At 31.9% G+C, this 62,508-nt stretch overlaps 2 protein-coding genes and 1 long non-coding RNA gene across 3 annotated transcripts; 1 reads left to right on the top strand and 2 right to left on the bottom strand.

Moving 5' to 3' along the window:
- Positions 1–5,063: 5,063 nt before the first annotated feature.
- On the top strand, positions 5,064–29,337 carry LOC136978751 (heat shock protein 60A-like). The gene is made up of 12 exons (XM_067274555.1): positions 5,064–5,150; positions 9,377–9,547; positions 13,543–13,795; positions 16,729–16,811; positions 19,454–19,549; positions 20,008–20,101; positions 20,435–20,603; positions 20,732–20,939; positions 23,828–23,965; positions 24,293–24,467; positions 27,982–28,160; positions 28,812–29,337. The coding sequence occupies exons 2-12, from the start codon at positions 9,380–9,382 to the stop codon at positions 28,959–28,961; spliced, it is 1,713 nt and encodes a 570-aa protein (XP_067130656.1). The 5' UTR covers positions 5,064–5,150; positions 9,377–9,379; the 3' UTR covers positions 28,962–29,337.
- Positions 29,338–35,836: 6,499 nt separating this feature from the next.
- Positions 35,837–50,015, bottom strand: LOC136978657 (coenzyme Q-binding protein COQ10 homolog A, mitochondrial). Its single transcript, XM_067274397.1, has 5 exons — positions 49,889–50,015; positions 49,679–49,810; positions 46,012–46,204; positions 44,821–44,922; positions 35,837–36,684 (listed from the first exon to the last, which is right to left on the bottom strand). The coding sequence occupies exons 1-5, from the start codon at positions 49,984–49,986 to the stop codon at positions 36,520–36,522; spliced, it is 690 nt and encodes a 229-aa protein (XP_067130498.1). The 5' UTR covers positions 49,987–50,015; the 3' UTR covers positions 35,837–36,519.
- An 11,304-nt stretch (positions 50,016–61,319) lies between these two features.
- On the bottom strand, positions 61,320–62,300 carry LOC136978656 (uncharacterized). Its single transcript, XR_010881262.1, has 2 exons — positions 62,131–62,300; positions 61,320–61,509 (listed from the first exon to the last, which is right to left on the bottom strand). It is a non-coding gene; the product is annotated as an uncharacterized lncRNA (long non-coding RNA).
- Positions 62,301–62,508: the final 208 nt, after the last annotated feature.

Below are 62,508 nucleotides of genomic sequence, written 5' to 3'. Positions count from 1 at the left end.
TCTGGGTATTTGCTGTTGCCAGTGGGCTATGCAGCCGGCGGAAGATCCGAAAAAGTGTAGAGTGAGAGGGAGGGGACGCATATATGCTGTTCCACCACTCGCGGCGGGAGTGGGGGACCTTGCGACGAAGCGCAGCCCCCAGTTTTTTGTAGGTGTTCCACCAAGTGATCGATGCTAACTGACGGGCCTGCCTAAAGGTGCGGCGTTTCTTGGCCCGTAGGCGGCTGCATGCTGGGGTCCACCAAGGGGGCAGTCCCCTGGGAAGGGCTGCACGGCCTTTGGTTGAGTCTGTGAGTGCCGCGCGGATCTTATTGATTAACGAATGGTAGTCGTTGGGGTGAGGCTCCCCCTCCGTCTAGCTTTGGCTGATGTTGGAAGCATACTTGTCCCAATTCGTGTGCCAGCGTATTTGTGTAGCGGCCGGGGGCCGATGGTGCCTGTTAGGGACATAGTAAACAGCACCAGAGCGTGGTCGCTGGTGTGTGTATTTGTGCTGGTGCTCCAGGCAATCGTCCCCATAAGATCGGGTGAGCCGAGGGTAATATCGATGGCTGAAGCGCCTCCTTGGCGGAAGTGGGTGGGCTTCCCCGTATTAAGGCAACTGAAATCGGCTGTCATAAGCCAGTTGGATACGGTTCGGCCCGCCCCGTCGGAGCGCCTGCACTCATCATCCCATAAGGGATGATGGGCATTCCAGTCACCTCCGATGATGCGCGGCTGATGGTGGTTGTGTGTGAGAGAATCTAGCATGTCCTCGGTAAGGTCACCATGCGAGGCATAAACGTTGATGACAAAGAGGGGCGTCCCCGTTACGTAGATCAGTGCTTCTTGGTATTCGAGGCCCTGGATGGTGGGGTTTTGCGAGCGGTACTGGGCTGGCCAACGGTGGGCTATAGCTGTAAGTAGACCGCCTCCCTGGGCCGTGGTGCAGTCTGCCCAAAACAGAGTGTACCCCGGTAGCGAGAAGGGTATATCTGGCGTCAGAAGAGTCTCCTGGATGATGATGATATCCGCGTCGCAGTACCACTCTGCGGTTAGGAGGAGGTCGCGTTTCGATCGAATCCCCCGCGCGTTCCATTGTATGAAACGGAGAGTGTGTTGGTTGTTCGGAGAATTAGCCAGTTGAATGTTGTGTTTTTTGCTGGCGGCGACGGAGTTTAGCTGACTCGGCTGGTGTGGGCGTGTTGAGGTCTTCATAGGGAGGGGCATGGGATGGACCTGGAGCTGATTGGGATTTCATGTCCGACCATGGGTCGTCCGTGTCGGCGTTGTTGTTGTGGTTGGTTTGTTGTGTTTGGCCCCTTTCTTCTTTTTGTTTCGTTGTGTGTCAGCTGTTGTTTCCGCCGTGAGGGAAGGGCATTTGTTTGGTATTGGTGTGGCCATTGCCTGTTCCGGACCTGGAGGTCAGTCAGGTGGGGGCGATGTCGAGATGGGCGTTTCTGATCGTGGGTGGGCAGTTTGACAAAGGTTCCGTATCTCCGCTCAGAGAGCTGCCACGGTAGACTCGAGTTGGCTAACGTGGTGTAGAAGGGTCGCAAGGTCTCCCTGCATGTCATTGGGGGAGCTGGTTGTATCGCGAAGCCGGCGAGGGGCTGGCCACCAACCTCTTGCGCATTTTTGGTGGCGGCGGTTACCGCCTGAGCGAAGGTGCAAGGGGGGGGCATGTTGGGTTCGCTTTGCCTCAGCGTATGAAACGTGCTGGAGGGCGCTGAATTTTAGAAGTTGTGCTTCATGGCGGAAGATCGGGCAGTTTGGGGAGTCGACGCTGTGTTTCCTTCCACAGCGCATGCACCCTCTGTCGGTGGTGGTACAGTTGGTTGGGTCGTGGTCAGCCCCACAGTTGGGACAACGGCGGCGTCCCCGGCAAGTGCGGGCAGAGTGACCGAAGGATAGACAACGTCCACACATGCGCGGCCAGCGGATGTAGTGCGTACATGGGTAGCGCTGATAAAATATTGTCATGTAGTTAATCGGGGCAGCTCTGGCCACCAACACGTAGACGGTGGGACTTGGGAGGGTAATGGTGTTCTCAGTTCGCGTGAAAGGGCGAATTTCGATGACCAGGTGATCAGCCGCTGTGAGGGCCTCGTAAATCTCTTGTACTGTTATCGAGGGGTCGACCCCCCGAAGGAGGTATGCCGTGAGGGCTGAGTCTGGGGCCAATCGACTGCAAACTGGGGATCCGGCGAGGGTGTCGATTTGGAGGGCTGCCTCAGTGGTGTGGGAGTTCCGTGTCTTCAGGATGAGAAAACCCCCTCGGGAGAATCTGACGTCTGTGAGAAGGTCTGGGTGGAGGAAGTGCGGTTGGAGCGCCGCGTGCAAGTCTGCCGGACGTAGGCGATGGAGGGGATCATGTCCCTCCAAAAAGACGGTATAAAGATGGTCCGGGGAAGATCTGGACGAATGGATCTAAGTTTGTCCAGCTCTGAAAGCGGAGAAAAGAGGCGAAAATCGGCGAGGACGGGGCTCGGCACAGCGGCCGGCGGTGTCGGCTCCTCTCCCGAGGCCTGCGAGACCTCCACGCTGAGTGAAAGCCAAAAAAGAAAAGAAAACTCCTACCTGCACTAACTATCACGGGGGCGGGGACGGAAGCGAGGAAAAAACTAACACTTCTGGCCGTCGAACGCGTGCTAGGTCAGCGGGCTGGAAACGCAAATAACCAAATTCAAAGCGGAGGCAAAGAAAGGTGTCCGTTCCGATTGAAACCGAAACCGAAACCGAAACTCCTAGATTAATTTTCCGTGTACTAACATATATAGTACAAATAAGAAAAAGAATGATTTTATCTGACTCCATCGGTTTTAAGATAAAAATTTCTTCGAAAAAAACTCTTATCTTTTACATTATTTTATTATTATAAATATTTATAAATATTAATAATTTTATATATTTATAAAATCGCCGATCGTGTGTTTAAGAAATAGTTTCATAAAAAAAAACTGTCTGAACAGAATCACATTATGACGACCATTTCACACAAACGAAACTTAACCTACGTTCGACCTTCGTTGTCTTATAGAAGAATGACGTATCTATCTCGCATGATATTAGCGAGGTTGAGGCCGAAGTTTTAAACGCGAAAACAGTACGTCGGACGTTGAGCGCCGCTTTCCTGTAAGCCTAGAAGTTTGACAATAGCGTTTGGAAAGTCAGTGGAATCATGCTCGACATTCCAAACGCCAATGTCAAACTTCTAGGCTTACAGGAAAGTGGCGCCGAACGTCCGACGTACACGTTTTCGCGTTTAAAACTTTGGCCTCGACCTCGCTATTATATTTTCCAAAAATCTTAAGACCTAATACCGCTCGTTTAGAAAATAGGACTGATATTTTGATACTGTTAAATCAGTGTTGAATCACTCTCGAGTAAATCGATTCAATAATGTGATTGTCCGAAACAGTGAACCGACTGAACTAGTTGATTTCCTTATTTTTATGTCTTAGTTAAGTCCACATTTAACTTTTGAATAAAATAATTAAGCTGAAATTTATTATAATTTTATGTAATTGTGCATAAAATGAAGTCACGACTAATAAATATGAACTATATACTCTTTTTAAAACGCTTTTATTTAACTTGCTTTGTATCGTCTTCAAATCTTGCAATTCAAATATACTTCTTATCAAGTCTGATGACAATGCATTTTAATAATGTTTTAGGGAATGGCCCCACCCTTATCATCTTTCCTACCCTGAAATTTAATAAACATTACCAAATGTAGAATTTAAAAAGCAATTATTATATACGAAATTGTTCCCCTTTTTAAAAGAAATGTCCCGGTGTCTCGGCAAATTTTGTCGGGACGGCCACTTGTTCCGTATATTTAGCAAAAGAAATGACAAATTCAAATTTCAAAATCATTTTATACGAAGCAAGAAAATAATTACATTTAAGGTATCCAACTTGGTTAATTAAACATTTTTTCAAATTTTAACTGGACGACTTATTAAATAAAATCTCATTATACTCAAAAATTAGTCTAGCAGTTGTCAAAATTATCACCATTTTAACGTTTTCGACCTACCCTGAAGGTCTTTTTCAGGATTGAACGAACATTCCATTATTGGAATTTCCTGATTACTATTTTATATAATGTTGTAAAGAGCAGAGAAATGTTAAAATACAACAACTATTTCATTTAGAACTATGTTCGCTCTGTTGAGGAATCATTTCTATTCTCTAATCATCAATGTAAAATAAAATTACATTATTTATTTTTTGATAATTCAGCTTGTAGTATTTTATTTAATCATTAGCAGCATCAGCTATATAATAATTGGATTGACGAAGGACATTGTATCGTAAATGAATGGCTCTAAACTTTTTTGCATTCTTGCGCCTTACCAAAAAATTCAAGTATTTTTATGTACAGGGAGTCATCCCGTGCTTTCAGGCCAACATTGGAGCGGCCGGGTTGTGATATAATCGGAAAAGACCGCACACGAAAGATGGCCGAGCGGTTAACGTGGCAGCCTTCAGCCCTGGGGGACCCGGGATCGAATCAGAAGAGTCGAAAAATCCCCAGGAATTTTTCAGGGGGTGATCCATTCGGATAAATCGGGCCCCGTACCAGTGCCGTAACTAGGGTGGTGACAGCGGTGCCCAGGCACAGGGCGTAGACTTTGGGGGGGGCGCAGAAATGACCTGGATCAAGTTTTGGGTCATAATTTTAGGGCATAGTTACAGATGCTTTCACCGGGCGCATAAAAGGCTAGTTACGGCGCTGCCCCGTACTCACTACCCGTCCGCCCCATTGTGACCGAATCCATAATGGTCTTGCTAAAAAGATGCTCTCTTAGTGCCCACAAGAGGAAAATTATTAAAAAAAGACCGCACACGAAAAATTTACGGGGTTTTTCGTCCTCCCGGATTAGATCCTGGATCCCCAGGGCGGTAAGTTGACCATAGTCATTCGTTCGGAAAAATTTAAACATTAAAAATATTTTACATTATATTTTTAAAAAATTATCTCTAAATTAAATTTTAAATGCATTTAATTATAAGGTTTAAAGATTATATATTTGATTCGTATCCTGAAGTTATTTTAAATGTAAAATTTTTATAGGAAGTTGCCGCTTGGGTACCGTGGTGGTTTCGAAATTTGTCCTGCCGGTGTTCGGATGAGCACGTGTTGTGGATTTTAATTTAAGGTAAAACGATCAGATCGCAAATATTATATAATTTATTTTCATTATTAATAATGAACTATCGATTATAAAGTGAGCAAATGCCTATTTTGTATTGAATAATTAATTTTTTCATTTAAGTGAAACGCCATTGAGCGTTTCATTCTACTAAAAGCACGTTTTAAGAAAAGCCTTGGAAGTTTTTCGCAGTGATTTATATCGTGCAAATTAAAATGTATAAAGTATCTTGGTTTAATGTTAAATGGGAATTATATCAGTAATTGTGAAGAAATTACCGATCGTTAAAAATTCGAGTATTTTAACAATTGGTTAATGTTACCTTAGGTAGCCAAGATAGCGGCTCGTCTCTGATTCCAGCAAGGAAAACAGTGGGACGCACGTTCTAACCTAACCTAACCTATTCTAATAATTTGGTTGCTAATAATTATGGTAATTTATTAGAATAGGTTAGGTTAGGTTAGAACGTGCATCCCACTGTTTCCTTGCTGGAATCAGAGACGAGCCGCCATCTTGGCTACCTAAGGTAATATTAACCCAATGGTTCAGGTTGGCAAAGTGGCAAAGATATATTGTCTATGAGACAAACGTGTCTGGGTCCCACTCCTGTTAACTTTAGCCCGAGCAATTTTTTGTGTTTTATAGTTTCATTATTGTAAATACTGTGGTCAATAAATGTACATTTTAGTTACTAAGATCATTGTTTCCATCACCCTCTCCCACTTGACCTCACCAATTCCCCACCCCTCAAAAGCTGAAGCAAGTACAATAATATTTCAAACTAATGAAAATATTTTATAGTATTTTACTGTGCATTATATTTATAACAATATCTTCTAGTTTAATTATTGGTACAAATGAACACCATTACTTAACCTTTAATTTCGGTAACAAGCGTTTAATACATAATATTTACATGAAATTAATCATTTTAAAATTAACTGTAATATCATTAAGTTTAATTTGTATATTTGATTTATTAAAAAAACTTTGGTAATCTTACAGTGTACATTGGTCAATTTTTTAAATCATTATTAATATATATAATTGTCTTTAAGTATTTATATGAGAATATTCAACTCATAAGAAATATCAATTCAAACATAGTAATTTGGTAACCCTGTTTGAAAAAATTTAAATCAGTTTTAACTTTTTATCAAAGTATTCAAGACTGTTTTACAGAGCAATGTTTCTCAACTAACTTCCAGGAGCAATAGTGCTCTGCAAACTATCTATTACAAACATGACAATTACAAGAAAATTATTGGGCTGCAATTTGAAAAACTTGTAGACCTATAAATTCCCACTGTTGTCCATCCATCATTCTTTCCTTAATATCTAGAATGGAGTTAGATAGATGAAAGAGGAGACCAGATATAGAAACCTTAGGGGCAAGAGACCCCGATTAACTATATAAGAACTTCTGATGTACACCAGAAGTCAAGTTATTTTGATTCAAAACTTTTCCCTTGAAAGCAGTTAATAGATGACTGGCATGACTCCATTGCTAACAGAAAAGTATGATGTACAGAGGCAAGACACTACAGTACTAATTTGAGGTGGAGAGTGTATATTTCAAATGAAATAAATAAAAAATATGGTAAAAAATTGCAGCTTGGCATTGTGACAATGTCACAATAAAATAATTGCTCATTTATTACTTATTTAATCATTTATTATTATTTTATGATATATTAATTGTTGTAAATTATTTATATATTATTTTTAACTTTTTAACTATTGATTTAGAAGCAATACTTCCTTGACATATCTATATCTATACTATTAATACTATATAAAGAGACAACATATTTTTCATTTGTGACCACTAACCATGAAAACTACTGAACCAATTGTTATCAAAAACTAGCATCTTTATGATTCCCAAAATGTTTACCACTAATCAAAACCTACAGATTTTTTATTAATTAAATAAAACTGCAATGGATTTTTGTCTGTCTATTTGTCTCTCTCTTCACTAGATGGCGACACATGAATTAGTACTTTCTGTTATAGAGAAAAGTCCGTTTATTGAAGTTTACTATTATATTTGTCATATTGAAGCTGTTGATCGATCTTTACAGGATTTTAGATCAAATAATAAACTAATGGGTAGTATAACCTTTGTTTTCGCCGGAGATTTTCAGCAGACTTTACCTGTGATTCCAAAAGGTACGAGAGCTGATACAATAAAGGCATGCTTAAATAGAGTTTTTTGAAACTGTTCCAAATACATGAAATCTGGAACAGTTTCAAAAAACTCTATTTGCGAACGAACATGAAAGCTCATTTTGCGGGAAGTGACCCTGCATTTCCGAAACAGTTACTGAAAATTGATGATGGAACAGTAGACAATGAAAATGGCTACATAACTGTCAGTGAAAACATAAGTAAGAGTGAGTACAGTCAATGATTTGATTTTTTGAAATTTGTCCCGATATTTCAGATTTATTGAATAAACCGTATCTTTGGTTGGTGTAAGGGCCATAATTTCACCTAGAAATATAACGGCAGAAGAAATAAATAACATTATTCTTGAAAAAGTCAATGGTAACAGCTGAGATTATCTATCAATTGATACAGTTTTAAGCACTGATGATGCAGTCCATTATCCACAAGAGTTTTTTAATGGTCTCAGCCCATCTGGATTCCCACCACATAAATTAAAATTAAAAATTGGTTCTCCAATTATGTTATGTAATGTTCAACCTCCCAATCTTTGTAATGGTACCAGGTTACAAATTATAGCTATGCATGACAATATCATTGAAGCTATAATTCTCACTGGACCAGCGACTGGGGAAATTGCATTTATTCCTAGAATCCCAATGATTCTTACAGATCTACCATTTCAATTTAAACATTTACAATTTCCAATTAAAGTTTCTTTTGCTATTACAATTAACAAATCGCAAGGCCAAACATTCCAATACAGAGTGGATCTTCATATGGAGAGTTTCTCCCATGGCCAATTGTATGTAGGACTTTCCAGAACTGGAAATCATAACAATCAAATAATTTTGATACCAACAGGTGACAAAACTCAAAATATAACTTATTCAGAAGTTTTATGATTTTATTTTTTTATATTTTGCAATACTACACATTGATCACTCAAAAATAATTAATGAACAAATAGTTCAAATTTTCGAAGTTCTATATGTATATAAGAGTGTGCCAGGCTGCAACAGGGATGCTAGTCTATTATAACTAGACATTTTTTTTGTATTTGAAATATTAGTCTTACTGCATTTAGGATGCTATGCTAATATATATATATTGTTAAATTGGCTAATATATCTTAAAAATGGAATATTACAATGATTATATGAATTTAAGTCAGAAATATTTTTTAAAGATCTCCTGAACACAATGGAAAAAATATTAATATTTTATATATATATATACATACATACACATACATACAAGTCTAACTCTGCATTCCAGCAAACTGGAATTTTTCCCAGTCACCTATCGAAGATTTAATCAATGATTTTAAGTACTAAGTACGCAGAACATTTTTATTTAAAAGTTTTTGTAATCTGCATATATTTTGAGAGTGGTTATACATATATTAAATACTTTCCTACTTAACTTAATACTTACAAAAGTAAATACAATCCACATTGAAATATATAAGGAATTTAATTGAGACTATAACATGTATATATTAGTACCACAGATTCCAACTGGATTTTGTTAAACTAAAACACTTCAAACCTTCTTTTTCTGGCAAATTTATTGTTTCCATGCTAATGTTTTCAGACATCTTTAAATCGCATCATTAGGCAAACCACACATAGGATAACACGACTAAAATTCCAAAAAGAACACTTCATTTCAAAAGTTTAAACATAATGGTTCAGGTTCATGAAATTTTAATTTATGTTATTCTATGTATGGTTGCCCGGTGATGGGGGTTAAAGATGTCCAAAAATGTTAGCACGGATACAATAAATTAGCTGGAAAAAGAAAGTGTGAAGTTTTTTAGTGTACATTAGTGATGTGATTGTGCTGCACACTTGCTAGTATTTCAGATGCTAGAGGTATATATAGTTAAAGTTAAATAGTGCTAATATTTTCTAGTAATAAAAAATTATTGAAATGATAAGTAAAATTTCTAGCTCTAAACTTCTTGAATTTAATTTTACATAATTTACATAATGTTTATATTATTGCATTATATTTCATAATCTACATTCATATTTAATAAGTGCATAATTACATTTCAGAAAATGTATCGACTTCCATCAATTTTGAGATCTTCAGTAACTCAATGTTTAAATAAATCATTAAAAAGAAATTATGCTAAAGATTTAAAATTTGGTCCAGATGTTCGAGCAGTAATGCTTCAAGGAGTTGATGTTCTTGCAGATGCTGTTGCTGTTACAATGGGTCCAAAGGTATAATGAAATAAATCTTATCTGACAAAATTTAAGTTCATGTTTTTAAGTAAATTAAAATAATTTAATCACTGATTAAATATTGTAAAGTTGTTTTTTCTTAGTATTTACAGAAATATTTGTTTGAACTTTTCTTGTTATGATTGTTATTGAATAATAACAATAGGTTTGGAGAACTCAAATCTGGAGAATGAACTGGCTATGTTATTAGATCAGTTCTATCCACCACTTTGGGAAATTATTTTGAGGATGTTGTACTCATTACCATAATAATGTGGGATGTTCTGTTTTGCTAGAAACTAATGCATATTTTCTTTGATAATTTTATTAAAGATAGGGGATAAGAAATATTTGTGCATGTCTAGATACATTGTATTGATAATAGTCCTCTAAAGACATGATTCTCAATCTATTTGAAGTTGGGAAACACTGAACTTTGACATTTTTTTTCTGCGGAACACTCAAAATACGTAAGCTTTAAAGCAGGGGTGGCAGGCCTTTTTGAAATCAAGAGCACACTTGGTCTAGTATATGACATCATTGGCATTTGCTGATTATATTCCCATACAAAAATTATTTTACATTGTATTGATTTTTCTTTTGCAATAATTTTTAATTGTATATTTGATTTTTTTCATGGAACACTTGAAGTGTTTCATGGGGCACCTGTGTTCCGTGGACCATGGATTGAGATCCATGGCTCTAAAGGAAAAAGAAGGGCCTTACACTTTCTGTTAACTGAGAAAATAAATATATTAACTTTTTGGCATTCTTGATCATGTTCCACATAAGTATGGGGATTTTCAGAATCCTAAATTTTACAGTTGTGAGTATTCACCACACCATCTAAATGTAACTTATCATTTTCTCCAATGAAATTTTTCACCCTTATTAATTATATCTAATATTTCTATATAAAATGCTTTATGATTCTGTCTCTCTTCAGCTGTGACATCTTGCACCATGAAAAATTTCTATAGCTTTTAGATATAATCTTAATCATAAAAAAAAAACTACAAAAGTTTTATGTAATGCAATAAAAATTTATTCTGTACTCATGCTCGATATATATTTTATTTATCTACTTTATTAAATTTAAATCACAGAATTTCAGACTGTTTAGATCAGTGATTCCCAAATTTTTATGAACCCCATCCCCTTGGTTCCATAAACTTATATTCAATGTTCCCTTGTGTGAGAAAGGCTTGGAAATATTCTTAGAAAAGCTTTTCTACAACCCTCAGTGTCCTTATTGTACATTGTTGTCAACATATGGAAACCATTAAATGCAATGCACCTTCTTACATGCTTTTATGGAGGAAAGGGAGATGTCAGTGATTCGAACCCTTGCCTATAGTCACCATTTGGTCCTGTCTCTAGTGTTCTCCTTACTTCTTTTCATCCCCTAGATTTATTCAGCACCCACTTTGGGAACCACTGATGTAGATTAATATTTATACATTAAATTCTGTTTCAAATGGAATGCAATGGTGGCACTGGCTTGAATTTTTTGTTTTGGCAGATTTTTATTTTATACAGAATTGTTTTTGTTAATCCAGAATAAAAGAAATGATGAAAAAGTATTATAACACATATTTAGAACTGCTTCTCCTATATAGATATCCTCTAACTTATTGTTTTTTATATGTATTTTGTTTCAGAAATATTGAAAACATCATATACAGAATGGGGTTTACAGAAGGGAAAAACATATCTACAATGTGTTTTTTAATGTTTTTTAACTTCCCAATCTCTGAGGATGTACCACTTGCTAGTCAGTACTTAATTTTTTAATCAGGCAGGCTAAAGCTGTAGTCTCACTTATGGAAATACTATGGAAAAGTAACGAGGAAACAAAAACTTTTGCTTTGATTTAGAGAATTGAGTTAAAAATGTTTAATTTTTCTGTTGTATACAGAAACAAAATGTCAGTAGATTAAAATGGTACATCAAAAAATTACACAAAACAGCTGCTAATGATGAAACATAAATACTTGGAAATATATATTTTTTTAATATTTAAGTTTTAAAAAGTGCACATGGAAGGAAATGAAGTATGAGACATTATATGATTGAATAATTTACTATTGATCATAGTATTTTTCATTGTATCACAGCAATCATAGTATCAATCATAAAAATATATATACCTCTATCCATTTGGAATTCTGATGTCTTTCCCATGGCACCAATAATAGTTGTTATCCTAAACTGCTGTTTCTCACAAGGGAATATTCTACATTAAGGTAAAATAGAATTAATATGTACACAGAAGTTTTCAGTTTTCTATTTCTGTATTATTGTCACAATATTCCTGCAAGTGGAAACTACACTTTGCATGAAGTTTTCAATTTTTATTCAGAAATTACTCTCTTACTGTCAATGAGAATAATGTTTCTTATAAATTAATCTTTGTTATTTCTAAAGCCAATAGTAAAGTATTGAATTTTGGCTGGTGGCAGTGATTGCTTTTTTTTTTTGTCTAGCTAATATGAAGAGAATGGAAGTATTTCATTCTGAAAGGTTTTGCTGTAATCACTTACAACTTTTATTTATGAAAAAATGGGAATAAATTGTAATTTATTTTTCATAATTACTTTTTTAGATTGTTCAAATATATGAAATTTTCTCTAAAAAGTAGTGTCTAATTTTTAAATATTTGTTACTCTTAGAGTATGAGTTAAATTTTCCAGAGAGGTAGGAAGACAGCAATATTGCAGTGTTATTATTACTTTCCAGACAGTGAAAGTACAGTCATAACAAAGAAAAAAATGGTAGATGTGTATGGAGAGTTGACTCTGATTTGAGCATTCAGATTATATTATCAATTATAATTTAGAATTTAGCTGCTGTTACATTAAAAAGTTCTATTCTACAGTTTTGCTATGCAGTTGATATCCAAAAATTCCTCCATTTTTATATTAGACAGGTTTCTGGTTTATAACTGTATTTTAAATTGTTCTATTCTGAGATTACTTTTCTATTTAGGCGGCTTTTTGTTTTCGAGATGGACTGTTTTAAATAGAGAGTATTGTATTTTGATAGTTATTGAATTATTAAAATATTTATTAGAATGAAGAAAAATAAAAAATATGTAATTAATTAATAATAAAAAAAATTGCAATATAATTATGATTTATTTGATATATATTTTGTAGTAGTATAATATATATATATATATAATAAATGTTTTAAAGATACTGTATTTCCTTGATTAAACTCCAGGAGGTTTATTTTAAAAAAAATGTATCTCCAGAGTTTATTTGAAGACTTGGGATTTTTCAAGACTAAGGTTTATTACCTTGCAACAGGAAATTAATGGATAAAAATGAAAGAAAAAAATTGAATACCTTAATTACTCAAGCATTTTCTGAACTATCAAAATCATTTATTGACTATATGGGCTACAGCTACATTTGAAGTAATCACTGTTTTCATAGTTAACTTGATTCAGCATCTTCCAATTCAGTTATTACGTTGTCATTTCTGTCTGCTTCAATGTTATAGGAATCAAGATCTTGACTACTCATTATCTCTTTTCAGTTTTGAATTTTCTTAATTATCTTTGTCTGATAAACTGTCAACTAATAAACTTAATTGTGACTTTCCCATGCTTAATATTCAACAATATTTATAATTTTTTTTCAAAAAATATTTCTGTGAACCTTTGGTATAGAAAATTCAGTCTGACTCGAAACAGTTTGAAGAGGTAAAATTTTAGTTAAACTGCTTACACTGTAAATTGTATTACCCTATACAATGCAGCACTTTAACATATTTCCCATTCTTTTCAACTCAGGATTTATTTGAGGCTGGGATTTATTTTTAACAGCACCTTTATTTCCAGGGTTTATTTAAATTCTGGATTTTAATCAAGGAAATGCAGTAGGTTTTTTGATTAATTTATGTTAAAAGTATATTTTTGAATACATTTATTTACTATTTATTTGTAAATGAATATTAAAAGGATTAAATGAAATTGTTTAAAAATATAGGGAAGAAATGTTATTCTTGAACAAAGTTTCGGTGGTCCAAAGATTACAAAAGATGGAGTAACTGTAGCTAAAGCAATTGAATTAAAAGATAAATTTCAAAATATAGGAGCTAAATTAGTGCAGGATGTTGCAAATAATACAAATGAAGAAGCAGGAGATGGAACTACAACTGCTACAGTGCTTGCAAGAGCAATTGCAAAAGAAGGATTTGCAAATATTAGCAAAGGAGCTAATCCAATTGAAATTCGAAGAGGTAAGTGAATGAAGTTTTATTGATTTGATATATAGCCTGCAATGAATATTATAATTCATTGTATGGAAAAATTTTGCTATTAGAAATTAAGCTTGCAAAATAAAGAAATTTAAATTATATAATATTAATAATTATTATTATATAATATAAATTTAAAATAAAATAAAATAAAATAAAATGAATTGTGATCAAGAAATAGTTTTATTGTTGTCTATTACAATTAATAAAGTTAGTTTTAGATTTTCTTTATTTTAATAATATTTTGATATATTTTTGAGATGTGACATAAATTGTTATACAGTTTAAAATTTATATAAATTTCCATTTACTTTTTTATTTTTATTTGTGACTTTGTAAATATTATTTTCTGTCAAAAAACAGATTTTTATTTTAATTTGCATACTCTGGAATTAATAATAAGTTCAACTTGCATTAATACAAATTGCTAGGAGAACAGTAGGTACTTTATTTTATTGAAAACTAGCTGACCCGGCCACGCGTTGTTGTGTAACGCGGCCACAAAATGTATCTATTATAAATGTATAACACTTCCCTCATGGGGGGAATTTCAAAAAATCCCTTCTTAGTATACATTCTCTTGACGTGCCCTATTAAAACGCAATCAAAAACGCATCTAAAATACAGTAGAGCGTCGATAAGTGGAACCAATTGGGGACTGGGGTCCTTCCAGTTAATGATTTGTTCCAGTTTCCGACTTTGTACGAAAAAATACATTAACCTGTCCGATGTTCAAATTTTTCTCCATTGCGTATCGCTTCCTGTTGAATTTTTCTCCGTTGCGTGTCGCTTCGTGTTGAATTTTCGTCGATTTTAAGCCTAACGGAAATTTTTATAATAATCATTGAGGCTATCGTATCGTTAAAAATTATTTCTGCATTTTGTACAAACAAAATAAATATATTAAAGAATATAAAAAACATGAAAATTATACTTTAGAAGTAAATTTAGTATCAAAAACATTCGATTCAGCACGACACAGTCCGACTGAAAATCGTTCCACTTTCCGGCCATTCCACTTACCGACGTTCCACTTATCAACACTCTACTGTAGTATAATAAAAGCTGAGTTCTTTACAGTAAGCCTTAATCCTGTCCCTCTCCCCCGCAAGGAAATATCAAAAAATCCCTTTTTAGTGTATACTTATTAAAACGCAATTAAAAACGCAAAAAACCGCATCTAAAATAGTATAATAGAGGCCAAGTTCTTCACGGTAAGCCTTAATCCCATCCATCTCCCCCCAGTAGGGGAAATTTGGCATGTATATTATATAAAAACACATGCGTATTCGAATGCAACGTTGTGTCAAAATTTCCAAGGAATCAGTAGGAACAAACACATTATATTTTATTTATATAGATAGATAGAAAATGATCTGCTTTAGTCCATTCTCACAGAAAAGCATAATGCCTCACAGAAAAGCAAACTTAGGTCGTCAGAGTTAGCGCCATCTGTTGGACATAACAGCCTTAATCCATATATAAAGATATTTTTGGAAGGGGGGAATGGTGGTCTTCACATATGCCACAAACCTTCACGGGAGTGTATTAAACAACTTCCCAAAGTTTCATGACAATCGGATAAATGGTGTAGTAATGCATGAAGGACAAACACATAGACAGACAGAATGCACTAGGAATGCATCCCCCACTTAACGTGGGGGATGCATTCCTAGATGACAAAGCGCTAAACGAAACAGCATTAAACGGGGTCATTTTAACGTAGAGTAAATAGGGATAGGGAACATGTGACCAAAAATAAACAAATTTTATTTTAATTTTAAGTTATTTTTATATTAATTTGTATAATAATATATGTTAAATAACATAAACATATGCACACAGAAATGTAAAGTTCATTTTTTGTGATGAAGGTCCTGACTTTTCTGAAATTTTTGTTTTTGCAATAAAGTCGTGAAGTTTCATTTGTCGCTTTTTCTTTCCTTAAGCAAATGTTAGTAGCAGAAGATCGCATCCAAAATGCCTTGTTTTGCTTTTGCACTCCTTTCAAAATCTGGATCATTCACTACAGTTTGATCAACAATTTCAGTTATCATTACTAAAGAAATCTGTATAGAAATTTTTTGGGTTCTTCGTTTTCAGAATCTTTATTTTCCAGATGAATTCTTTGTTCTGCCTGTTTTTGAAGGTCGTTGTCGGTAAGGCTTTCACCAGAAACCTGCAGTAACTCCTCAATATCCTGCTTATCTACAACTCCTAGTCCTGCTGTATCGATTAGGTTGACTTTGGTCAACCTAACAATACGGCGATATCCAAGAATTCTCAACGAGAAGAGCCTATCTTCAGCCATAATTTCTTCCACATTTCATTCGTGTATTTATCAGTTAATTCTTGCCAAGCAAAGTCAATATTTCCTATGGCATCCATGATGTTATATTTTTTCCAAAATTGCACCAAACAAACATAGATTTCAAGAAAGTACATTTTTTTTCCACTTTTTTCTGATCAGTTCGTGTTCATAAATAAACATATTATATACCAGCATGGGCAAATGTGGCTCTTTTTGAGTTACATGCGGCTCTTGCTGAAAGTGTTAATTTCTGTTTTTTATTATTATTTTTACAATTTTATTTTTATAATTTTCTGAAAATATGTTTATTAAACAAATTCAATATTTGTTTTATATTATATTCATATTATATAATAAAATCACGCGCCTTACCATACTATCTGCCACGACAGTACAGAACTGCGGCTCCCATGCATTTTGCAAAACCTACATTTCGGCTCCCACTGGACTCTTGCTTGCCCACCCGTTATATACGAATCAATGAAATGCCGCTATAATTTAAATCAGCGTAAATTTTGAGTGCAGATTTTGTGTTTGTGTAATACTAATATTAAATAAAGCATAACAAAAACAATTTCTAAGTTTAGAAATTTTTAAATTTCAGGTGTAATGCTAGCTGTAGATAAAGTAGTAGAACATCTTAAATTATTATCAAAACAAGTAACAACACCAGAAGAGATAGCTCAGGTATATAATATATTTTTCTATTAATTAATGTTTTCATTAATTTAATTAATTGGTTGATTATCACTTGCATATTAATATTATTGAATAAGATATAATGACTTATATGTAAAGATATTCTAAAACTGTATTGATTTTAAATTAGAAGTTGCAGTTTTAAATTTCTAATTGATTGTGTGTTGTTTGCTTCATATATAGTTAATCTGGGCCTTCTGCCTCTAATCTTAACATATCTAGTCTTGTCTTTCATCTATCTAACTCCATTCTCGAGATTAAGGAAAGACAGATGGATGGGTGGAAAACAGTGGGAATTCATAGATCTACAATTTTTTCAAATTGCAGCCCAATAAAAAATTCTCGAATAGACAATACTTTAAAAGTGTCCTCATACTTCCCTTTCACACACAAGCAATTAAAAAAGAAAGGCTAATTCTATGTGTGACTTATTTCCCGATGGTATGTGAAAGGGACAAAGAATGTGAACACTTTTAAAGTATTATAATGTAAAGTATTTTTGAGAATTTTTTTGTAAATTTTCTACTGTCATAGCCATTTTTTATCAAATCAAATAATTACATATATTTTTAACTAACTTGTAAGTACATTTGAGACTATTCATTTGAAAATGGGAGAAAACTCTCTAAAGCATCCAGTTTAAAAATATACTTATTGAGGTAAATCCTGAATGCAATATATAAGATTTTCATTTGTTTTCATAAAATGGGTCCTAGCTTGAAATTACTACTATGAACTATTTTATCTTGTAGTTGCTGTTCCAAGTAAAGCAAGTTTATTTTTGAAAATTAGTTTATAATATAATTTATATAGGCAGTCCTCTACTTTTGTACTTAGTTTCTGAAATGTTATGAAAGTTGAAATGTATGAAAATAGAGCAGTGTAAAAACATATCAAAAAGGGTTTTCAAAATATTTATTTTTTATTGATTAGTATCTGGTGTTTTCTTTATGAATTTGTCAAGAAGTAATTGAACTGTACATTACTTTTTCTTTTCTTGATAAAGAGTTCTGTATCACGCTGTGTCTTTTTCTATTACCCTTCGTACATGAGATATATGCTCTCCATTGGGATCATAGTCTTCCATAATGGTCAAAAATTTGTCAAGATGCATGAAGGCTTTGTTTATATTCATGATTGTCAAAATTGTAACAATGAGTTTGTTATCTTGATATGTTCTTCATTTTGTATTTCATTCATCTCTTGTAGTTTAATCAAGTCTTCATTTGACAGAGGTTCTGAGTGAGATTGCATTAACTCATCAATATCTTCATTGTTGACATTTAAGTTTAATTCATTCATTATATTGACTATTTTACTTATGATAGCTTCAGGAGTTTTTTCAAAGTCCACAGAATCATTCATCATTTGTGGACATATTTTCTTTCAACAACTTTTCATTGTTGACCCTTTTATTTCAGCCCATGAGTCCCCAATAATATTTATTGCATTCCATGTATAATTTAAAAAAAAATTTCTTAATGTATGTTTACCTTCCTTGTCAATTGCTTTGATTGCTTGATTCATTAATCTTCTCATATAATAATTCTTAAAAGTAGCTATCGCCATTTGGTTTATGGATTGTATTTCACTTTTGGTACTGGGAGGAAGAAGTACAACATCAATTCCCAGATGTAAATTTTAGAGATTTTGGATGTCCAGGAGCATTGTCTAAGAGCAATAGTGCTTTAAATAGTAAATTGTCCTTATTTCCTAACAGAAGACACAAAATGATGTGAGAACCAATCTTGAAAAAACTGTGCAGTAACCCAGGCTTTAATATTTGATTTCTAAATGACTGAAGCATTCTTTTAGTTTTTCCTTTCAACACTGGGATTTTCTGTGTGATAAATTTGCATTGGCTTGAATTTAAAATCACCAGCTAAATTACCTCCAAGGAATAATGTTAATCTGTTTTTACAGTGTGTTCCAAAAGTATATATAATCAACATTTTAGTGCTTTTTAGAATTGTTAGGAATTTAAGAGAAATGTAAATGATTTCATTTGTATATGCAAGCTACTTTACACTGATTTTTGATAATTTCAAAATTAAAGATCATTATATTGATAATTTAACAACAAAAATATATTTTTTGACTGTCCTAAAAGTATAGATAATAAAACAGAATTGCAAAAATTTGAAGCATAAGAAACTTAAAATTACAAAATTAAAAATAAGTGACATCACATAACATCTTTATTTTGTTGTCAAGTAGCAATTTAAATATTGAATCAAGACTTTTCAAAATTCCACATGGAAGAGAGTTTAGTATGGAAGAAATTGTATGAATATGGAAATTAAAAGCAGAGTGTTAAGGGAATTGCTGTTTTAATGAACAGATCTACTCCTGGAATTCATAAAATTTCGGAAAAATTATCACCAATACCTTCTAACCGTTGATCAGGAAGGCCCAAAATCATATCTCAAAGGGGTGATAATTTTATGAAAGTACACGCATTTTGCTGTATATATCGATAAAAATTGAAAGTACGAAATGTGTATGAAATAGTGAATTGTACAAAAGTAGAGGACCACCTGTACAGAAATGATATTACAGATAATTAATTTAAACATTCATTAACTGATATTAAAAAATTACAGTGTATGAGATATTTTTTTAAAATATAGGTAGCAACAATTTCTGCCAATGGAGATAAAAAGGTTGGAGAATTGATTTCTGATGCAATGAAGAAAGTTGGAAGGGATGGTGTCATCACTGTAAAGGTAATTAACTTTCTTTTCTTGCTAATTATATATGAATATTATGCAATGTTTTTAGGTTTTGGTCTAGCAATTTTCTGTGGGGTATATGCTTGCATAAATTATAATAATTAAGTGAAATTTAAAAAATTTGTATATTACAATGACGACTTATATTAGTAATAAAGATAGATTACTTTTTTAGTATATTGAAACACATATATCAAATTTAAAAAAATATATATTTTGATTGGTTAAAAAGTCTGATTAAAACTTTAGTAAACAGGCTTTTTAACTAATCAACAATAACTTGAATTTTTAATAATAATATCAAATGCCCAAAGTTAATATGTAATAATATACATAACATTAACTATTCATTATGTATAAAATTATAATTTGAAATTAAAAATCTATTCACAAATTAAGTTCTGAAATATCTTAGAATCTTATTTTAATGGATCAATGATATTTTTCTTCAGGATGGAAAAACTCTTTATGATGAACTTGAAGTAATTGAAGGCATGAAATTTGATAGAGGTTATATATCACCTTATTTTATCAATACTCCCAAAGGTATTTATATTAAAAAATCACTCAAAGTTATAACTAATACTACAACTAGCTCATTTGAATTTTTCAAAATTAAATTTTCACATGGCGTGTATTATTTATAAAATCATTTGTTAAATAAATATTACAAATCAGATATATTTTCTACCAAACTTCAGTTTAAATATGCGTTGAATTTGAATCTGCTGTTTCTGTCCTTTCATAATAGTTTCTTGTTTTTGTAATAGTTAAATTTCTTTAAATAATAAAAACATCTAGTAATGTTAAGACAAAGATAGAATTTTAAAAATAACAACATTAGTAGTTTATAATGGCTTTTTAAAATTTTTATTTCAGGTGCCAAAGTTGAATATCATGATGCGTTAATTTTATTTAGTGAACAAAAAATTTCAAATGTTCAGACAATAATTCCAGCTTTAGAATTAGCAAATACACATAAAAAACCATTAATTATTATTGCAGAAGATGTAGAAGGTGAAGCACTTAGTACTCTAGTATTAAACAGGTAATTGTATTTCTTAGATTCTCAACTGTATACTTACTTTTGCACCCCTCCCTGTATGTATGTATGTATGTATGTATATATATATATATATACACAAACACATATAAATAAAAAATTATCTATTTTAGATTAAAAATAGGTCTTCAGGTTGCAGCTGTAAAAGCACCAGGATTTGGTGATAATAGGAAAAGTACTTTACAAGACATGGCAATAGCTACAGGTGGAGTTGTGTTTGGCAATGAAGCGAATCTTACTAAATTAGAAGATATACAATTAAATGATTTTGGTCGAGCTGGAGAAATAGTCATTACTAAGGACGATACTCTTATTCTTCAAGTATGTTTAGAGTTGATATTAAACTATTTAAAAGTGAGATTTATTAACAATGCATCTAAATTCATAAAACAAACTGCTTGAATAAAGAAATCACAAAAGCATAGTACATGTTAAGACCTGCGTATTTGTAAGCCTCTTGGCTAATCATCAGGGATATAACCATTAAATAATACTTTCAGTTTGGTAGTTCCAATTTTTTTAAAATTCACAATTTTTCTAAACTTCTACAGGAAAACTTTTTATAAATCAGAAATTAAAAGTTAAAAACATCTGTCTTCATTAGATATAGTGTGTTCTCAAATGCATTCAAAACCTCTGAGGATTAAAAGTCATCTTGCAAAGTCTGTCTTATAATCCAAAAAAATTTTTTATTTAACTCTTTTCCTGCAGTTATTAATTCTTCTATTCCCTTTTTCTATGTTTCATAACCTGTGTCTAAGCTGCTGATAATCCACTTCCAACTTTGACATTAACTTGCAATCATGTGCAGTAGCAGCAATTTTTTGCAGCTACTAGATTCTTGTGGGTATTTTTCACCAAATTGAGCATACATGGAATTTTATACAGGGATGGATATCATGCTATATGCTATCCATCTCTATAAAAATTTTTTCACTAATCACAGGTTCTCAAAATATCTGTGTTAAACTGCCTTACACATGCAATCATGTATAATTTTTCTTTATTGTTACATAATTGCATGCATAACATGATATTTTTCTATTATGACATCATTTTTGATGACTTGATGTCATTAAAAATGTGTTGAGGTCTTACATGATTGCTGCCAAAGGTAGTCATGATTCCATGGATGTTTGTCAGCTATGCATTACAGAGTGATTTGGTGGTCTGCAACTTTCTACAAGTACAATGTTGAATGCTTGTATCTGTAAGATAGCCTGAGGCACTATGATTTTCAACAATTCAAATGTTTCCACAGATTTATTTTGGGCTTGAAAAGTACAGAAAAATTATTTTCTGATTCTTCTGAGATACAACTTAGTCTTTCCATAATTTATTTCCAGCTGAACTCATTTTACATTAACCATCCTATCTTTAAGTTTGAATGGCTTATAGGAAACCATTCAAAGCCCATGGGAGCTCAGTCAAGGAAAGGTTCTGTAAACAAAACAATATTTCATAAATTAAACAATGAGCCACATCGAAATTTTAACATTCAGAGAAGACATGTTACAGGAGTTTTCAGAATTGTCAAATTCAAAGGAATGGCAATTACTTGCAGAATAATTAGGCATGAAAAATCAATGGAAGATCACTGCCTTATGCATGTCATCCTGTAAAAAAACTGCATGTGATCATGGGTTAATTTATCTTGATGATCAAACTCTTCTAAATCCCATCTATTCCAGTACTTAATTCATTTAAAACTTTTTTCCTTGAAAAATAGAAAAAACTGTTTTCTTTGTGGACAGTGGAAGGTGGCACTATCTTCATGATCAGAGTTTGTCTGTTCAGGCATTTACAATTCAATAGAATTTTAGAAAGATTGTAACTTCTAAATTTGATAGAGTTTTAATTTTGTGCTTTTGGCTATATTGTTAAATGGTTGTCTTCTTATGATAAGCCAGGAGGTTTGAAAGTATTTGACATGTACTTTTTTGTGATTTCTTATGAAGTAGTATTTTATAAATTATAGCTATCATTTTGAATATATCTAAATTTAAAATTTTTGAAATAGTTTTATATTACAAACAATAAAAGTCTATTAATTTATAAAGTTTAGATTTGAATTTAGTATGCTTTAATAGGAATACATTAAGAAAAATTAATTATTTTAAATGAAAAAACTTTTTTAAAAAAATTTTAACTGTAAAAGTGCATTGAATCAATACTGTTGATAGATTCTATATTGAAAAATAACAAAACAAAATGACAAAACAAATGCTCTGTATGTATAAAAAATTTTGCAGTTCAAATTATCAGGAAATTTGTATAAAATGTATTATTTAAAGCATTAATCTAAGTTAAATCAATTCCAAGTAAAAAATTATGAGAAAAAATTTGATTTTATTTTTCTTTATAAAGTTGTTTAATTATTAAATGTGATAGTTCATTTTCATGGCTAAGAAAGTTATACATATTCCTGTTAAACTTTAACATCTTGTCAAAAATGTACAGGTATCCCTTGCTTAATGCAGGATTTGATTAACACACTAAATTAATTGCAGCAATCCCTTTATATATGTGGCAATTTTAATTAATGTGGCTTTACCAGCCGTCTTTACTTAACATAGATACTTATTTGATTAATGTGATTTTGATATACATGGTAGCATTGAGGGATTAATTAAACACATTAATCAAGGGATACCTGTATATTATTTATATCTGATTATTAAGAGCATTTTATTTTATTACTTTAAATTAGAAATTTTAAATTTGTTTAAATTTTATTAAGGAATATATTATAATGTATATTTTATTATTATTTATATATTCATAGCTTTTTAATTTAATATAATTTGTTAATATTATTTTCTATTTTAAACACTTTATGATATAATTAACTAAATCAGATATTATTATTGCTATTATGTATATATATAATTTTATAAACTTAATATATAATATATAAACTTTATAAATTAATAGACTTTTATTGTTTGTAAAATCCATCAAATGCTAATTCTATTTTAAATAAGATGAAGTAAATGTGAAAAGGTAAATGCTTAAAATTCATCTATTTCATTCTAAACATTATTTCAAAGGCAAGTTTATAAAATTCCTGAATGAATTTTGAACTGTATACAGCTTTTAATTATATATAATGATTTAATTGACATTACAATATAATAAAAATGTAACCATATTAATATATTTTTTTCATAATATGAACATTTAAGAATATTTATTCAACAAACTTCTAGGTTCAGGGTGATAAGCAAAAAATTACAAAAAGAATAGATATGATCAATGATGAAATTGAACTAACTACTTCTGATTATGAAAAAGAGAAATTAAGTGAGCGCAAAGCTAGACTGTCTAATGGAGTTGCTGTCTTAAAGGTAAAATATTTATGAAAAAAAATTAGCAAGAGAGAACAGAATAATAATAAATCTTTACTATTCAAAGCAATCTTTAATTATTTAAAAAATTCAACAAATTTAACACATTTACTGTGTGTTATGTTAATATGGTGTATATTACTTGTAATACATGTATGAAATTTGATGTATATAAAATTCATCACTTATAATCTAGAGTATATATCAATATAAATTGAAATAAGAGTCTCGGATAAGAATCACGAGTATATGTATAATTTAGCAAACAAATTAATAATTTATAGACTTATTTAATACATGTAAAATATTTAATTTTTCATTTATTAGGTAGGAGGATCTAGTGAAGTTGAAGTAAATGAAAAGAAGGATCGTGTAAATGATGCTTTGAATGCTACTCAAGCAGCGGTAGAAGAAGGAATTGTTACAGGTGGAGGAACTGCTTTATTGCGTTGCCTTCCTATCCTTAATGATATCAAAGCTGAAAATGGTGATCAGAAATTAGGTAAATTGAATTATTAATATATGAGAAATATATTTTTCTGATTTTTTAAACTTTTAATTAATTATTTAAGCAAATATTATTATATAAAAAATTTAATTTCTTAAACATTTACCATAATGCATTTTCTTTGAATACATGATTATAAATATACTTCATATTTGAAAAATATTAAATTAGCAGTAGTAAGTTATTAATTACATCATTTGGCAGTTTTACTGATATTTCACAAGTTTATGTTACCAGTTTAACAGACATTTAAAAAACTATATTTATAGACAATAGTTTTTCTCCTTTGAATGAAAATTGTTGAATAAACAAAAAGTTCCTAAAATAAATTTGATACATTCATCATTACAGGAAAAATAATAATTAATATTGCTATTAATACTATCAACAGAATTTGAGCATTTTTTTACAAAAGTTTTGATAACTGTATTCATTAAACTCATTTTATAATAGATAAGCGAAACTAAAATACTTCATAAACTACAGGTATACCTCACCTTACGTCGGTAATTGGTTCCAGAAGAGGCGACGTAAGTCGAATTTACTTGTGTAGTTATGACGTAAGTCGAACTACGGTGGAAAATGCCAATAATGAGCACTTAAAGACCGCTAAATAAGACGACAACACAGAAACACAGTTGTTTTCATGTTTCATTCTCTAGGATTTATGATGATTATATTAACATTTACTGTAAATGTACATATTTTAATATGATTTTATGTGCTTTTAAAGCTTTTCTAGTGATGTTACAGCTTCAATATTTGTGGCGGACGGATGTAAAGTCGAATAAAATGACTTAAAGTTGATTTTTATTTTTCCATATACTTTTTTGACAAACGACGTATAATTGAGAACGACTTAACTCGAAATGACGTAACTCGAGGAATACCTGTATTTAAAAGTTTGAAAACAAATTTTCAAATTTGTTTAGAATAAAAACTTGTAAATAATTTCAAATTGATATGAGAGATGTTATTGTCATAGTAAGATAACATTAATCTCTTAAAGACATATGTTGTTTTTAGTTTTTTCTTTCATATCTGCATAGAAAGACTTCATATAAAAAGGAAATGATAAAAATTAAACAATGAAAAGTAAACCAACAAATTGCAGCCTTGCTTTTTATTATTTCATTCATATTATATGTAGTATAGTAGCACTGATTCATTCTTTTCATTCTTCCATCATTATGATCTGATTATTTACCTTATTAATGGGTTTATTCATTCCAGTTTTTTGTTGTGATTTAAATTTAACTTCTTATATGAATATATTATTTCATTTTTCCATTCCTGAATTTTGTCCAAGCATACATTGTGAATCTCATTGTTCCACAAAGTACACTTACATTAAATTTTTTGAGATATTATCACATTTATCAGTTCCACAGAGAAAAATAGATAGAGAATGTATATTTTCTATGCAAATGAAGAAAACAGGTTTCAACTTTAAAATCACATGGTGCAAAGTTTAAATGTTGAACTGCAGATTAGACCTGATGTTATCTTTTGACTTTCTCTTAACTATTAATTATATTTGTTTAATTCTCTATTTTATACCTTATATGAACAGTGATTAGATAAATAATAGATATAAAAAACTGTTTACATTATCTCTAGAATTATTAAAATACCTATTTTGAAAGTAGGACATATATTATAGCTATACATGCATATTCCACAGAATATCTCCTCTGTTGATGTTTTCCTGATAAAATGTAATTATTTTTAATACTCAAACTTTTTAGAATGTGCATTTCTCTCAATACATTTCAAGCTGATGTTTATATAGGAGAAATTGATATTTACCTCTATACAGAATTTTTAACAAAACAACACATGGGAAAAGTCTTGAGTAAACATGCTAATATAATTGATAGAACATCAGAATCATGTAGATGTTTTGAAAACAAAGAAAATGTGAATGTTTTGCACTGTGTGTCAACAAAGAAAATGTGCATTTTAGATACTGCTAGTGTTGGGAGAGTCACAATATCATATGAACATCAACTACATCAGAAAGTCCAAACATGTTTCTTAATAGTAATCAATCATTTTTATAATTTGCAGATATATCAGAAAGATTTATAAAAATGTTTTCCTATTTATTTCTTGTTTTCTATTATAAATTTTTATCTCTACTGTATTTTTTGTAACAAATCTCTTTATTGCTGTGACTTATTTGTCTTTCCTTATTGTAAATATAATGTTTATAGTACAGCATAGAGACTATATATGTAACTGTATCAAAGAGACTATTTGTTTACAATAATAATAATAATAGTTTATTGATCAGGAAAATGTTTTAAACAATTTGCATTTTAATATAATAGTTTTTGTGCACACAAACAAACACCAACTATATTTTTATATATATATAAAAATATAGTTGATCTTATAAATAAAATTTCTCATCTACCCAAATACAGTCAAACCTGTTTTTATGCGGTCTTTTTATGTGCGATTTTTATTTGTGCGATTTTTTTTATGCGAATTTTTAAGTTGTGCGGTTTTTTTTGTGCGATTTTTTATTTGTGCGGTATAGTTGGCGACTAGTCTCGTGCGATTCGTCATGTCTCACGTTGACTTATTATAGCTAAATAAACTTATTATAGCATAAATGAACTTATTATAGTAATATTATTGCATGAATATGCGAAAAATGAAATAATTTACTTTTTAAGTCAACAAAACACCACCTGGACAAAAATATGTAAAACAGACGATAGACCAGACGATGCAGTCAAGTGCTGACATCTGTTGTCAATAAATTCTGTTTCGTACGGTTTTGAGTTATTTTCTGTGAGACTTTTTTTATGCGGTTCCCGTTGACCGCATTAAAAAAAATATTTTTTTAATTGTGTTGCGAAAACTATTTTTTACAGCCATTCGTAAAGTTTCGTGCGATTTTTTTTTTTTTTTTTTTTTTTAAATGCGTTTTTTTTAATGCGGTCCCTATCCCCCGCATAAAAACAGGTTTGACTGTATTTAAAAACATTGTATTCTCCACAGGAAAATTTAATAATTTTATAATACAATTTTAATAGTATGGATTCAAGGACACCACTTTCAGCATCATCTGAAATTTCTGTTTAAAAATTGTTAAAATAAAGTTTCATGATTGGGACTGATTTTAAATGCTCAGAAACTTACAGAAAATAGTGAAAGTGTTGTCCTTGTGCATCTATGGCACTATTAAAATTGTAAGGTAAAATTGTCCTCTCCACAGAAAAATTGTATAATGATTTTGCATGTTTGGGTGGATAGGAACTCTACAAATAAAGGTTGACTCCATCATAAGAATATTATTTCCTGAATATTGAAGAGAAGATGAAACAATGAAATTTTAATGTATTGTCTTTTTAAAATATTTTTTTTAAGTTTTTCTTATATTTAACATTATAAATATGTGCTATATTTATTTATTAAGAAAAGTTTAAATATAAATAACTTTCTTTATTATTTATCTAATAATTTAATAAAATATATACTAAAATCCTCCTTTCAGGAATTGATATTGTGCAAAATGCACTAAAAGTCCCATGCATGCAAATTGCTCAAAATGCTGGTGTGGATGGTTCTGTAGTAGTACAAAAAGTTATAGATTCACCAAAAGAAGTCGGTTACGACGCTCTCTGTCGGCAATACGTTAATATGATTGATGCTGGAATAATAGATCCAACAAAGGTAAACCTATTTAAATTTTAAATACTAATTTATTATTTTTATTCAATACATTTCTTTTGAAATATCAATTCATAAATAATATACAGTTAGGCCTCCTACAATGCGGTACCTTTGCAACGCGTTTTCGCTCCAACACGATTGGAAAAATGCGGAAATTTTCTTACAATGCGGTTTAGGGTATTTAGAAACGAATTATCTTTCACATAACAGAAAAATCGCAACGGATCACATAAGTGCAGTGGAACTTGATGAAACAAGCTCAGATCTTGAAATAAGGCCAGTCAAACATTCTCGAACAACTATAATAAGTGACGATGAGGACTGAATTTGTGAGCATAACATTATGTTTCTTTTTGATTTTGACTTGAAATCATAATCTTTTTAGTTTTTATATGATGTTGAATTTTATTTAAGCTTTTTATGTACATAAATTTAAAAAATGATGAAAATGTTACACCATAAAAGGCAGTTTTTCTCTTTTTAGAACTGAGTCCCAGTTTTTGTATTAAGTTGGTGTCTCCTATAACGCGATTTCCCACAACGCGGTATTTTCAAGGAGCGTATCTGCCGCGTTGTAGGAGGCTTACCTGTATGTTTTAATCTATTAAAAAAAAATATATATATATATATATATAAATATATATGATTTAGGTTGTAAGAACAGCCTTGATGGATGCAGCAGGTGTTGCTTCATTACTCACAACTGCAGAAGCTGTTGTTGTTGAACTACCAAAGGAAGAAAAAGAAATGCCTGGCATGGGTGGAATGGGAGGAATGGGCGGAATGGGAGGCATGTATTAGATCTTGATGTCCACAAAAAATTCATTGCATTTATAAACTGCATCACAATAGTCATTTAATAGAAAATATTGCTGGTCATTGTAATTAAGTTAAATCATATTTTTTTGTTTCATTTAGAAATCAGGACATAATTTTGTAATTATTTTTTTTTATAAAATAATATTGATTGTATATTTAAAGGTCTTTTTATGTTTGTTCATTTTATAACAATATTAAATAAAAATTGTTTACAAAGTTAAAATGAGTAGCATTGTTTAATATGGTAATTAAATATAAACTTGGAAAATTAATTATGAATAGACATGTGTAATGGTATTTACACAGTTGGAGCACTTTATTATGACCATCAGCTAATATCAATAATGACCACCTTTTGCAGCATAGACAGAAGCTAGGCTGTGTGAGAGTAATTCAATAAGATACAGTGTGCCACAAAAGTATAGAATCGCTGCAAATTTACTATACGAAGGTTAGGAATTACACATATGATGTAGCTACCTTTCTTATATTGTTCAGGATTTATGAAAACATAATTTGTCAAAACTCATAGTTTACTATATTGCAGCAAATAGCAGAAATTGTAAAAAATACTAATTTTAAGCACCACAAAAGTATAGAATTGACTAGTAAATGAATGTAAAAAGAATCATATACTACAAAATAGTTTAACTTAGTAAGTTATTTGCACACCTCCTTTACTGATAGCATTGAAAATGCCATTTGGCATGCTATCGATAGGTTTTTTTATGATCGATGCCTCAGGAGAGTTCCAAGCAGTGACAATAGCTTGGTTTAAGTGTTCAATGTCGGCAAAGTCCACATAGCAAACATGATGATCAAGGTGGTCCTAAAGGTGCTTGATTGGGTTCAAGCACTTTTGGGACCATTCGCTGCCTCTAATTCTCTAGACTTGAAAATTAGGGGTAGAGCATATAACATGTTGCATTGTTGTGCTGGAAGATCCTATTCACCTAGGGACAACCTGATACTGACGATATACTACCATATCAATATTTCCTTCAATACAAAGTACTTTTTGTACTCAATACTTTTGGTCCGATACCAACACCAGTATTGACACTTTACTTTGTGTATCAGATCTGGTATCATTAATTTTTCTTAGAAGGTAAGGTCTGACCAAAACTAGATTTTGCAACCTAATCATAAACCAAAATGGAATTTTTCACTATTTTACTAAGTTAAGTTAAACTTACATAAAACATGACCAAAAATCAATAAATGTATTAGTTCAAATTTCATTTCTGGAATCTATACATGCTTAGTTCCGATTTGTTTACTATTTATAAATAAATATTTAGTTTAACAAAGTACCGTAGAGCATCAATTATCCGACTTAATTGGGGACTGGGGTTGGTCGGATAACTGAAAAGTCGGATAACCGAAAAGTATGAAAAAATACATTATTAGTATAGTGCATTAGGCCTGGTTTAAATACTAGCCTCCCTTTCATGGTCGAGCCAGTGCTGCCAGCTAAAACATGCAAAAATTTAACAAAAATAATATTAAAGTAGCCAAGACATAACCAAATATTGTAGCTCCACATCACTAGCGGACATTTGAATTTGCCGACTAGAACACGGTCGGTTAACTGAGAAGTCAGTTAATCGGGGGTCGGATAATCGATGCTCTACTGTACTACATAATGTTTATCAATTTGGACCATCAGTGGTGTTTAAAATGAGCTAAAAATTTGTATATTCTTGTTTGCACTGACATTTGTAAAATTTGAACATTCCTTATTTCATTGGCTACATGCTGCTGACATCAAAAATAGAAAGTCGTTATGTTAATATAACTCAACTGTATTATTATTAAATGTGCAATTACAAAGTCATAATTTTGTCAAATTGATTCATATTTGTATAAAATATGAAATTAAATTTAATCAATTAAATATATTTGTTCAAAAATTAAGTTTTTTCAAGAATCATTCTTTTACTGTCTAATAGAATTTGAGTTCGATGCAATATAAATTTATTTTAATTAAAAGTATAATGAATGGAGAACAAATACAATTAAATTATACTGTGTTCATTGAAAGATATGTTAAATTTTATGGCAATATGTTGTTTCTTTAGAATACTAACAGATTCTATAGAAGTGTATCACTCCAAAAGATTTCTGGAATTTTTATAGCTTTAATTGTACATTTCAGCTGTAGATCCTCATCAGACTACAGAAACAAAATCATGCATTACAGTAAATCCAAAATTAACAATTATAAAATATGTAAACATGCCAAATCATTGCTTTTGATAGTTATGTATATGATTCCTTATCTAATATAATTAAATAAAAAACTACAGACTACAAATGATGCACTTCTGTAGAATCCATTTATTTGCTGTTTTTTTATAATATTGCTATAATATAATTGTAACAATTATCTCAATGAAACAAAAGTTTAAAGTGTAAAAAATTTTGTTATGAGCTATAGCTTAACAGTCAGCACATCATATAAGAATACACTTGTTTTTTAATATGTATAAAGGAATAAAATTAAATAGATTTATGATAAGTAGAGAAAATAATAATAATCACTGATAATTCTAGGATAATAACTTTTTCAATACTGTAAAAGATTGAAAAATTTAATAAATTTTCTCAGTTGATTTTCAGAAAATTATATTTGAGTACATGTATTGTTTCTCTGACTTGGAAAAATATATTGTAAATGTATTAGTGAACATATTTTTTTTAATCAGAATAATTGATCAATGCAGAGATGATCAGGTAACTTTTGGGATAAATCATCATCATAATGATCAGTAAATTTATTTTTGCTGAGAGAGAAATCAGAGCTATCAGATAGATGATAATTTCATAGATCTTAAATCTTATAAAAAGTCTATAATGGAAGGTAAAGCAATTTACCTGGATGTCTGAAGTATTTAGTTAATACAGCAGAACCTCACTTAACGAGCATAATTCATTCCAGAGTCTTACTCGTAATGCAAAACAATTTTTCCCATTGAAATTAATGTAAAATACGAAAATGCATTCCACGCCGATAAAATGCTCAAATGTTTTATGTATAACATTCAAAAAAGTTGTACAATATACACTGTTAAGGAGTGTGAATCATTATCATCTTTTCTTCTAGCACGGAATGAACCATCCTGGAATGAGAATTTGATTTGCAGAAACAAAAAAAAAAAAAATCACAGCTAATACAGTATATTTGATAAACACTCCAAACGATATGCCAAATTCTTGGGTTATGTAAAGGCTATAATTAAATATTAGAAATTAATTAATTTGACTAGAGGTAGGCAGTTATGTTTCCATCTTGTATTAAATTTAATAATTATAAATAGTTAATTTTTAATTCAGACATTTCAAAATTTAATGACCCAAGAAGTTGACATATCGTTTGGCATGTTTATTATATAATGGGCTATGGTTGTTGATGTTTATAAGTAATAAGTGTGAACACAAATTTGGAAAAATATGTGACCACAAGTGACACTAAGATGCTAGCGGAAGGAGTGCTAAACATAGACTGATGGAGCATGCCGCATGCGCACAATTTGGGACTTCCTCTCTTCTCATCAGTCATTATGCAAAACATTGCTCGTTAAGAGAGGCAAATTTTTGCAATTTGTTTTGCTTGTGCAAGGTGCTCGTTAAGTGAGGTTGCACTGTAGTTATTTTTCATAACTATTCAAAATAGTTTTTTGACATTCTTGATATAATGCATCGTAATAGTTAATGCAATCATTTTAAGTTACAGAATAAAGTACACTGGTCAAAATAATTAGGGGAGGCAAGGTATGTTACATAGAAAGTCATTTACAACAAATGGTTCTGAAAGTTAGATGTTATTGTGTAAGGTACAGGAAAATGTACAGTAATGTGTGAAAAATAAGCATTTGAACTGAATTGTCAAATTTTCATTTATTGTACTTGTTGCCAAAGTCACACACTTGCCTAATTGTTTTGACCAACATAATTTTTGCAGAAATCAGTAGGGATTTCAGGAAAACACAACACTTCATAAAGTTTTGCAGTTCTTAAGACCAATTCATTTTGTATTTATAAAAAGGATTTTTTTTTTTTTTGTAAATGTCTGTTGCACATTCAAATATATTATTTCCTTTGATGTGAGATTTTACAGTATGCAGTAACATAATGTGCTTATTTTCTATCCAAATAATCATAAAATTTTATTTCTTTGTTAGTCTTTTTTGATATGGAAAAAACTTAACTGTGATACTAGTTGTAATTTTATTCCATAAATAAAGGCCAGCTACAAGAAAAAAAGTAAAATTTTCATGTTTTGTAATAATAAATTATCTAAATTTGAGTTTTTGGATTCTTGTCATTAGTTGTATGATAAGTGCTGTGAGAGCAAATAAAATAGAAAATATTAATGCTTTATTCTACTCTCTTCTTCAGCTATTACAAACAATAATATAATTTTATTAAGTTGTGTTATAATTTATTTTGTGTGATTTATATGAAAAATTCCATGATACTTAGAAAACAATCAGTGTGATCTATGTTGGTGTTTTATATTTGAAGTTGAGTTGAACAGCTATAATAATCTAAACTTTTCCCAAGAATTTTATGATGAAATGGCACGTGTTCCTTTAGCAATATGGTCTTCCCAATTATATACAAGCTTATTATATAACAATACAGTCAATTCTATTGGTCAAATGGTTGAGATTTTTGCAGAACATGCAAACTTCGAGAGTCTGCACGACTATGACATAAAACTTATTTGACCAATAATGGTGTTTACCGGGCCTTCGTGTGTCGACAATATTTAAGTATAATTATCATAAGTACAGTACTTTTGACTGACCAATTAAATGTAACAAATTGCTCTATAATCTTATTACTTTTTACCATTTCAAATTACAGTTAATATGTATCAACATTATTAAAAGAATTTCAAATAGAAAATGGTTTAATGCAGTGGTTTCCAACCTTTTTGTACCTGCGCCCCCTTAATTTTTCTAACAATCTAATTTCATAAATACTCAACTGATATTATAATTTATTTAAATGGCTACAAAATAATATACAATATTATGTAAAAATATACATAAAAAAATAATTATTTATTATAAGAAATAATAATTTTAAATGTACTAAAAATAATGTACTATTATAACAGTTATGAAATTTACCTCAATATTAATTTAGAAGTTACCAAAGCGAAGTGTTTCATTCTATATATCAACGTGGTTATCGCAAGCACTACTAACGAACTAATTCTGTTCATAGACAACAGAAAAAAAAACAGATGCTTCTGTTTACTGAAGTTTAGCGCGAGTAAGCACGAGAATACCCGGGATGTTCCGAGTGCTTGTCTTTTGTTTCCTCGCCCCGCCGGCGCTCGGCTCCAAACGCGAAAGCGAGATGTTTTCGTTCCAGCAAGAGTATGGATGGATGTTTTAGCATTTGTACCCGAAAAATTCGCGGCAAGGATTGTGGATTACGTATACCTATTTTGCTGATTCATTTTTTTGACACCTATTCGACTTTTTTGGTTTGTATTCAAAAATGATATTTTGGAAACAGCTGCATGCCCCCCTTGCAACAGTCTCGCGACCCCCTAGGGGGGCACCCCCACAGGTTGGAAACCACTGGTTTAATGAAAGAGAAAAACATACTATTAATTTTGGACACAATTTAATCATCATCTTAATTAAAATCATCATGTGTACTTTTTTCTAATTTCTTCTACTCTCTGAGCTTGCTAAAACAGGGCCTCTAAAGATTTGCTAGGCTAATGGGGTAGCCAGGATGGATAGGGCATGACATATCCAGACAAAAATTCTAGGATTTTTTTGACCCATCTGGATTTAATCCAGATCCTTAGAGCAGTAGGTTGCACCTTAGTGCAGTGGTTCTCAACCTTTTTGAGACTGTGGAACACCATTTTTATTACACAGAACACACAGAACATTAGCATCAATACATTCAAAAATTGATAATCAATTTCATGTTTACTATTCTCAGGAAACAATGAAGCAATAAACTAATAAACTTTAATATATTGAATAAAATAGAAACATGGAATTGTCTATGAATATAGCAATGAAAATAAATTTGAATAAAAGCTTTCAAATCTTTTCTTCTGTGGAACACTGTTAAGCACCACTGCCTTAGCAGCTTGGCCTTGTGGCAATTGAATTCTATCTGTTGAAAAATGAAATATTCAATGAAACATTTTTATTCTGAAATATTTGCATTCAAAATTTAACATTTGAAAGCTTAGAAACTAAAAACTACACTGTAAATTTTAAGATTTACAAGTTTAAAAGATTATTAGAACAACATTATGCAGAATTTTGAAATGTATTTCAATATTAATAGAATTTTACGTTCTTATGATTTAATTTCACTAAAAAATGAACTGTTCATTTTTAGTTTGCAAAAAAATTGTTAACCTTTAATTTTATTCCTAATAGAAAATGAAATAGTTTTCCAGATTTGCTTTTTAATGTATATCTTTGTATTAAAAATTGAGAGAAAAACTTCAAATATAAATATTATTTTATTACATTGAATAAAATTTCTAATTTTCTCTTAACATTCATTCAAAAATATCAGGAAAACAAGCAAATCAAAACACGTGTTTTACTATTTTTTATGTAATTATTTACAAAAAATAAATTTACAATTTTACATTATTATTTATATTTACAGTTTAAAAAATTCTTATATTTGGAAATTTATACATATAGAATTTTATTAAAAATATTCTAAAGTTAATCTGTTTCAATGATATTAAAAATTTTAGATATTGTACATTACTGATACAAACATGCAAATTCACAAAATAAATTATTGATTCTGAATTATGTATAACAAATATAATAGACTGAAATTTTAAAATTTCTACGGGAATTGTTGTCTAGATATAGAAATAAATTTCAATAATTTGAAACAATAAATATAATGTCTATTAATATATTCTATCCAAATAAATATAGTTAATATCAAAGTTATAAATGTTTACATAGAATGCTTAAATATACCATGCAATAACCAGTTTACTATTCTTAATACCTTGTCTACGACTGTAATTTTTGATGATAAAAACAATTATATAAAAAGGAATATATATGTTTAATTGAGTGGGGGATGATTAGGAACAAGGACTGCAGAAGTAAATATATTTCATACAAAAGTTTGATCATACGTTCAGAAAAGAAATGTGTGTGTAAGACAGTTTTTGTATATTGTTTTTAGTAAAAAACCTATTCATTTATAATGATTACTTAATAAAAAATAATAAATTAAAATTAAATTATAAAGTACAAATCTGGCATTTGAAAAACTAAAATAAAAACTGAAGTGTTTCATACTTTAGAATTTCATGCATAATACTAAAAGACTGCATGAAATAGCCAGAATCCTGTTAAATTTTAGTATCATGTTATATGATATCTGATGCAGAAGCATCTTCAACAAACAGTAATGCAATAAAATGCATGGATATTGTATATCATGACTGCCTAATTATTTAATCTTAAAGAAACTATGTATTTACAAATTTATTAATTAATGTCTATAAATGTTACGAAACATTGGAAAGCACTGTTGGACGCTGATTCTTAATTGACTGTTTTCCATACAGACGTTCTGCTCTTTGCAAGAAGGCATTAACCATTTGACGTACCACTTCATCAAAGAATACAGTTGATAATTGTGAATGCAGCAATGATCTGAATTCAAATGAAACCTAGAAAAGAAAAATTACATTTTATTATTATTTAAAATTTTAAAATATATCTATTGTGCAAATGGAATTATGTACAGATCCCAACTTTCCTTTACAGAAGCTGACTGATATATTTATCTTAGTATAAAATGATGCCAAAATTATTTAGTAATACAATAATAATTGTATAGTGTAATAATAATGAGTAATAATATGCAACAGTTCTCTAATAATAAAATATAGAATAGATGTATGAATGCATTTTTAACATAAAAAAATGTAAGAATTTTCAAAATACAATGTTTCCAACATTTAGATGAAGTTTCCGCAAATGTATCAAGTTACTGATTAAGGAATACATAGTGTACCCTATGACTTAAAATAATTTTTTAATAGTTAAAAATTTTTGTTAAATTTCAGAAGAGTTAAAAAGTTCTGGAAAATAAAATATATAATACAACACTGGTTTATTCAGAAAATTAAATACAAATAAAAAAAATATCACCCAAGATTTTAAATCCTATAAATTATTTTCAGAAAGAAATAAACACAATTCTAGTTTATAAAATTTTTATTATCTGTGTAATCCTATAATTGGAGTTTAAATACATTCTAAAATGCATTTAATAGAACATAGTAGAAATTTAACATAATAATTTATGTTAATAGAATGGAACAGGTCAAGTAAATGATTAAAATACATATATCTTTGTTTATGCATATAGTTTCTAGCAGATGGGATTTTTTTGTGTTAGAATAGGATTCTAACACAAAAAAACTGTTTGGTTCTATCTAATTCCAATTTTAAGAATTTTTGGAAAAGGATTTTCCCATAGAAAAAGCATTAAATTTTTAAATGCTATCTGCTGGAGATCACATGAATAACCAAAGAGGTTACAATCAGCCTTAATCTCAAGAACAAAAAACAACAAATCATAAAAACTAAAAAGAATATTGTTTATTCTCCAAAAGCATTATGTTTAAAGTAATGTGCAGTCATCCATTATAAATACACCGGTGTATCTCATGTGAAGATAAGCTTTTCTCTCATAATCTAGCAATTCAATTCACATGTTCTAGAACATTTATACTGAAACCAAAACACCTCTATAAAACTTTTTCCAAAAACAGGATAATGCTTAATATTTCTTACAAAATAAGGCTATGTATATAGTGATATGGACTAGCTCAAGCTAAGCTTAAAGCTTCAAAAGAGAGCAGTAATAACAAACAAGTTTGATTTCTTCATGCTCTTTATTGCTGAAATTCTGTGCAGTATTGTATTTGTAATTACTAATAGTAATTATTCCTTTGTTTCAGGCTACTATTACATAATAACAAATTAACATTTATCTGTACATTTAGCAGTATTTACAAAGGACACCAAAAAATCTGCTTTCCTCTCTCTTCTTTGCTTGCTGTGCGGCTTTTGTCAGTGCTTTGCTGTGTCACAATAAACATAGCCTAACTCATAAATTTTTGTTATTGTAAATACATCTTCGGAAAAAAAAGCAATGCTGTTTTCAAAATTCTAAATATAATGACAAATTTTTAATAAATGAATTTTTCCTTTAACAAACTTGTATTTTAGACATCATAAAATGTCACAAATATACTTCTTACTATATACTGGATGAATTATAATTCTTCCCACCACGAAAAACCTTCATAATCCAGTGATATGTGTTTCTACAACAGCTAACGTTTTCAACCCCGTCGGGGTCTTCTTCAGGCACCGCTCATAAGAAATTTCAAATACCAGTGAATGGAACAAAAAACCGAAGCAAATTCTATTCCATATTTGGAATCATGGAACTGGAAGATAAGATGGAACATTATGCTCGTGTTGGAATGTTGTTTACGCATGCGTACTATTACATTTGCCGATCTTTGAATATAAATTGAATTAAATCAATGTGAAGTTATTTGTGGGTGTGCATTTCCCTCATAACAATACTTCCAGGCGTGCGAGATGTTAATTGCATTCTTGTAGTTGATGCATGTGTTCTGCAAACCTGCCTTATATATCTCTAGAGTCTCCAATGTTCTAAGTTGGTCCGTATGGTGTGACATTCTGATTATACGAGCATTTTGGAGGTCGGCTGTGATTCCCGGTTGCGTGGCATAAGTTGCCAGTGTGGTAGATTGTTTATTGTTGGCAATGTCGTACCTGTGCTCCCGGAGGCGCTGATGGAGAGAGCGTTTGGTCGAACCCACATAGACCAAACTTCTATTAAATCTGTCATCCCAAAGGGGAACCGCATATATACCCAGTGCGTGTTTCATGTCCAAACTGTCCTTCCCATTTCGAAGTAAGCTGTATATCGACCTTGGCCTCCTATAAGCTATTTTATTTTGGGTGATGGATGAGATTTCTCTGTATATCGCATCCAGATGGTGGTTGTACTCTACTATTTTTCTTACATTATCATCAACGGATCCTACCCCGGCGTTTAGGTTGTTACGAGTATTTACACATAACAACCTAAACGCTGGGGTAGGATCCGTTGATAATAATGTAAGAAAAATAGTAGAGTACAACCACCATCTGGATGCGATATACAGAGAAATCTCATCCATCACTCAAAATAAAATAGCTTATAGGAGGCCAAGGTTGATATACAGCTTACTTCGAAATGGGAAGGACAGTTTGGACATGAACACGCACTGGTATATATGCGGTTCCCCTTTGGGATGACAGATTTAATAGAAGTTTGGTCTATGTGGGTTCGACCAAACGCTCTCTCCATCAGCGCCTCCGGGAGCACAGGTACGACATTGCCAACAATAAACAATCTACCACACTGGCAACTTATGCCACGCAACCGGGAATCACAGCCGACCTCCAAAATGCTCGTATAATCAGAATGTCACACCATACGGACCAACTTAGAACATTGGAGACTCTAGAGATATATAAGGCAGGTTTGCAGAACACATGCATCAACTACAAGAATGCAATTAACATCTCGCACGCCTGGAAGTATTGTTATGAGGGAAATGCACACCCACAAATAACTTCACATTGATTTAATTCAATTTATATTCAAAGATCGGCAAATGTAATAGTACGCATGCGTAAACAACATTCCAACACGAGCATAATGTTCCATCTTATCTTCCAGTTCCATGATTCCAAATATGGAATAGAATTTGCTTCGGTTTTTTGTTCCATTCACTGGTATTTGAAATTTCTTATGAGCGGTGCCTGAAGAAGACCCCGACGGGGTTGAAAACGTTAGCTGTTGTAGAAACACATATCACTGGATTATGAAGGTTTTTCGTGGAGTGAAGAAATAAAATGTCACAATTAAATATGAGACAATATTATTCTTGTGGAAGAAAGAGTAAATATTAGCAAGCTTTTGCATATCATAGCAATTTTAAATATATATGTATTTTTTCAAGAATATGTTAAAAAAATTTATATTAAATGCATAGAACATCTAATTTCTCATTTTAGTTTTGAAAATGTTAATGAAAATTAAATGTTTTTGCTTTCATTCTCAGTAAATGTGATGACTGTGACTAAAGGGTTCAGTGATATGAGAGAAATGAAATAAAAGTATTTTTGTTTAATTGATTTTTAAGATGTTTTTGAATTTTTTTAAGATTCTATGAGGGAATTTTGTCTGTATGAAATGAGAGTTTTATTCTTCTGTTATTTGGAAGAGAATTAATCATTTTAATGTTTAAGAATTTGTTTATAAACAATTTTTAATTTTTTCATAAAGAACTGTATAAAATAACAGCAAGTAGTAGTAGTAGTAGTAATTTTTAAGAAAGTTATTAATTTATTACTACTCCATGAATGCAGATAAAATTTTTAATATACACTGGTGTACAAAACTTAAGCAACAATGTAATTTTTAAGCAGACAGCAATGAAATTGTAGAAAAGGGCTTGTTGCAAGCATTAAAATAACCTCCCAACTCAATAGAAAGGTGATTCGTATTCAGGAAGAAGACATCACAGGTAGATCGTGTGCAGTAAGTACACGTAATGCAAGATTACAATAAGAAGGCTTTGATTCCATACTGTATGTGTTCTATTCATTTTTGCACTAGTATGCTTTCTTCATCCTTTAAGTACAAAATACTGTCTCTGTATTCTGAATTTTATGTTTCCCAGATGATTTCTTGCAGAGTTATGTTTGCTTAAGTTTTGCACATCAGTGTACTCTTTAAATAAGTATAACAAACTACAATAGATTCCCTTTATCTATAGTTTCACTTACCCATAACCAACCATAATCAAATGATATTAAAAGGAAAATTCTAGTAATAAATTAATAACTTTCTTTAAAATAATTACTACTACTTTCTTGCTGTAATTCTATAGTTGTTTATGAAACAAAAATTATTCTACTTTCACTCAGACTCTATTAAACTGTAATACAAACAACACCTTAATGCTGAGAACCTTTAAATTTAATGATAAACAAACGTTTTCAGCTCATTCCATGAGCCATCTTCAGGTTACAACATTCGAATACTATGTCGAATAAGCAGTTCAAATTGAAATAAATAGAACTCACGCGCATTGCTAAACTACGCAAAACAAAAAATAATATAAATAACATAGAAAACAAAATAAAATAAAATAACATATGCCCATGGTACATGTATACATTGTAAAAAATCCATAACTCTCTAGGCAATCATTTTTTGCCTAGTTAATGCTTTCCTGTGACTTTTCTAATTAGAAACTTCCATGCTGACGGTAAAATCGTCGCATCCTTGTAATTTAAGCATTTTTTGGTTAAGCTGGACCTATAAATTTCACATTTTTCGGTTGCAGCCGCCAGTGTCGGTGAACGTATCGGTGTTATAATCCTGGCCTCATCCCATTTAACCACGGATCCTTCAGCCTGCGCCATTTTTGCCAACGTTGTTGTGCATTTACCCTTCGCCACATCTGTGTTCCTTAATCCTTTTACCTAGGCTTCTCATCGTGACCCCGATGTATTCTTTATCAATCCTTAATTGGTCGTTGCTGTACGGAATTGAGTACACTCCTGGTTGCTCATTCGGTTTAATTCTATCTTTGTCGTTCCTTAATAATTTATAAATCGAGGGAGCTCTTTTGTACACAATAGTGCTGTTCCTGTGCCCGCTATACTCTCCATAACCGAGGATAGACGTTTATTATACGTGAATTTCGTGATACCGTTTGTTCGATCTCGTTTTTTCTTGCTTTCTTTAGGATTCTTGTAAGCAGCAATCAAACGCTCAACCGTTCCTGGACCAAATCCCAACATCCTAGCCACTTGCCTAATTCTATCCAGCTCCCGCATCGTATCCATTATGTTAGAGCAATACTGATACACTCTTCTAATTAAAGCTCTAAACACTGATAGCTTATAAGTAATAGGATCATTCGATGTTGACAGTATATATAGAGGGTTGTGTGTAGGTTTGATATAAACTTTCGTGTCTATTGATCCGTTCTTAAATGCAATACCAATGATTGGGGATCACCATTTTGTTACAAAGAACCCGATGAATGTTGTAAAGGATCTGCAGGAATTGGCGTTAATGGATAACGAGGTTAGGTCGGTAATGGACTTCGAGAGCATGTATCCGTCAATCAAACCATCTTCATGTTTTGATGCACTAATGGAAGTGTTATATGGCTTACATCTAACTGCGGTAGCATACCGTAAGGACCTAGAGATGATGGCAAGTCTGTTATGCGTTGAGTCGTTTTTTGTTTTCGAGGGTAAAGTCTATAAACAGTTAAAGGGTGTCCCGATGGGCAGCCCAATGTCTGGTTTGCTGTGCGAGTTGGTGGTAAGAAAAATGGAAGCGCATCACTCTTATCAACTTCAAGGAGGACGTAATCATGTACAAAAGGTATGTTGACGATGTGCTTGTTATATGGAGGAACCACACAAGAATGCAACAATTCTTAAGTGCCATGAATTCCAACGATCATGGCCTGAAGCTAAACTTGGAGCAAGTCAGTAGCGACAAATTGCATTTTTTGGACATTGGTATTGCATTTAAGAACGGATCAATAGACACGAAAGTTTATATCAAACCTACACACAACCCTCTATATATACTGTCAACATCGAATGATCCTATTACTTATAAGCTATCAGTGTTTAGAGCTTTAATTAGAAGAGCGTATCAGTATTGCTCTAACATAATGGATACGATGCGGGAGCTGGATAGAATTAGGCAAGTGGCTAGGATGTTGGGATTTGGTCCAGGAACGGTTGAGCGTTTGATTGCTGCTTACAAGAATCCTAAAGAAAGCAAGAAAAAACGAGATCGAACAAACGGTATCACGAAATTCACGTATAATAAACGTCTATCCTCGGTTATGGAGAGTATAGCGGGCACAGGAACAGCACTATTGTGTACAAAAGAGCTCCCTCGATTTATAAATTATTAAGGAACGACAAAGATAGAATTAAACCGAATGAGCAACCAGGAGTGTACTCAATTCCGTACAGCAACGACCAATTAAGGATTGATAAAGAATACATCGGGGTCACGATGAGAAGCCTAGGTAAAAGGATTAAGGAACACAGATGTGGCGAAGGGTAAATGCACAACAACGTTGGCAAAAATGGCGCAGGCTGAAGGATCCGTGGTTAAATGGGATGAGGCCAGGATTATAACACCGATACGTTCACCGACACTGGCGGCTGCAACCGAAAAATGTGAAATTTATAGGTCCAGCTTAACCAAAAAATGCTTAAATTACAAGGATGCGACGATTTTACCGTCAGCATGGAAGTTTCTAATTAGAAAAGTCACAGGAAAGCATTAACTAGGCAAAAAATGATTGCCTAGAGAGTTATGGATTTTTTACAATGTATACATGTACCATGGGCATATGTTATTTTATTTTATTTTGTTTTCTATGTTATTTATATTATTTTTTGTTTTGCGTAGTTTAGCAATGCGCGTGAGTTCTATTTATTTCAATTTGAACTGCTTATTCGACATAGTATTCGAATGTTGTAACCTGAAGATGGCTCATGGAATGAGCTGAAAACGTTTGTTTATCATTAAATTTAAAGGTTCTCAGCATTAAGGTGTTGTTTGTATTACAGAAACAAAAATTATTTATAAGCAAATTCTTAAACATTAAAACAATTATTTTTTCTTCCAAATAACAGAAGAATAAAACTCTCATTTCATACAAAGGGACATGAATTTTCCCTTTGTTCAGCACATCCAAGCTGTAAATAATATTTGTCACTTAATAGCCATTTTGATTTTCAGGTCGATTCTCATAGCATTGTAATGCTTGTGTTCAAGTAACCCTTATTTTATTTAATTAATAATGGCTCAAATAGTAAGGATGCAGGCAATTTAAATATGTCAAAATGTTTCTTTTAAGTGAAAAAGTAAAAGTTCTGAACTAAATAAAGATAGAAAAAAACTTTTATACTGAGATCACATTCACATAACTTTTATTACATTGGTAAAATTGCTCTATTTTATTATTAGTGTTGTTAATCTCTTACTGTGCCTAGTTTATGAATTAAACTTTATCATAAGTATTCATGTATGAGAAAAAAATATAGTAGACAGTGGGGTGAAAAAGTAGGTATACAGTTATGGAAAAAACATACAAGGAGAAAATAGGAAGAAAAAACATTTATTTTTATGTACAAATTAAATCACAAATAAGGAATACAAACTAACAAAAGATAATAATAATGAACACCAAATATTTGTATTTCTCAGATTCTCAACTGTATACCTACTTTTGCACCCCCTGTATATAGATTTTGGTATTATCCACAATTTCAGGCATCCATTGAGGGATCTTAGAACATTTTCCTGTAGATAAGAGAACTACTATATATCTATTCTGCATACATGAAATAATATATAAAACATCTTCAATAATAAAAAATGTTCTGCAAATATTTTTAATATGGATTTAAATGAATAGAATAGATTTGAAGAATTATATACATTTAATTTAAATATCATATGTTTAATCTATTTTCTCTAATTATAAAAATGAATAATATTTTAAAGTATTAATATTTAGTACATTAAAGTATTAATATTTAGTATAAAAATTATACAAGAATATAAGAATGCTTTTTATTTGTTCAATTATTATTTTTATAAAATTAACATTTATATCCACACATGAAAAACAATTATAAAATACAAAAATTACCTGAAAATCTAAAGTACATGTCTTTGAATTATTTGGTATGCCTGGACTGAAATGCCAAATTGTTTCTAGATGGTTAAAAAGCCGTCCATCTGTACAGATTGCCTGTCAAAATTTACAATGACACTGTACTTTCAAAACTTAGCAATACCTAACTTTTATAATTTTGTTTCTAATAATACAATTAATTAGTAAGATAAAAACAATGTAAAATTTGATCAAAACAAACTTGTATGTGAAAAACCAGACATTTTAAAGCAAGTGTAACTATGACCATGTTTTTCAGTTTTCTAATTGGATCTCATTAAAAAATTTTGTGTATTTTGTTATGATGACCAAGATCAATTAATTAAACATATCAAAAGCATATTTCATTGTAAGATGGAAAACTGCTTCACTATATGTATTGATAATGGATACATTCCAGTATGCATCAGTCTCAGCCACAACCAATGCATCAGTGAACAGTTTAACAAACTTTAACTGTAACATCTGACCACCTAACAAGATGGCGGAAGCAAACAGTACTATATTGGTATTTGCAGACGTATTTTGTCAAAATAACTTTGGATTAATACAGATGAATAGTAAAATGATGATGATAATGAAATATTTTCATTACCTGGTACTGTTGCTATGATGAAGCCTAAAAGAACTTCTCTATAAAAAAAATGACATCATTTCATACTCCATTTTCAAGTAGTCTTTTACTTACTACTAGCCTCATCCTATATGTTTCAATTAAATATATTAAAAAATGTTTAAATCATTGTCAAATAATCTTATATTTAATTGCAATGTATGGGATTAAATAATATATGCTAACCATCTTATTCAATTTTTATGATTTTTTTATAAAGTTGCTAAATATAACTATGGGGGCAACCATATTGCTTCATTGGAGTTCACCATATACACAACCCGATAGTGCGATGCACATCAGTTGCTGCACTAATGAACTCATCGATGAATATTGGCACACATTTTTGTACATCGCAGTTAACCAATGTGCTGTTTGTTGCATACTGGAATGTACCCAATTTAAAATGATAAAATTAAAGTCACAGTATAGATATGAGATGTCATTCAGGTAGCTAAGTTAATTTATCAGAATGATGATAATCTTTAAAATTTTTAATACCTATTATAAATTTTTTAAAATTAATATTTAAAATATTTACTTATGATCCATACCTTTACCAAATGTGGCTTTATAAGTGTTACTGATGATGTATAACGTTCCAGTAATGGTGAAAACCCTATTTCTAAGTCAGCCTTTATATAGTCAGGTCGTCGTTTTTTGACCACAGAGCTAACACACCAAGGAACAAATTTATTGTAATGTTCTACACCAGCTACAACATCAAACATTTGCTCCATACTATATCTAAATAATAAAACTTAAAATTGGAATTTAGACAAAATACAATTTTTATACAAAAGAAAATTACTATAATTCTATTAATTAAAAAGAAAAATAATATTATTACAACTATTCTTTTAAAAAAGTATATATATAATTTACTAAATAAATACTGCATAAAGTTTAATGCTTTAGTAATTTATAATCTACTAACAAAAAAACAAGATAATATTTTCTGGTGTAAAAATGATTATCAGTTTTACTGACTAGTTCTTTTAATGCCAATAATTGCTATTTTCACATTTTATTGTCACTGCAAAATCAATAGAAACTAATTCTTTATAAATTAATTATATTATGTTCAATTACTATGACTAAAATTTTTTCCAAATTCTTTAAAAAATTATAATAAAGTAAACTCTCTAATGACAAACTCGCCATTGTAAAGATGCTTTAACTACCAAACTTGAGGGATGATCCCAACACACATCCTATAAGGTCAAAATATTTTTCTCTCTGTGTAACAAACTTTTTTGGGAATTATCATCAAACACCTAAGTAGTGAACAGCACAATGCATCATATTAGTCAAATTATTGCAATTATTTATGCCATTTTCCACATTTTCACTTTGGAAATGATAAAGACAATTTGATGTTAGCTGCACCACCACAATCACGTGGCTCTTGCCATCTTCCACTTCCCATTGCCTTTTCCGTCTATGTGTAAATCAATACTACTAGTAGCACTGCATGGAATTTCTTAATGAAGTCACGGAAGCATTGAACACTCTGCAAGCACTTTTTTCTTTTTAACTTCAGAAAATGCCAACATGCATATGAGACTGTTTGAACAATCTGAATTTGCCATTATTAAAGATCTACTAAAATTTATGACACAGTCAACAAAAGATTATTTTGCTAAAAGAATAAACACGTTTACCTAACATTTTAGATAGTAAGAGAATTTTGTGTAATTATAAGAATGAATTAAACCATTGTAAATCATAATTTCCATTATTGTACACTATTATTCAGTTGTTGCTATGTATTTTGTTATTTTTATATATACCATATGTAGACACTATAACAGCAAATCAGCCCTATAGACATTGACAGAACACTACAGATGCAGTCATATGCGCTCTTTCTCTCTAATGAAGCTCTCTAAGTAAAGAACACTCCAAATAATAAACTGTGCAAAATTTGGTCCTCTGAAATTTGTTATTTAGACAGTTTACTGTATTAATTCAAAATATAATAATTTTCAAATAATTGCAATTAATAAACCATGTTTAAAATTGTTTCTCTCATAAAATAATTGTACTTAAATAATTTAAAAAGTATGTTTTAAACATACCGTATATATCAGCAGATAAGATGATAGTTGAATCATAAAAAAAAAGGCCCCGAAAATCCAGGGTCGTCTTATAGGACAGATACAAAAAACTCAGATTGAAATTTATATAAATTAAAACCATTATAGTAAAATGGAAAACCATAATTATTTACTAGTAGAGAGTAGAGTATGTCCACAAAATAGAATAGGCCATACGATGTTTTTGTGATAGTCAAGGTCATTACCCGAATGCCCAAATCAGTGTGAACGTTTGCAACAATTGCAAGGCAGTGCTGCCAGATGCAAGAATATAAAATTTGTTGTTCTTTCAAAAAATTACAAATAGGACGTAATTCCGTATATGCTATTCAGTATTATTATCCAGATGATGATCGCCAATCTAAACTAAATTCATAGGCCGTTGATAGTTTGGGGGTCGTCTTATAGAACAGATAGATGCTAAAACTATAAAACTTTGATGAAAATTTATACCTCATCTTATCTGCCAAGATATATGGTATTTAATATACAGTAGAGTCCTGCTAGTCTGAATGTCCATCTATTCCAAACATGTTTCAGTTGCTGAATAGGAAATTTTCTCTAACAAGAGGACCGTTTAGGGGTTCCCCTTTCTATTTCCTGAATGAACCACGTGAATAAGACTTCATCAAGCTTGTCAAACATTAAAGGCCTTGCTGTTTGTCAATTTTTAGCTGATTTTTCTGGGGGCACAAACTGCTTGATCTTTGCACGATTTTTTTTCCCAGTCAGTTATTGTGGCCTTGCCCACTCCAAACTCTACTGCCAATTTTGTTTCAGTTTCACCCTCGTCCAGGGTGGGGCGCTGACATCATTGATGATGTTGGATCTATATAAACCAGACCTATTTTACTGCTTGCTTTTGCATTATTTCAATTATTTGGCTAATCCAAAAATCTTGATAATCCAAACAGGGCTCACTCCCAATTAGTTTGGACTAGTGGGACTCTACTATACTGTATATCTATTTATAAATTGATAAAATACTTTTCATAGCTATCAATGCAACTGTGGCAAGCAAATATATGATACACAGTATTATGCAACTATGTTAAAAAAATTGCCATTTACAAAACATCCAAAAGAATTTGCTGATGAATATTTACTATGTATATTTTAGTTATATAATAAGCAGTAGAGCATGCAATTTATACTTAATGATTAATTTTAAAAACTGTAATAATTGCAGATTTAACATATAGTACTTACTCCAACTTTGCCTTCAAATAATAAATTTATCATAAATTTTTGAAATGCTTTCTTACTTGAGAAGTTTATATCATTTAATCCCTCGAAAGTTTTATATAATCTTATTGTATTTGTTTTGAATATATCTCAAAATGTAATATTTGAGCAGAGATCATAGCGTCCAGTCTTAATAATTTCTGCGAGTAACAGGATATCAAATGGTATCCATTTGGTAACCCTTGGATACCAGTGTCCAAGGACACTTAGACTTACATGGCATATTCAAAGTCATAGCACAGGAAAACATATTGAATGTTAGTATCTTAGGCTATTACAGGCAGTCTAAAATTCAAATACGTAACATAAGCTTCCCATTGCTATTGGATACCAAAACTTCGACATTACAGACAGCAGTCAAGACTAGATCCCACATCTTTCTAAAATGATTAAGTTACATTTTTTAGTTTATAATAATAAAATTTCCTCAGAAAATACTGTTAAACTTAAATTCTGCTATAATATACAAACTATTAAATAAATAGTTAACATATGTTTAATATAAAGTACATGTTTATAAAAGCCAATGTTAGAACAAATTATAGGATTAAAAATTTATATATATTTGGATACAATCGAGACTATATATGGTATAGCTTTATGTTTAAACCACTTCTTTGTGCATTTAAGTTTAACACCAGAACAAAAACAAATACTAAGAATCTAACGTTTTTAATCTATTTATAAACTATCATCAGGATATATTCTTAATGATTGTCTATCGACTAAAAACAGTAATCTGTCTCTTGTTTTGGTGTTGAATATAACTTAATAATGTCCATTATTTCATAAATAACCTTGAAACTTTAAAATGACACTTTATGCATATGCATAAACCAACTTTTAACGAATAGTAAACCATTTAATGAATTTATACCCTAAAATCCTCCTTTCTGAGTATTCTTTTCGTTTGCTAGATAATGGATTAAAAAATTTTCGGACAGGTCTAATTTGAAAATCACAATGGTTGTTTAATACATATTTCTTCGATTCTCTCTGAATTGGTAACCTGAAATAATTCATACACTCCAATTAAAACATTTTCCGAACTATTAACTGTCCTTATAAATATTTTAATTCTGTATACCGTAAACTAGCCGCGTGACAGCATCTTCTACTTCGAATTTCATTGTATAACTTCGAATTTAAAAACCTCATCATAAATTTAAACCTATCTGCGGCCATTTTGAATTTCTACCGGTTTTGACATTGTTGCCAAATAGACACCGAGTGACCTTGTCCTTCATTTTATTTTTGTAATTTATATATTATTATCGTCAACCTTTATAAACATGTTAATATTAGATTTTAATCTTTAAATAATATTTTAATTTTGTATATATATCTAGAATATGAATAAAGAATTTAATGTATAAAAAAACGTAGTGACGTGACAGTGTTTTTTTTTTTTTTTTTTTTTTTTTTTAACTCTTTCCACCCTGTGGGCACTAAGAGGGCCTCTTTTAGTAGGCCCATTATGGGTTCGGCCAGGCCCACAATGGGGCGACCGGGTGGTGAGGGACGGGGCTGACGTGACAGTGTTAAGGGATAAAGTCTGAAAGCAACGACAACGACATTTGGTTGACAGAAAGGCTAGGACAAGGAAGGAAAAAAAAGATCGTATTATCAGTTTTCATTAAAGTAAACCTGACGAAAGGCATAAAATAATTTGAAAATTTCAATATTGTAGAATCCATGGGCAAATTTGAGACAACACGCGTGCTTACACGAATATTATATAATTATATATATATATCTTGAATAACGAAGTTTACACTTAAAAATTATAAAATTTTGTACGGAGGATTTCCAAAATCGTGTTAGAGCAAAATCGGAAGTCGTGTTATACTGCGGATATCCCTAATTTTCAAAGGCCGCATTTCTTTATGTAGCCAGAGTGTAGCGAAAATGACGTCACGAGTAGCTTTCGCTACAAGTACTGAATAATCTAATAATCTTAATGTTTGTTCTTATAGTTTAGAAACGCTTTCCGCTCTAGCTAAACACGGATGCCGTAATCTATCCTTTAATCCTTCTTAATCTTCCCATAATATTTTTATCAACAGTCAGTTGGACTTTTTTATTTTTGCAGCATAATATCGTATTATACACACAAGCATCCATTTTGTTTTACACGTGTAGCGGACGTAAAAAGCTGCTTTATCTTTTTTGCAGCCATCCCTTGCAGCAAACGTTTAGAAACGGCTACACTACAACGCTTCATTTAGAAACGTTTTGCTGTGTAGCGATCGAGCAGCGCTGCATAAAGAAACGCGACCATACTTTCTTAAGTGCCCTCTAATAGCCGAATAAATAAAACAATCGAACACAGGTAATTAGTTTGTCGTGAGTTTGGGCATGGCCAACGGACTAGCCACGTCCAGTTTTCTTGGTTTTCTTCACGTTAGTAACACCTAAATAGAGTACCTAGACAGCGCCGGATCCAATAGGTGCGAGGCCCGATTTAATTTTTTTTGCGGGGCCCCTCAAACTTTAAATAACAAAATTAATTAACTGTTAATTTACATATTGAAATATGTTGTTTTATTTTTAATAATAATATACCTAGATATTTATTTTTGTAACATGTACTATTTTTAAATATATAAATTTTGACGTGATGCGGGGCCCCTTCAAGCGCGGGGCCCGATTGGTACCAATCGCTCCAATCGCCTAAAATCCGGCCCTGTACCTAGATATCATAGTAGCGACATACGAGTCATCCCCGCCATATTCTGTCAACTGTCATCACGTGGTCTATGGGTTTACATTAAGAAATGACGATTTTTTTAGTTTAATAAAACATTTTATTCGTAAAAAATGCTTTATTAAACTAAAAAAAATCGCCATTTCTTAATGTAAACCCATAGACCACGTGATGACAGTTGACAGAATATGGCGGCGATGACTCGTATGTCGCTACTCTGATATCTAGGTACTCTACACCTAAATAGGGGCCAACTTTACATAAAGGTCTTCCCGGGATACATTCTCCTCGGCAGATCGCTCGCGTGTGGCGTTGCCGTAACCAAACAAACCAAACTAACTCTAATGAGCGATTATTTATTGTGACATCGTCAAAATGCCGGGCTGCAACTTTTCGTCACGATGTTTTCAATTCTTTTAGTGGTATCTTGCCCCTGCACATCATACTTTTCCTGTTAGCAACAGTCCTGTCGGTTATCTATCTAACTCCATTCGGAAAACATTTGAATTTAAACAACGAATATTCAGTATATAGTTAGTTAATCTGGGTCTCCTGCTCTCAAGTTCTTCATATCTGGTCTCGATTTTTATCTTTCTAACTCTGTTCTCCAGATTTAAAAAAAAAAAAAAAAAAAAAAAAAAAAAAAACAGAGACGGACAGACGACAATTGGAATTGGAGCGAAACAGTTTTGTACGAGGGATACATGTACTTTTGTGTATTGCATACAAGTTTATTACATGTAGACTGTCTCGTCGGAAATTGACCGTCTCCTGCTTCTTTCTTCGTCGTGAGTTTTAGTACAATCAGCTGCAAACGCCATACACCACTTGAGGTCGTTTTTGACATCTATGCAGGACTCGCCATATACTTTCGTCAATTGGCGATGAATGTCAATCGGTTTAACACGACATGGTGGCGAGCTGGTATGACATGGGTATGCAAAAATTGCCACAGCACATACAAAAATGCATCGACCGAAATGGTGATTATGTAGAAAAATAGATAAATATTCAAGCTTTAAAGTGATGTAAACACTATTGAAATAAACGTTTCTTTGTATTTCTAAAAAAATAGGAGACCTTACTTTTTGAATTACCCTCGTAGATCTTGGAACGTTTGTGAAGAAAAATCTATGCATCATCCCCGGTTTCAGGAATTTTTCTTCTAATAATCCTGCCTGCTTTTCACTTTCCCTTAGGACGAATTACAATTTTTCGACGAACGACATATGCATTCATCGTTCGTACTGGTAGCATTGATCGCTATTTTCGTAAACCGAAAAACTTTTTCTGTATTGTATTGAATAAACATACTGTACAAATGTGAAAGGAAAAAGAAACAAACTTTTCAAAAAGATAACGTTAATAGAAGCATAAAGTACACAATGCCCGAAGACTGCAATTAATGGCTGAAATAAACAATTATACAAATGTCACAATGCAACAAAAAGCATAAGAATCAAGAACAAAAGTTATGTAATATTTATGTTATCAGTACTGTCAGTGATAAAAGATAAGGAAAACAAAATTCTATGGAATATTATCTGCCCTTGTTCTCGTTATAAGATCAACACACTTAGCCAAATATTTATCATTAGCTAAGTTGTTTGTATCTCTATAAAAAAATTAATATGTGCTTTATATGTTGACCTTTTATTTTATATGTCTGTTTTGAAAGTGTATGGAAACTGGATCTGAATAATTTAGTTTGCTTATAACTCGGACGAAATTATTAACCACAACTTATATTTGGTGTACTAAAACACAGTTTTGGTACACTAAACACAGTTTTAGTACACAGTTTAGGGAACAGAGCCACACTAGTTAAAGTCTGGCTCTGTTCCCTATGTAACTTTCGAATCAATACAAATGCAGTCAAATCTCTGTTTTCGAACTACTCACTTTTCGAACTAATCGGTTTACGAACAGAATTTCGAATTCACATTTGTCCCGGTTGTCGTAGGATAAGTTCGTTTACGTAAAGTATTTCATTAATAGTTAATTTTCTAAACTTAAAGATTATTTTAAAAATAAAAGAATAGGGCCTATATTTTTTATATTTATTAAGTTAACGGTTTAATTTTAAAAATAAAATAATAATAAACAGATGCAAAAATTTACTGATGTGTAGAAGTTACGTCAAATTATTGCAATTTTTGTTATATAAAGTACTTTATTTATATATATCCGTGATATAGGATTTTAATTTAGAGTTCTGTAATAAATTCCATGAAATAAATATCATTTATGTATACAATGGAACCTCGCTTAACGAGCACAATTCGTTTCAGAGTCTTACTCGTAATGCGAAACACTCGTTAAGCGAAACAATTTTTTTCATAGAAATTAATGTAAAATATGATAATGCGTTCCACGTCGAAAAAATGCTCAACTGTTTTATGTATAACGTTTAAAAAAATTGCACAATATACTCTGTTAAGGAGCGTGAATCATCATCATCATCATCATCTTTTCCTCTGGCGCGGAATGAACCATCCTGGAATAAGAATTCGATTTGCAGAAACAAAACAAAAAAAAAAAAAAAAAAAAAAATCACAGCTAATATGTTTGATAAACACTCCAAACGATATGCCGAATCGTTGGCTTATGTAAAGGCTATAATTAAATATTAGAAATTAATTAATTTGACTAGATGTAGGCAGTTATGTTTCCATTACGAATTAAATTTAATAATTATAAATAGTTAATTTTTAATTTAGACATTACTAAAATTTGATTCGGAATCGGTCATTAAATTTAATGACCCAAGAATTTGGCATATCGTTTGGCGTGTTTATTATATAACGGGCTATGATTGTTGATATTTATAAGTAATATGTGTGAACACAAGTTTGGAAAAATATGTGATTACAAGCGACAGTAAGATGCTAACGGAACGAATGCTAATGCTAAACACAGACTGATGGAGCATGCAGCATGCGCACAATTCAGGACTTCCCCTCTCCTCGTCACTCGTTATGCGAATCATCGTTCGTTAAGCGAGGCAAATGTTTATAATTTGTTTTGCTCGTTATGCGAAATACTCGTTAAGCGAGTTCCACTGTATTGTGATATTACAATGAAATACGATATTCAATTTTCTGTCGTTGAGTAATTTACCTGTTTCCAAAACTTCGAGACACTTTTCATTTAACATTAAATATTTACAAAAAGAAAAATCTCGCGCAGTTATATAATGTAAAAGTAAATTTTTGTTTATATCATAGCATATTTGAATTTGCTGAAAGAAATTCGGCAAATTCCAATAATAGTATTTATATTTAAGTTTGATGTAACAAGATTGTAATTATGCTTCTGAATGAGTTCTTCGGTAGCAACACAAAGTTTAAATATAATGTCAGTCGCATAATTTGAACCGCCTCAGAGTATTCTGTTAATTATTTTAAGCCAAGTGTAATGTTTTATGATTCTATGGTCAAAAATTCTTTATTAGTTTTACACAATTCTTTCTTTTTTATAGCCTTTAATGCACTTCCGGCAATATAATAAATGCTGTTATATTCCGAATTTGATAATAAAAAAATAGGATTTTCATCATTAACAATGACTCCTGTTGTACTTCAACTTGTATATTTTGTTTTTAGATTTGAATAATCCAACAGAACCTTGTTACTATCACAAAAATAATTTGTATTTCTAGATGGCGATATAAACTGTGAAATACAAATTAATTTAATTACTTTTAAACAAGCAAAAGCTGAAGGATATCGAAGGAAGGATTAGGAGGAACAGCTACGTTACTTATAATCTGAGAAAATACATTTTCCAAGCTATCTAGGAAAAATCGACTTAATAAATATTCGTAATGTTTTCGAAAAAAAAAAAAAAGAAATTGTGGATAATTTAATAAAAGATAATGTTGTCAACAATAATCCAGTATTTAAAGGTTTCCATCCACTGGAGCCAATTTATTTTTCTTGCACAATGCCAATGAAGTTTTCGAAAAATGTAATTTTTAAGCTGGTTTCTTCATATTATTAATTTTGTCCTGTTTCTTGATGTCAGCAAAGAAAACCATTAATGCAATAAACGAATAAACCTTGCTGTAGTGAGAGAGGGACAACATTTTACACGTAACAACCGTTTTTGTTGAAAAGAATCTGACTGCAAAGCCAACATTCATTTTTTCAAAACGCGAAGGATAAATACAACTTTTATTTAAATGGAATAAAGAGCGTAATCCACTAGTCAAATTTATTTCCATAATACTACTGCAGACGGTAAACCTTTATTACTTACTACAAATTCTGGCGAAGTAAAATCAGAATTTAACATTGCTGTACGCCAATTTTTTAATAAATGGGAAACATCTGCAAGTGCACAAATATCATTTTTATTATATGTAAAATAATGGTAATTGATAAGCTGATTGGGCCTAAGATACTTAATTTATTCTGACAAATATAATTATAAAAATAATAATAATTGATGATATGTCGTGCATATCATCAATATATAAACCTATATTAATTCACCACCCGGCCGCCCTATTGTTAGCCTGGCCAAACTTATAATGGGCTTGCTAAAAGAGGTCCTCTTAGTACCCACAGAAAAGAGCAAATGAAAAAAAAAAACTTTATATTAATGTCTATACGAAATCATGAAATTTATTACAAACTATTTATATTACACAGAAAATTGGTGTCCAACTTACCCTTCTCAAATTACCCATATTTTTCGATGATTTTCATCACTTGGAAAGCTGTTATTAAAACAGTTTGGTGCAGAACAACCTACCATATTGTTTTTGAAAAGTAAAATATAAACCAAAAAACTTGCTTAGTCCATACAAGCGTGTGCTGAGTATGCTTCTTTTTATGAAACTCTTTATCCAACGGAGGATCCAAAAATCTTCAAAAGGTATGCAGGAAGGAAACAATATATCTTATAAAATACCCGAAGTACTCAACTTTGCTCCGAAAAATCATATATTTAAAGTTAAAAGTAAACAAACGAATCGAATGTGACTGTATTTACCAAAAACTTTGAAATTGAAAATTAAATTAACATTTTTATAAAAACATTATTGGTTATTTATACGGTATATATTTTCTTTAGTGCAAAAAAACAATTGTTTTTACACTAAAGAAAAGAAAACTAACAATATAATCTGATCAGATATCAGCCAAAATCTGTCTCCAACTTATTCACATCTGCCGAGGTCCTATCTGATCAGAAGTAGTCATTGTAAAAACAGAGATAAAATTTATTATAATGCTAATTATTTTTAAAAAATCAGAAATAAAAACTAAGCACTTTCTTATGCTTTAATTCGATGTTGTATTAAAGTGGCCATATTTTTTTGCGAGCCAAAGCGGGACACTTTTCATATTTCGCTAATTTCGGGTATTGTATATCCGACTCCGCTTACACTCCTTCAACGGCCTTACTCTGCTTCGCTTTACACTTTATAATCTACCGCAAGTCAACAAGAGTAAGATTGTTACACAAAAGATACTCGGAAAAGGAGAGGATAGTCGATTGTTTTTCTTTAGATCAGCATCCACTTAAATATTTATTGACGTTTACTTTTTAAACCTCCATTGACTCATCAACCTTATTTCTTGAAAGTTTATAATAACAATTAACTACACTGTACACCGGAACAGGATGAATTTTACGATGTACAAGATACTATAAAAAGTAAATTGTGACAGTTGTAAATTCAGGTTGTCTCGTGAATTATCTCAATCCAATTGCTGCGCCACAGTTGATGTACTCGGTACTGCCTTTTCTTCTGGAACACATTATTACACAATATTTCCCTGATGAGTGAATTTTTCGCATAAAATCTGAGAAATTATATGACTGTTTCATATAATTTCTCGCACGAGTTTTTAGTTCCGAGGCATTAAAGTTACAATTCACCATAAGCAACGTTGTAAAAATAAGTTGAATTTTATCCTTTGTTCGTATAGTTTAGGCATGAGAGATCATTTCAGTGAGTGTGTTAGTCCCAGAGAACTTTAGTGATACCTCTGAAGCTACTATTTGGTGGCTTCAGAGGTAGCAGTATTGGAATACTGCATTGGACTATTGGTTGACTTATAATGCACACGTGCGAAACAGGGCCGTGCCATGACATTTGATTATGGGAAAGCTGGGTTTCTGTAAGAAGCCGACTTCCAGGGGCAATCAGTTCATTGCGCGTCAGTGATGGCCTAGGGTCCATTCGGACCAGAGCCAGTCACGGTTTACTCAGATAGCCAGTCTTCGCTTCAGGCTTTAAGCGACGGATACCACAGAGACGAGTTGGTACAGGAGATCAGAGGTAGTGTACTGAGGACAAGGCACGAGCGACACGTTGCTTTGAGATGGGTCCGAGGTCACATCGGGATCCTGGGTAACGAACGTGCCGATCAACTGGCCAAGGCAGGGGCTAGGGGCCCATTTCTAACGAGGACGGTGGAACCCTCGGCCACATACATAAAAGGTACTCTACTGCAGCGATCGATGACATACTGGCAAGAGAGCTGGACTCAGAGTGCAGTAGGTAGGCTAACCTACGCCTTCGTGCCTGACGTTGGCCTTACTCCAGTGAGTTTGTGCTGGTATAAAACGCAAATACTGACCGGATACGAGAGGTTTCCCCACTTCAAGTCCAAATTCGGACAAGGAGATGGTAGCTGCTCCTGTGGGTGTCCTCGCGGAGACACGAGACACTACGTGCTTGACTGTCCTCTAACTGAGGACTTCCGCCTAGGGGCCGACCAGGTCAACTGGAGTATGCCCCCTGAACAAGTGCTTAGAACGCTAGCAGCTAGTAAAGGAAACTTTAAGAGACTAAAGGATTTGATGGTAAGACTTATAGATCTACTTGATCTATAAAGCTCAGAGGACGCACTGGGCAGGGTGCCTCCTACTTGTAGGGAGGAGAGCCCCGCTGTCCGATGTCGGAACGATATAAAGTAATGTCTGAATGTTATAATGTTTTAATATGTGAGCTAATCATGACAGAGCAAACCTAAAATGCAGTACAGGCTGCATATATATAAAAGTAATGCAAATGTTAGTGCGTTGGACCTAAGAGAACGGATGGGAGCCGGAAAGATGTATCCGGTGGCCCAACTAAAAGAGTCAAAGACTACCTTACGGTACGAGACCAAGCCAATTATTAAGGCATAGTCTCTTCTAACCCTGTGGTGCCGACGGCCGGATGGCCGAGCGGTAAAGGTGGCAGCCTACCGCTCTGGGGGACCCGGGATCGAATCCGAACGGGTCGAATAATCCCCAGGAATTTTTCGGGGGGTGGTCCGTTCGGATATGTCGGGCCCCGTCCCTCACCACCCGGTCGCCCCATTGTGGGCCTGGCCGAACCCATAATGGGCCTACTAAAAGAGGCCCTCTTAGTGCCCACAGGGCGGAAAGAGTTAAAAAAAAAAAAAACCCTGTGGTGCCATTAGGCAGGGCAGGGCAAGAGTTTGATTTATGAAGTTAGGGTCCATTCGTACATGGGTAGTGGCTGTAGAAACAAAGACGACAAGTATCTGACAAAAACCGTTTATTTTAACATAAAATAAACATACACTATGTACAAAATAGTTTGTTTTATAACAATCAGCAGTTCGGACGTCCTGAGCGTCGATGTGGTTCTTCGATGGTCGATCGAAGATGGCCCCGGGACAGTGGCGTTGACAAGTCTGTAAGGCACGGGGAGACTTCGTCCGTTGGAGTCGGGGACACGGTCTAAGTCCGAAGTGGTACGGGTTAAATAGCTCTTTCGAGAGCCGATTACCTTTTTGGCGGTTCCTTGGAAAGTTTTATTTAAAACATCGAGTATTTATAAAATTATAGCCAAGTTTTTAAATTTTAACATTTTATTGGTCAATCGACTACCGTGTGACGTGACGTTTTGCAATTAATTTTAATCAGTACTTTCACCGTTATATCACCCCCTTATTAACTCGTAAACCCTTTGTCTGATCTGCACTAAATTTTTCATACTTGTTCTTTGGGACTAGAAGCATAATATAGACTAGGGTTTCTCAAACGGGATCCCGGTTGTCTTTTTAACCCGGGAAATCCGCAAATTTCTTAAAAATTCACTTTTCTTATTTTGTGTTAAGGTTGAGGAAATTTTGCAAATAGAAAGTATAATTAACTCATAAACTGTCAGAATATATTTGTATTTATCAATTTTAAACCTACTTATTAGTTTTTTTTTTTAATTTTTGCTTGTTATAGCAGGTCACAAATGGTCAATAATGAATACGTAGCTTATTTGTGGCAGGACTCTGAAAATTCTTTACTTGTCGGAACCTGTAATATCTGGAATAATTGTGCTTATGCTGTCTTAATTTCTAACCATGCCCAGTAGCTTCAATAACTGCGTAACACCAGGTTGTGCAAATTGGGCAAAGATAGAAACGCGTACGAGGTCTGCAAGTATGAAGTTTTTCTTCATAAATCTGATTATTAAAAACGAACGAACTGCCGAATTATCGAGCTATAAGCTTGATGTTTCTATTAAAGCAGCCGAGGTAGACAAATCAAGAATCCTAGAGAGCAAAAGAAGTATTACAATCTCGAACTAGAAATCTTCCGGGCTATGGGCGAAAAAACAGATAACATCCGTCGTCTCTTAAATTCATTAAAGACGATTCCACCCAAATGAATCGAAAAGGGCATTCTTGGTTGCAGGACTTTTCATTAGTTAAATAAGTACCAGATTGAGTGATCGGAGTATTGACCATCTTTGGTTTTTAAAATCTTATTAATACAAAATATTATTGTAAATTTTTATATGTTTTATTTAAAAAACAAAAATTACCTCAAGTTAGAAGTTTGATCTAAGTTCATTTTAAAATTTTCAACTCAATTCAAAGACGTTGTTGTTGTTGTTGTTGTTGTTGTTGTTGTTGTTGTTGTTGTTGTTGTTGTATGCAGTTTCCAGCAAACTTTAATAAATTTTTTCTAATTGTAAAAATTTCCACGTAATTCAAAGGTAATTTCTAATAGATATCTTACACAGCATTATTAATATGATTTTGGAGGTTGCAGAACGTATTAAATTACTTTAAAAAATAAAAGATAATTATATCATTTGATTTCATGATATTTTGTATATCTTAAAAATAATTATTTCTATCCCGGGACAAACAAAACACCGGGAAATGAGAAATCCTAATATAGACTATCACGAAAACCTGGACACCCCATCCCACTCCTCCCCTCCATGCATTGTCCGTAACAAGATTTTTTACTCGATATTTCTTTGAAAAAAATTTTTGTTGGCTTTTTGCGACAATGTTTATATTTCTTAGCAGTTATACTTTGATACGTTTCAAATTAAAAAAAAATACTGTTATAATCAACTATCTATATATATAATCGAGACGAGTTGATAATAATAATAATAATAATAATAATAATAATCAGCGCAGAGCCCAAACGGTTAGGAGTTGAAAGCTGAAATTTGGTACACAAGATACAGTACGTCACGAGAACGCACACTAAGAAGAGATTTTTCGAAATTCCTCCCCACGGGGGAGGAGGACAGGATTAAGTCTTGACACTTCCATCAACAATGGAAGTGTTAAGAGAATGCGACGTGCAAGACGCAGTTGCAGTTTTTTTCGTTTTTGCGGGATATTTTTAGACCCACCTAAAACTTCTCTAATTAATCTGGAAACAGGGTAACCCAATTCTTGCATTCTGTGAAAACGGGTAAGGTTAACTATAACGTAATAATCTTAATCTTCGCTATCGTTACTTTTGCTCGAGCAACGCCGGGCCTATCTGCTAGTTTACTATTATCCGTTTAATTTGGAAATATCCAACAACACCGAAGAAGGGTTTAGTACATTTTAATGTCAAAAATCAATTATTTTATCATTTTTTGACACATGAAAATTTCTATTTTTGTCCAGGGCACTTCAGGCCTTTCTTCTTTCCTTTTCCTCGATTACAGGCATTCTCTTTACCTGTTGCTTTACCTTCTTCACCTCCTTCGTCATCACCAGGGGCTGGTTCAGCACCATCTGTAGAATAAATATTAAATTCGAGTAAATAATTTTATAGAAATTAATCGAAAATGTTTTAATATAAACAAAATAATAGATTACTTAAAATGATATAATTCGATTTTATTGTCTGCCCAACTATGCTCTTCTAATATACTGCATTAATAAGTACAAAATACTGTATACTTAATCTCTGCGTGCCGTATCAAAACATCCTGACGTCGGCGAGCACCTGGCGCGGGTTAATAGGTGGTTAGTAACGCTCCATGGTGCATCCCGGGGAAGTTACATTCAGAGCGGTTCCCCGTTGCCTTCTCTGGAGCGCGGTGTTGTGCGAAGGGAAAGAATGCCTCCCGGGAGATCTTTTAAGGGAAACTGGCCCCTATTCAGGTGTTACAAACGTGGAGAAAACCCGGAAAACTCCACGTGGCCAGCCCGTCCGAGCGCCTAACCCGCGACCGAATTCCCAGTGTTTAGCGACAGAACCGCTCGCCACTGGTGAGCTGTATACTTAATAAGCATATTTTTTAATTAATATATCTGACAAGAAATTATTAAATTAATACAACGGACATTTATGTCACAATACTTTAAATACTTATTACTAAATTTTATACGTGACTAGGTTTGATTACCAACCTGTTTCGGTAGTAGAACTATCAGGAGTTACCTCCTGACAAGCCACCAAAATCAGCGTAGCTGCAAGAAGCAGGAAGATTATCTGATACTTCATGTCTTGTGATTCGCGAAAAGTTGTTCTCGATTTCGTCTTTTATATGTTCAGTTTAGATGTAGAGCGGAAACGTCATTATCGAGATTTATTCAGATGTACAAATGAAACGAAATTTTTCTTTGTCCTCGACTTCCTCCGAGTGTTTTTGAAATTCACATTGTTTGCATTTTATTATTTTGGATATTTATCTTCAAATCTATTTAATCATATATGGTTTGTATGAGTTTTAAAATTCATTTTAATCATTGTTACTTGAATCTAATTTATAAAAATTTCATTTTATT

The sequence above is a fragment of the Centruroides vittatus genome, unplaced genomic scaffold, assembly GCF_030686945.1.
Source record: "Centruroides vittatus isolate TY-2023 unplaced genomic scaffold, ASM3068694v2 contig_549, whole genome shotgun sequence".
In the NCBI taxonomy this organism is placed as follows: Eukaryota; Metazoa; Arthropoda; class Arachnida; order Scorpiones; family Buthidae; genus Centruroides; species Centruroides vittatus.
Note: the sequence above shows the minus strand (reverse complement) of the source record. Positions and strands in the feature narration are given on the sequence as shown.

Excerpts from the sequence above, each read along its gene's own strand:
- LOC136978751 (XM_067274555.1), top strand. The coding sequence starts at position 9,380 with ATGTATCGACTTCCATCAATTTTGAGATCTTCAGTAACTCAATGTTTA. Across the intron at positions 19,550-20,007 it reads ATGGTGTCATCACTGTAAAG|GATGGAAAAACTCTTTATGA; the intron begins GTAATTAACTTT and ends ATTTTTCTTCAG. Across the intron at positions 20,604-20,731 it reads AGTACTCTAGTATTAAACAG|ATTAAAAATAGGTCTTCAGG; the intron begins GTAATTGTATTT and ends TATCTATTTTAG.
- LOC136978657 (XM_067274397.1), bottom strand. The coding sequence starts at position 49,986 with ATGGCCGCAGATAGGTTTAAATTTATGATGAGGTTTTTAAATTCGAAG. Across the intron at positions 49,811-49,888 it reads TGTCACGCGGCTAGTTTACG|GTTACCAATTCAGAGAGAAT; the intron begins GTATACAGAATT and ends GAATTATTTCAG. Across the intron at positions 44,923-46,011 it reads TAAAGCCACATTTGGTAAAG|GCAATCTGTACAGATGGACG; the intron begins GTATGGATCATA and ends AAATTTTGACAG.